We start from the raw sequence: 51,345 nt of genomic DNA, 5'->3' as shown, positions 1-51,345 counted from the left end.
AATATTACCCAAAATTCATCTCAATTGATCACGGCTTACACACTGATCATGTACATATATTTTAACATTTTTACTGCTTAACGTCTGCTTTTCTTACTTACTGTATAAAAATGGATTTAAAAATCATTTGCTGAAATAAAAACGTCAAAAAAAAAAGAAGAAAAAAACAGGAATTTTAATGGTTTTGAATGCCTTCTAGCGTTCATATTAATGTCCGTTCATATTAATTATGTCCGTTTATTTAATGTCCGTCCAATTAAGGTCCGATAAGGTATGTTCAGGTAACCCCCTTGTAACCATCATCCTGACCCCGGCGAACCAGATGTTGTCTCGATATAATCGTGGAGATGACTCAAGAGAGAGCAGCTGTGAACCTTTATATTTGATATCGGTACAAACTTGAGATGCTATCAGACTCTCGTGGTGGTCGGTTTAATTCCGTAGATGCCCACCTTCTATAATCTATAACTGTGATCATACTTAGGAGGATCTACGATAATGAAGGGGCCACGCTACAAATCTTAATTCAACAGTTCGTATTTGTCGTCAAAATGTAAAGTGTTTTAGACTGTATGTAACCTGTAGTCAGACAAATGAAATAGCAGTGGATACACAATACACATGGACATATCCACTAGAAGAGTCCCAACAAGATGGAAAGTAAAGAACTCAAGTTGGAGAATGCTACCATGGCAATGGTTTATCGTATAAAACTCATCCTAGCAAACAGGTCAGTTCACGGTGGTATAGTGGATTGGTGGTGGTTATATGACCTCTCTCGCTTTACTAATGTGGGGGAGTTAAAACTGAAATTCAGCTCTCGGAGATCTGGTTAAAGAGTTTCAAAAGGCGAGCCGGCGTCTTAACTTTGAATTCTGACGTTACGTGATACGTCCAAATCTTGCAATTTTAATACAAACAGCGAATTAACATGAATTTAAAAATTGGAGCAACTTCTAAAAAAGATACGGAAACAGTATAACTACCGCGGTATGGAGGCTACTCCTGCTACATTCTAACTACTTCCACGGTTACCAAGGTTACCACCTCCTAATTAAATGGTAACACATTAGTATTCCTTTTAACTTTTTAAATCTAGATGCTAAGGGGCTTGAAAGTTGGAGCAATATGGTAATCTGTCGGCAAATATAACACAAAAGAGTTATTCATTAAATTTAACGCTTAATGCACACACTTAAGCCACACTTAAGGGACACTGAAGACACAGTTAAGGGACACTGAAGACACAGTTAAGGCATTTATAAGTGTCCTTTAAGTGTGCCTTAAGTATCTGTCGTCTTTATTATTGACTAAGCGCATTACCGAATTTCCAAAGTTGGATGGGTTGGTGGTACGGCGTTTTATCCAACGGGTTGGAAAGTTGGATAAAACGCCGTGCCACAAACTCCTAATGGCCGGGGTAATTAGTAATTACCTAAGTACCTAATTACCTAATATCAGGCTCATTACACAATTATTACTTTGACATTTCATAAACGAACACTTACGGATCTATTAAAGTTACGATATTCTAGGAAAACTGACTTTTATACTCCTGTAACCGCACAAGTTAAAAGAAAACTATTAGTGGACTACTCCAACAGTTATTACAATACCGGATAGGTTACTACCTTATATGGTAGTGTTACTATGGTGACACTACCTTATATGGCAGTGCTACTATTAGTGGACTACTCCACCAGTTATTCGTGCACATTTACAAACGTCCTGTTCTCTATCATCTAAATTGAGGATCACTAATACTACTGAATACTGATCTGTGACTTTCTTTTGCTACTAGCCATTAGAATGCTTGTAGTATACAGATATATGTAGCCTCCACCCAATGATTTGTGACCAGTCACCGTCATGGTGACCAAATGGCCAGCGAAAAACCTTTCATTTGCATTTAAGGTTTATATTCAAAAATATAGTCACATCCTGAATAAAAAGGTTGTAGTGGAATACGTTGAAAAAAATTTGAACAGACTTGGACGGACCCCGTAAACGCACAAAACGCTAGCGTCCACATAATGTCTGTTAAATAAAATCCGGATTTTTCAAGTGAGAAACATGTGAGTACCACCAGCTGATAGGTTGTGGTGACACTGATAGCAACTGTTATCAGTGCTTAGAGCTAGACTATCTGGAATATGCAAGTATAAACAAATTTTACGTCGGAGGGTCATAAGAAGATTTGATTAGACTGTTGACTCGAACCAATCTCATTTATTGACTCTATGTTTCACATTTAACGACAATTTACCGATGCAGTGGCATGCTGGCAAAGCTAATGAAGATTTCAACGTGCGATTACATGAAACATATAAAATCATTACAATATTAGAATATTGTAGCTTCCTCACTCATGGTATACATTTATACTTTAATAGTATTAGTTTTAGTGAAGGTTGGATTTGGACGTATTAGTAGCGAACACACGTTCCACTCATTTTGCAACTTTGGTAAACGCCAGCGAACGTGATCGGAAGAATTTTGAACATTTTTGCCCTTGAATGAATTTTGAAATCCGTTTCAAAATTGTACAGACATTTCACGGATTACAGATATACTAATAGATATGAGTGGACCACGAACACTTCTTGTCAACTACATTCTGCACATCGGATTGATCATTGATGATTGATGGCTTCTAAATTCTAATTGGAAAAGAACATTTTCCTAACAGTAAACAGGTAGAATTTGTAGCAAGTAACACCAACAATAAACAGGTAGATTTTGTAGCAAGTAACACCAACAAACCTAACTGGTTTGCTAACAGTAAACAGGTAGAATTTGTAGCAAGTAACAAACCTAACTGGATTCTTGAAACTATTACCAGATAATCGTAGAAATATTATTACTATTACTAATTAGTGAACGTTCAGCAAGTTCACTACAAACTTAGATTTATATTGATGAGTCTAAATTATTCAACAGACTATCATATCAGACTTAAATAAATCTTCATTATACTTATACTTATACTTATACTTATACTTATACTTATACTTATACTTATACTTATACTTATACTTATACTTATACTTATACTTATACTTATACTTATACTTATACTTATACTTATACTTATATGTTATAACGACGATTGTACAATTAGCATCGTTATTCCGCGCTGTATTAATAAGTACATTTAATAAATGGGGTAACATTTAACAAAGAAACCCAAAGACTGGCGATGGATTGGATTGTGAAGCTATAAAAGCAATAAACTAATGAAAGAGTTCCAATGGAGATTAATTGGTTGGTTTATCGACATAAGATCAACATAAGAAGTTAAAGAGAAAAAGGCATAAAGCAGCATGGTTTATTATAATTACAAACTCTATTAGCTAATTAATATTAATATTCATGGGGTGCTTATAAATGTTATAGCCACAATAGAATAAAAGAACTGAATATTAATGTGTCAGGGCTGTCCTACCATCAACTTTGTAACAGAGAAAACAAATGTTCGTCGATCAGTTCTACGTATTTTTTATTTTATTTTCTTCTTGACCTAACATCTTCTTGACCTAACATCTATTCAATCACATAAGAATACTTTACTCAAAGAAGAAATGAATGGTCACTGAATAAAATGCCAACGGACAGGCTTGAAGAGATATATTATATAACTGCGAACGTCAATACTTGTCATTAGAAAACTTAAACATATAGCGTACCGTATAGCATAAGTTATACGTGACAAAGTAAAGTTTCATTACTGATCAAAACATTTAGCACATGTTGACTGCGAGGCTGTACTAAATCAGATAATTGAAGGTTCCCGCAGATGATGGTGCAGCAACAGACAGTGTTAGGTAAACCGGGATTATTGAAGGAGAACAGGTTGATCCATCGTTTATATATCTTATCAAATCAAAACCTGTTCTCCTTCATAAATATATCTTATCAAATCAAAACCGACTAATTGTCATCTAGGTGACTAAGGAAACCTTAAAAGCTTGTACAATGAATAATGAACATGGCTTAGTACTTGGGAGACTTGACCTTTGTTTGTACAGACAATTATTTGTCCTGATCAGCGACTGACCTCTATTAATTTTAAAGAGTGGCTCTCAAGTCTCATAGCAATACAAATTGATAGATTATTCGATTTTTTTTTGGATAGTACACCTTTCGTGGAAAATATATTTTTAAGATTAAGTACACCACCATAAACCAATTAAAAGGAACACTTAAAGTTAAAGTTATATTTTACAGACAGATCAGACAGTTGGTCCTGATCTTTAATAATATAATAAATCTATTAATAGCACCACTCAATTTTAAGTTCACAGAGGACAGCAAAAATTCGATGGAAATCTCTTTTTTTGATAAAGCACCGTCTTCACCAACATGAACAATGGAAATTAAATAACTACTTAAAATTATAGTGGTAGTATTGGCAGTAAGGGATTGTTCACAATATACTGTAACGTAATCAATGAGGTGTGTTTCTCAATGATCAGTTTCCAAATGATTACGCTAGTGTAATTTTAACACGATAGCTATGTGTAAAACTGATTACGGAGGGGGTTAAAAATTGGCCAATATTATTGATTACATATTATTATGTGAACGCCCCCTAAGCACTAAGCAGCTGTTAGATTGGATTTAAAGGCTATTCCCGTTTAAAGAAGGCTCACTCGAACACCATATGGTTTAGTTTGAGTCACCCACAATGTCAACATCATATATTTGGTTTGATTGGATACGATTGTCCGGTAAATAGGTACAATGCCACCCACCTCGTCAGCTCTTTATTTTAAAAGGAAAACCTTAATAGCGGACTAATAGCAGACGCATACTTGTGTTTTGTAATGGCTATAAGCCGCCTGTTAACTGGTTAAAGTCCAGTCGGTATTGTAACTATTTGCCCGACGCTTCTTCAGAGTCATGTTTCAAGGATCCAGCTGGATAGTATTAATTATTTGCAGTATTCCCGCGAAGCTGCAAGGATTTATTAACTTTGTCTCGTATTCTCAATGAGTTACTGCGAGGGGATAGTTTTGTCAAGCTAAACAAATTAACAGCTCAACATATTCAAAGATTGTCAGATTAAAAGATTGGTCTGTAGCCACTGAACCCAGTTTATCTTTGTAAAACTCGACTGCTAGTTAATTTCCAATATTATCATCTAGTTAAGAGTTGAAGTTGGAGACTTACGAGAACTTGTACTGTGACAGAAAGCTAGATTCTGCAAGCTAAATTCTGCAAGTACTATGTGTGGAATCCCACCTCTATTCCTAAATAGAGATAACTGTCAATAATTGTACATGACAGAAGCAGCTGGTTCACCGGGCGGCGCTCAGCCTGTCATTCCGCCGAATCTCTATGTTTATGTAACATTATAGCCTGGGATCCCCACTCCCCAGGTAAGCAGCTGGCAATTGGTATACTAACAATTTACCATGTGGAAGTGGCGTTAATATCAAATAATCTCTCATAGAGAATTTGCAAATCCATACAATGTCAGTTGTCACTGCTGACTAACTAAAGTTATAACTTAGCTTAAAGTTAAATTAAACACAACCTAAAGTTATTGAATATGGAAGGCGAAGTCCTTGGAATTGTTACCGTGGTCACATGTGAAGAAGTTAAGTAAGAGCCAGCGGGTCTGCCCTTTTTAAAATACAAGGCTCAGAAATTAGGGTATTTTACATAAACTTCTGATGAATTTCGATCTTTGTTCCTCAAAATAGGAGGAATTTACAAGGAATTTATAAGGAATTTATAAGGAATTTATAAGGAATTTATAAGGAATTTATAAGGAATTTATTAGGAATTTACAAGGTAATTACGAACTTTAAATACAACAATGCGTGACTATTGACTGGAAATCCTCTAGGGACGAAGTATAGAAATTAGTAAATACTTTAATAATAAAAGTGAACTTCCCAGAATATTATTATACAAATATTCCAGCTCTATAAGATTATTTGTATAATGATATAGTAGAAAGTAGGATATATAATTTGCTGCTTGGTTGTAAGAGAACACATTACAACATTAGAACACAGCTCTGCAGCTGAGATATTCGCATAATAGAGAGTTGACTACTTATCCTAAGCGATGTACGTGATTTTCCGAGACGACAGCAACTGCGCGGACAAATTACAGTGCACAATTTACAGCTATTATTATGGTTTAGACAGACTTGTTGATAATCATAACTATAATTACTATCTGCCAGCCCAGACTTACGTAATATTATAACTTAGTGGGGATTATATGGATGATGTTTATGAATTTTCATCCCATTAATTGCATTGTGTTTCTGGATCGTGGAGTCTAAGTTACAATGAGTTATAGTAATTAGATACTTATTTCATCAAGACGAGACAACAAGCTGAGTAAAGAGATCTGAATTCTGCAGGTTACAATTAAAGTGCAATGGTTGCTTGGCAGGGTGTCCGTGTAGGAAGTGGGGGCCGGGGGGGGGGGGGGGGGGGGGGGGAGAGAGGGGGGGCACCCGGGCCATGGCACGGGTAACCTTTTGGATGTTAGAGCCAAGGTTAATTTTGAAAAGAACCCGTGTCAACATTCAGATGGAGGCGGAAGAATAACGTGAGCTTATGAGCTATCACTTTTAAGCCACTTACACCGCATACCATCCCCATAGTGACCATACCACTCCTCTCCCGGTCTCCGGGTCACTTCTTCAAAGTGTATAATAGTAATACTCACCTTAGGCTAACAATCTGCCCTGTAGTTCACACTTAAATCTGTAGTTCACACTTAAAATTAAACCTGTAGTTCACACTTAAACCTGTAGTTCACACTTAAATATGTTCGATTTCGCATGGATCTCCGAGTAAAAGTAGTGAGAATAATATTCATCGAATCAAAGAATTAAGTGCCAATCCTGAACTGTTTAGGCCACCTTTTTCCTAGCTGCTTGCTATTGTAATGTCATTATTAGTATTAGTATTGTCGAACTATTTTTCAACGAAAAGGACATTCCCCCAGGAGTAAGTTATTTGTTAGTGAGTGGGTTGAGATCTGTAACCATAGTAACAGGATGGCTCGTGTAACCATGGTAACACGGAGCACCGTCCAGTAAGCTACCCAGCTGTATCCTGAGCTCGGCTAGCCAAAATTGGCCCTTTTTGAATCTTTCATACAAGTACACACTACATGACCGTTGCTTGGCGCTTAGTGAGCAAAGTGAAGGGACGTAACAAAGGTATGTAACCATGGTAACGTAACAAAGGCACCGCTGGCTCTGCGATGCGGGGACAGTCAAACGGAAATTTAGGAAAGGTGCCGCGTTAATATAGCTAGGTGAGTGACATTCTGAACGCCGCAATGCGAGCAGGCACGCACGACGAAACAGAAGCATATTAAAAGTAGAACTATATAGTGAAGCTATAAAGTGGGACGATGCGTCGTAACACTTAACAGCGTATTTAATAATCACTGATCAGTGTAATAACTGCACAGATGCACAGATACTCCTGCAATAGTCATTACTCTGAGAGCTGTCATAAGTACAGTATAGTAGTAGTACAACATACAGTGTGCGTAGTATTTGGCAGCATGATACCAAACAACAAATATCACATACCAAGTTATTTACCACCGACACCAACTCTTTGTGCAAGCTGGTACGAAATGGATTCTTATAATACAGTAATAGAGTATTATAATAGAGTTATTGTTATATCAGCCACGATATAGCAAGCAGCAATCCCACACTGGTGTTGATTGTAACTATATTACTGTGACAGAGATTCAACTGAGACTGGTAAAATGTTTGATAAGTTGTAGCCAATACTGGATTGGGTCGATGTGTTCATACAACAGTGCATGTTTTGCTACTGGAGACGGTTATTTAATTTCGAAAATTAGTCCAACATTTTCTAACTTAGGTCCAATCTTGTTAACATGCGGTTGATTAACGTGGCGATATCTTGAAATTACAATTTATTTGCATGGTTATTTTGGTCGTAGTCAGGCGGATGGCAGAACGTGCTGCTCCGATTAAAAACAAGGACTGATTATATAATATCATGTATTACTGGGAGTGGGATTCTAGCCACAGCCGTATTTCATGCCATGGATAAGTAGCCGAAGAATCCAGTTCCAAGGACTCCAAGGAATCCAAGGTTGCAACTATGCAAGCATATAATTGCTGACCCACCAGATGAATAATATCATGTATATATTTCAAGTAGAGTGGGAACGCAACAGAAAACGTTACGGCTTTAACATGAAAATAGCACTGAACAAGTTCAAAGAGTATCATAGTAGAAGTGTTCTTTACAATAGTTATCTATATTATAAATACCAAATAAGAAGCTACCCTAAAGTAGCATAATTTTCTGTGAAGTTATCTGCCGGAATAATCATAATATAAACGGTTTTGGTGTATGCATATTGCATAAGCGGCTCTTCAGTATCAAAGTGAACTGTTCCCATTTATTACAGGGTGGGCCAAAAGTCAGTACCCATACGTTGGCCTTTATAGCTCAGTCACTGAGTTCCCAATTGAAATAATTCTTCACGGCAGAGGTATAAGACCCAACGTATGGGTACTGACTTTTGGCCCACCCAGTATATTCCAACCAGTTGACGACTTGGTGTGTTTAACCGACTCCTGTCTCCTGGAGTATGTTGATTAGTATCAGTTAATTTTATTGCTTACCCGTGACAGACAAAATAACCAAGTTGGCCGGTTGGTCCAATACTTCAGTAGATTGGGACAGTTTATCGGTCGTAAGGGTATCTATTCTGTAGGACTAGGAGTTAAGCCTAAACGACTTGTTTCGAAATTTAAAAGACCACACATGATGGCAAACTAATATTCCTTCCAACTGAGTCTCGTCATATTCTCATATTAATTTGTTCAACAGTCGAGGTGTTTAAAAAAGTTAACATTCAACTTATTAATATTATATACGGCAAATTAATAATAACTCAATCATCCGACTTGCTTGAACATCGACTGTCGTTAAAACTTCAAAAGTGATTAAAAACACACACATTGTTTGTAGACATTAGTTCGCCAGATCAATCCCGAAACTTGTAATTGGCAAAGAGAGCACAAGAACAGCAACACAATTCCTTACTGGACATTGTGAACTAAACTACCACATTAATAAGTTCAAGCCGACAACGGTCCCCAAAACTTTTCCACACTGTCTTATGGAAGAGGAGACAATGAACCAGTTTATTGGTCAGTGCCCGAAATGGTCTTATACCAAATGGTCTTATCAAAGAGGAGGATACTTTGACTCCTTCTATCTAAGTGTGACAGACATAGTGGACAAGTTCTCACTACCAAGGATCATCGGCTTCATACAAGCAACAAAACGATTTACTAAATGCGGAGAAAACAAAGTTTAACTTTTTTCTCCACTAATTAATATTTTACCGGGGTAAGCACAGGGCTCCAATGCTCTATCTTTCAGTGGTCACGATCTTTTCATTATAGTGATATATATGACCACAGCCCCCTACAAAGAAGAAGAACCTACATAACACGTACGTCATGTGGTTATTACATCATTTTTTCTGGGAATGCAAATAGGGATTTGTTTAATAAATTAATGAAGAAAGCTAATTCAAAGCAATCCGGTTCTAAGAAAAAAAACCGGTTCTGGTTCCAAAGTTGATGTTAGGTTCGGTTCTGGTCCGGCAAAAAAAGCTGATAAAAGCCGGTATTTCCGATAAACAATTTCAAAAGCAAGATACCGCTTATACAATAAGATCCTTCACCATTCATGATCGAGTTAATTTTAATTTAGAATTAACGAATATCGAATGTTTGTAACTTGCCTAACACCATTCCATGGGAGTGCCCCATCACCCATGCCATCTATCCAATTCTCCTCGAATTAATATCGATTATACCCATTATATTAGGCTGACTGAAGTTATGTAACTGGTACGTGTTTTTCTGAAATATAGCGCGTAGCAACTGCAGTGACGACGTGATGTTTGGTGGTAGTGGTACCGGACCGTAGTTCGCAACTTCAGGTGCAGGTGCTACTTTATAGTGAAATGTTCAACCCATCAAAACCTCAGATTATCAGCACTATCCAAGAAGCCAGACCCGGCCAGTCTGCGGACTACTTCAGTACTTGTGACATGATCACATGATGATTGATGGTAAACAGATCATACGAATGTTATCTTATAAGATGCAATTAATTGTAACGTTGTTCAATGATTATATTGAATGGGATGTATTAAATGTAGTATTATTAATTGATTAATTAATTACCACTTTCATCAACGAAAGTAACTATTCCAATTCCTGACATTCTGCGGTCCCACTAAACCATGAGGATAAACAGTTATCTTGCAATTCCTTCAAACTGTTGATCTAATTAATTTAAATTACAACATTGGATTCATGACATGGATGTGACAAAAGAAGCTGGCGACGATGACCACAAGCCAAGCAACTCAAGCGGTGCAAAGTGCGAAGTAATCCTCATTTAGTTGAAACACAAGGCAAGTCAACACGTCCCGGGTGGACTGAAAGTAGGCGGCAAATACAAACACTTCTCCGCGGAGTGTAGAGTGTGTACACACCTTGGAGGTGATGAAAGATATAATTATTGACGAAACTAGATACGATGTACTAGGTATACTCTTATGGAACACATTTTAAAACTTGTATAGTGTATAGTACAATTTGAGTACAATTTAGTAAAATAAATAATTTTCTGAGCCGACTTTTGGAAATTATATTGAATCAGTATATTATATCCGTACATTCCTGACTCCTGAATTTCTGCAATTTTGGGACACGGAAATTATTTCTTACTTTGTTAGATTGTATATAAATAAAACAGTACGTAACAATCTAAAATAATAAATTAAATTTTAAAAACACACATTTCTTTTAATTTTATTAACATCATCTTCTGTTACAAATTCAATTATCAATTTTAAATTGAAGAAAACATGCTCCTTGTACTGATTGTGTAATATTGTAGGAATCAAGCAATCTAAATCATGTTTCACGGCTGTATTCGGAACCTTGACGAAGATAGACTTAAGTAGCACTGTCAAATAGCACTGTTAAGTAGCACTGCCAAGTAGCACTGCCAAGTAGCAATGCCAAGTAGCACAGTGAACATACATGATGGGTCAGACAGCATAATATGAGTTAAATATAAAATCACCAGGGTTGGACGGAAGCAATGTAGAGCGTTTAGACTAATCATATAATCGAAAAGTTACTTTTCGTATGTGATCTCAGAAATCTAACGAATTTCCTGGGGGTCGGGAGTAAATTACTTCCACATGCTAAAGAGATCAGCAAAGTTCATAACTCTGCTTCAAATTCCAATATAAGTAATGAACATCAGCACAATCTGACCAGGCTTATAGGATAACGTATACATCTTGTTAAAGTGATAGAAGAGGGTTTCCATTCTAAATCGGATACAACTGCGAGCGTAATTGAAATTATTAATAATATCTCACACCAGGAAATTGAAATTAAATATTTACGAGCATCCACCAGCAGTGACAACTTCGGAACTAACAGTAACAACTGTGCACTGTCAGTACATGATTATGATATAAAGGTACGGCCCAGGTTAATTATCTAATCATATCGGGTCCAGTAATTACTACTTTGTCACACAATGTTGACAAGTGACAAGCAATTAATGGACCATGGCAAACCATCTAATCTACAACTGAAATCAAGGACATACCACTTTTTTAACGCTACAAGCTAAATCAGTCACCAATCAAACATCCTCAATTCAAACGTGAGCTAATAAATTCATGAAATCTCTCAAGGCAGGCAAGCAACGGAGAGCTAATACGTCTGACACAAAATAATGTGGCATTCAGCAAGGATTCCGGAAAGGTGGCCCGTGGTGGGAGGAATTAATATGGACTACTTATGAGAAATATAATTGAATGATGGAGTAGTTCGCGGTTTATTAGTCTCATGATTGAAATACTGATAGTTGGATAATATCCGGTTGGGAGAGACAAGTTCCTAACATCCTGTTTATATAATTGACATAAAACAATTAACCTCATGAAAAGAATTAACCGCAATTCAGTGGTTTGGACCAACCGCGATCGATTGAGTCCGGTATGTTCCGTGAAAATATCCGACATATTAACAGTTGGCACTACGCCAGGGCACGAGGGCTTTGACTTTTGTCGTATGGAACTGTGTTCTTGATTCTTTGTTCCAAAAACGGTGTATTATTGCGACGTTCATTAATCTAGATTACCAATACAATATAATACAATAGAAAGAATGGTCAATTATTTTAACAATCAGGGAAAATCAGATTATGTACTGGAATAATGGATACCTGCGGCTACAATCTACATGCAAAAGACATGTAGTAGCACGCCAGGAGACGGAAAAGAAAGATTGATAGCTCAACGATGAAACAGAAAGTCAGAGATGTTGCTTGAAACATATCTTTGAAGCAAAAGGTGTAGTTGTGAGGGATGGGGTGACAAGATAACCACAGTTACCAAACACAGCGGACAGCCTAACCAGTATTAACTACAAACAGTGCTCAAGACAGTAATGAAGATATCGTATGCTCCTCTGACACTTAAATTAATCTCACTAATTAATCCGATATTGCAAGCTCTATTGCTTTGCTTAATTCCAACGAATTATAAGCCTCCATGCTCAAAGAAAGTAATCGAATCTTACAGGTTCAACTGCCTAATCTAGATGTTGAGAATCGTACGAGCAAATTGAAAATCCTCCAAAAAGTCAGGAAACTGCTTCAAATAGTACCAGTCACAACCACACACAATCCGAATTACAATAATTACCCCTTTATTGCTTAGGTAAGCTGCTAAATGTAGTGCTAATCAGCCGAGCTCTGAATGACTTTACCAGGAGATAGATTGAGCAGATAGAGGAGAGAGCGGATTCTCAGAATCTCACGTACTGACTACTCATTACTGGTATCTCTATACTTTATTTGCATATGAGTGGGCTGGTCGTTAGCAGAGGAAATTAGAATATGAGGCATTTATACAGGTTTAACATTTACCTAGACCAATCTGAACAAACGCTTTAAAATACCTCTACACCAGCTATGAGCTAAACTGTTTACCAGTTTATTACCACAACAGTGAGCTGAACTGTTCACCGGTTTACCAGTTTATTACCAGTTTATTACTACAACAGTAATAAACTGGTATTACTGTTTACAGATGCGGCCGGAAGTTTAACTTTAAGTGGAGGAATAAACTGAAGTACAGACTGTTCTGGTTCTTGTTCATTTCCATTCCACTGACTAGTTATATAACTCAGTAATTAAAGTGGTAAATCTTAGTCAGTTTAACTTAATGCTCCTCTGGAGAGTCTATTCTCAAACAGCGTGGTTTAAAACGTTTAGATATACGGAAAAGGTCTTTTTAAGTTGAAAATGGAGAATTTCCAAAGAGTTCCAACTAGTAAATGGACTTTAAACGACTTAGTTCGGGTGTGACGGAAGATTATTACATCATCTGCAGTTCACAAAACCTCCAGGATTTGCAGTTTTGTACCCCACTACTGTGCTGTTACGGGAAGAAAACACGGACCATGAGGACACTGCTAAGATACTTACTCAAATGAAATCAAAACATTATGGGGTACTTACCATCCTCTCATATTGACAGCTGTAGAGAAATCAAAGGAAAATATACATTGCCATGGCGATTCTCCTGCAAAATCTGTACTTAAAAAACGTATAGAAAATTTGCTAAAGCACATTGTATCTAGAATAAGCCTTCAGTTGCATTAGCTCAGAAGCCTCTTATGGGCAAATCGTTCCTTTGTATAAACAAACGTTAGTACTGGAATAGATAAGGGGTGCTACAACAGTAATACAGAAGAAATCAGAGAAAGAGGAAGCAGTCAGAGCCTGGGTACATAGGTACATTAACAGGGCATAATGGGATACTGAGATTGTGTGACCTAGTGTAACAACAACAGTCGGCAGGTGAGCCGGCTTATTTCCCCCTAACGTGTTTTTAAAACGTGACATCGTGCCCTGGCGTCGTGCCAACTGTTAATATGTTGAATATCCGTGGATTTAATTAGTCACTGCTGGGAGCTGATTGGTTATCACAGTCACGTGGTATAAGAAGACACGGCTCCTCAGTAGTAAACACTAAACATAAGAGGCTATATAAAAGGGTGACTGATTATACAATTCTTTTAGTGATTGTATTGACAATGTTACTGTATTAATACTTGTTTACCATAATCCATATTATGACAATAGTAATGTGCTAAACAGGCCGATCAATATTCGAATGGCAGGACATCCTTAACAATCCACATCGGTCAATGTTCAAAATATAAAAATGTATAAAACACTAAATCGGTTAATTGTGTAACTTGATGCAGGATGGTTCTACAATCCAGGTCTTGATATAATATGCGGACGTTTTAATTTTTGAGATAAACGTTGAAGCACATGAACCGAAATTAAAATCTGCTAAATCAGTTGGAACCACCTTATTATCCAAAATAAACAAAAAGTTACTACTCCGGATAGAATCCAGGTCTTGATATGTGCGTAACGTTGCATGGTGATCATCCTAAATTCTATGAGTATGATCACTACTAAATCCTAACTAGATTTACCTGCATACTGAGGTCGCATCTTATGTAGGACACATTTGACGTGATCCTATCCGAGAACGATGTTAATAAAATTATGTTTGAAATCTTCCAAAATCAATTAGTACCGTAGTAATTATGTGTTGCAGTGACCCCTATATTGCTGACAAACTCTTATAACCTTACATTGAACCCCAGACACATAATACCCTAGTGGTCCCCACGAGAAGGGCCTCTTACATTTTACCACATAAATTAAATCTAACTTTTCTTCGAAAACTAAACTCTACATCTGATCCAAAATCCAAAAACCCTATACCGGAATCTAAAACTTTACTTGGACCCTCAGAGTCAAAATTGAATTTAAATGGCAGAAATTCGCCTCAAACCTCACTATAACGGCTTGAGTTGAGATAGATTGACCCGAAACAGTACAAATAGAAATGATCATCTACTTGCGACCATCCACTGTTACAACACTGATTAAAAATACAAACTAATCTGCCCCTACTATCTATGAGTGATAAACTCATTTATAAAATCTGAATTGCTGTCTTGTTGGCACCTTGCCAACAAGACAGTCGGTCTACTACGAGGACAGAGCGGGAAAATAGCTCAAAGCAATAATTGACCGGCAACAAACTGGCAACAATCCAAGTTTAAAATATACGCAATATGCAAAGCAATGCTTCGCCTTAATAAAACACTGATCATGCAGACAGAGTGTCTCTGTATCTCAAATCGTTAATTTGTTTCCGGGACACGTTTGGGCGAGTTGGGGTCTCCAAAGATCGTCCTTTGTTCGGTTAAATCCTACCTTAAAACTTCATTCATCATCATCATCATCATCAAAACATCACAAAAGAGAGACCGTAATTAAAGATATGGAATGTAGCAATCAAGCAGAATGTTTGCGCTACCTGGTAACAAGGTACAGGTAGAGAGAGGGGAGCATAGGATAAATGTGGAGAGAGAGAGAGAGAGAAAGAGAGAGGGTGAACCCGGGAACAGCAACTCGGGATCAAAACTTAAGACACCCCACACTTGCCCGTGGCACAGATTATCAACCGTTTCAGGGTCTCATGATCCACGACAGAGCTTCTCAGGGCCCGATCCTACTGTCCTGCAAATATAGAAACCGTAGTAAGGCTGGGTGTCGTCACGTGTACAGACTGTCCCGTCCACACAGTCTCCGTTACACTCAAGATACGCCTCCCAGAACTTTCCGTTCTTTGGATAACATCTTTCTCCTTCTCCTGGAGAGGAAGGAGGAGTAAGGTAAGGAGGAGTGATAAACCTATACACTTTAAACTTAAGGGTATTCAGATTTTATGCGTGTAACGTGATGAACGATAATTCCATACGTGTTATATTTATAAGATGTAAGAAAGCAGCTTTTACAGCCCAATAAGGCGATTACATTCCATAGATAAATGTTTTCAGACGGCGTTAAGACACCTTCAAGTTCAACCACCGGTCTCCTCCAATTTTATGCACCATGCCTTTGCACAAATATTAGCGTAAACTAAGATAAGGTCGCTAGGACAGGTGTGGCAAATTATTTTGGTGTGATGACACATTATCCTGTCTACTTGTTAAAATTCAATTTTAAATTGTCTTTAAATTGTCTCAAATTGTCTCATATTTTTCTTTGGAAATAAGAATAATGTTTGGTCGAACAATATTGCTTTATTTCTCCTGTCTGGGCAGAATTCGCAGAATTCTCTTTCAAATTTCCGATGAAAAATAGTATTTGGACAAAAATAATGCTGATAAGTGTCAGCAAATTTTTAATTTGTGCAAGTTTTGATAATTTATTATCAATGGTGAAACGAAATTGATTTCGACGAAAAATCGGTGCTGAATATTTAATAATGATTCGCATCAAAGCGCACATCGAATGTTATACTGTTATAGAAAAAAAGATCATTTTATCAAAAATGATCTTCCATTAGTTTAGACCTAATAATTAATATTCTTTGTAAGTTCGACCGCCTATCGATTCTTGCGTCAGATTTTTGTCCAGAGTTTTAATGGATTGTTATTTTAATTAACTGGAATCTGCCTAAAAATAAACGTTATAATATAAAAACGAAGTCTTAGATCAGTTTAAATACAATCTTCGGGGTTTTTTAAGGGCAAATATTCTAGGGCTGGTCTTATAATGCTACACGGTCAGGGCTAATGAAATTTCGGCGACCATCAATCAATAAGCTTGTTTCCTAAATGATTTGAAAAGCCTTACTTTTCTTGGGTTTGCACTTTGTTTCCTTAATGATTTGAAAAGCCTTACTTTTCTTGGGTTTGCACTTTGTTTCCTTAATGATTTGAAAAGCCTTACTTTTCTTGGGTTTGCACTTAATGATTTGAAAAGCCTTACTTTTCTTGGGTTTGCACTTTGTTTCCTTAATGATTTGAAAAGCCTTACTTTTCTTGGGTTTGCACTTTGAGCTTTAATGTTTCCTAAATGATTTGAATGCTCCTTACTTTTCTTGGGTTTGCACTTTGAGCTGGAACAACACCTATCACTGGCACACTGATAACTAGTAGTGTAACTATGGTAACTAGTAGTGTAACTATGGTAACTAGCAGTAAAGCCTTACTTTTCTTGGGTTTGCACTTTGAGCTGGAACAACACCGATCACATCAACCTTAATGATTTGAAAAGCAGTGTGTAACTATGGTAACTAGTAGTGTAACTATGGTAACTAACTTTTCTTGGGTTTGCACTTTGAGCTTAAAGTTTCCTTAATGATTTGAAAAGCAGTGTGTAACTATGGTAACTAGTAGTGTAACTATGGTAACTTACTTTTCTTGGGTTTGCACTTTGAGCTGGAACAACACCTATCAGTGTGTAACTATGGTAACTAGTAGTGTAACTATGGTAACTAGTAGTGTAACTATGGTAACTAGCAGTAAAGCCTTACTTTTCTTGGGTTTGCACTTTGAGCTGGAACAACACCTATCTAACTAGTAGTGTAACTATGGTAACTAGTAGTGTAACTATGGTAACTAGCAGTAAAGCCTTACTTTTCTTGGGTTTGCACTTTGAGCTGGAACAACACCTATCACTGGCACACTGTTCGTCACTATGGTAACTAGTAGTGTAACTATGGTAACTAGTAGTGTAACTATGGTAACTAGCAGTAAAGCCTTACTTTTCTTGGGTTTGCACTTTGAGCTGGAACAACACCTATCACTGGCACACTGTTCGTCTTCAGAGCAGTCGCCCTCCTGTTCAGTAAACTGGGTAAACGTGTTATAAACGATTGCAAAGATGAGATTCCCACACTGGATATCGACATATACCGTATCTCGACACCTCTATATCGACATTCGAGATACGGTGTATGTCGAGATACAGTGTGATTACCCAAAGAGGAGTCGCCCGACTTACCTAGCTTACTAGTCTAATGCCCCTCTTGAAAAGAGCGCCGCGCATTGGGACTAGCGTGCCAGGTAATCGCCCGAAAAACCAAACCATTTTACTTTCTTGTTCAAGCAATTAAGTGAGAAACACTGATTATGACAAAAATGGTTTGAAACTTTTGGACCCTAGCTGCTCGGTGATATAACCAATAGCGACTCTAAAAACATTTATAAAAACTGATCACACTTACAGAAGCAAAGTACAGACTCTAAAAACATTTATAAAAACTAATCACACTTACAGTGTCATTCTCCTGACAAGTGTAGACGGCTTCGGGGAAAAACTGGAAGCCGTTTTTGGCGCAGACCAGTCCGGGTTGACACTGGCAGTAATCGCAGGTAGCCTGTCTGTTACAGTAGTCGCCTATCCGGAGCCGGAAGTTGAGCTTGCGGACACAGATGCCCGCCGAGGAGGAACCTTGGTTCATACAGCAGTAACCACGAGGACACTTCCCACCTGGAGATAACATTGCTTATTTCCGGTTGAAATATTTGTATTGAAGACGTAGAAAAGGTTGTTTGTGCAACGCGTTCTTTCTAGTGTCAGCGTGATTGTAGCTTCACAAGAATTAAGGAAGTTAAGTTTCGTTTAAAAGATTCTTCTAGCAACTTGAATGTTTGACGAATCAACACGATGATTCAACTGAAAGGATTTATAGATCAATTCAGGAGCTTTTTAATATTACCATGGTGGTTAACATAAACAAGGTGCAAGAGAAAGATTGTCACGTGAATCAGAGTCAATGAGTCATTCAACCGCTATTATTTTGTCTCATCGATGATCACCGTAGATCACCGTAGAATGTACCTAGGCCAGGCAAAGATGTAAGGATAGCCAACCTTTAGAGATACGTTTAAAGTAAGATTAGTGAAAGTGAAAGTGAAAGTGAAAGTAAAGAAGCTAAAAAGACTTCTCTTCTAACCGGAAGTGGAGCAGTCAATGTTGGTCCTGTATCTTCTGCACTCGTTGTGAACGCAGATCTTTCCGCCAGAACAGTAGGGCTGGTTATCCGAACAGAAACTGAAATTGAGGTCGTTAAAAGGTTTGCTGAGCAAAAGCGAATATTACTGGACGTATTCTTGGAAATTTGCAACACAGAAATCTTCAGACAACAGAGTTTTATGTTTGGATAATCTTCAATCGCCACAGCTCATTATTTGATTTAACATGGAAATTTAATCAACAAATGAATTTAATTGAATCATTCTTTGAATTTATTTACTGTTTCGATAGAAAATCACGGCTAAAATCTGACAAATGCTTGATCTTGGACAAGTCCGTAAATTTGTACATGGAATGGGTGGACGCGAACAGGACCGCAGCTAGTATCAGTTGTAGAGGGTTTAGCAGCATATCCAAGATAAAGAGGAAAGCTGCACAAAGCAGGGAGCACGACTTATTCCATCTATGTCATGAGTCCTGTGGGGAAGGATCAGATTCAGCTCCTGAGGTATCACTAGGGTGTTACTAAGGTGTTACTAAGGTGTTACTAAGGTGTTACTAAGGTGTTACTAAGGTGTTACTAAGGTGTTACTAAGGTGTTACTAAGGTGTTACTAAGGTAACGCTCTTGCTATACAGATCTCATCTATGAGTATGTCATGAGTCCTGTAGGAGTATTTTAATACTTCCCTACAATACTATATAACAAATAATTTGAGGCTCTAATGATGTAGTTTTATGAAGATACGTTGTGTGTTTCCCTTCGTGTCCAAAAGCATTATACAGATTCAGGGATTGAGAGAGCGCCAAGTTCATATTTTCCGGTTTAGCATTGACGTGGTGGGTGGCCTCTGTGATCTAAATTTTCAATTTCGAAAGGTCGACTATCACAAATCCTGAGATATTAAATTGTGACGCGGTGGTTACTGTTCTACGATCGATCACGATGTGAAGTTCGTCTAATTCTAAACCAATCTATTTTTCATTTTCCCACAGATATATCTGGTTAAATAGCTTGTGCTAATCAGTACAAAGTTGTGACCCCGCATAAACTGCAATCCCTAGGTACCTTTGACAAATTATAGCCATTATAATTCTACATAACAATCGCTGCTACCAGCCATTATTCCACCCAAACTAGATTGGTTTTGACACTTTTAGATGGTTATTTATTGGACCCCCATTTCGAGCGAGGGTCCTCCCGGGAATAGCCAGAAAAACTTCATAATTTTAACAAAACGTAGAACCTATAAGTGAAGTCCATGTTAAGCTGATGCACTAAAAACATCCAAATTACTTTTAATTAGCTACAACTGTAAAATAACAAGTTCTGCTTGAAACACAGCCTGGTGATTGCTTGAAAGAAATAGATAGGTAGCGACCACATTCATAGTTAGAAGTGGGCGGAGTTAAACAATAAAGACAGAAATACTGCCGCGGCTTTCAAGACATCATTTAAAACACAAGGCGACACAAACATGCAGCATGCTCAATCACAGAATTTTTATTTTCCAGGAAAATGAACAGAGTACTAATGCTCGGTGGCAAACACGCACTGTAAAATCTGGAATATGGTGTAAATCCGAATTGTAAACCAACGCTAGTTTATTAAATTTAACCGGCAAAAATTATCCTTATCAATATTACTATTATATCTGAGATGATGATAGACATTTCTACTGATAAAGCGATTCCTATATTAACTCACAGTATTAAACGAAAAATAATGATCGTAATGATGATAAATTCTCTGGAAAAATGTTAAACCTCAAAATCGAATGCTGATCATTATACTTATATTTAAATTTCAAGCGTACTTAACACCGCATACTATAATTAACGTTTCATAACAAAAACAAAGATATGTCCTCAAACAATGCAAGCAGATGAATTGAATCTCACGAACAGAGCTTCATACTTAGTTTAACAGACATTCTGACGATAGAGAGATATATACTGAAGTATATTACATGTATTTTAAGATTTTCGTATCGAAATTTTGACACCGTCCTTTCGGTGTAAGTTTAGGGTTAACATCAGGCGATAAAAACAAACATATGCGACGTGAATTAGGTATTTAGGTATTTAGGTTATCTGCAATCTCTTTGTTCCGCGATTATTCCCCCGAACCTTGTTTTTACGGATTTGAATTGTTTTCCTACTCTACAGCAACCTGGTACTGAAGTCATTAACAAATGGACTAGGAGATTCTAGTTCTTTTCTTGACTTTGTAATTTGATTTAAATATTGAACTTTTAGTTCTTGGTAAATGCAGTGGCCACTTTAATTTTTAACAGTTATCCTTACCAATGAGTTGTTCTACTTCTAGTTTCTCAGTACTCTGTACTCAGTACTCAGTACGCAACGGACATGCAGGTGCAATTTACCAACAGTTTTCAAATAATAATTTTCAATTTTAACCTTGAGAAACGTGACTCACTTGAAAGTTTCAATTTGGAAAATGGTCATTGGTCTCTGCAAATGACCTTCAGCTGTAACGAGTATTCACTGTGTCGGCCTTTGTTTTCTTGAATAAGTACCAAGATGTCAGTGGGATCGGTTTTTAATCCAATTGCTTATTTTGCTTAATTCGAAACGAGCGTGCTCAATTCAAAGGGAAAGTGCTCCAGTTTCCCAGAGAATGCTCAAATGACATGCACGAGCACATTACTAACGGAAATAATAAAATTCAAAATTGCCCGGAAACAATTTATTTCATGATTTGCATGACAGAACCATACCATTACCAATTACTTATCATCGGTGCCAAATAAGAAAAATTAAAATTGGTCAAAAGATCTCTCACTACTTGAACTTGATGTATTATTGACAAGCGACAGGAAGCATGTAAAGTATAAAGGTTACAAAATCGTAAGATTATCGACGGGTACAATGCAAAACACATCTTGGCTTGGTTTATCGAAACCATTTAAATCAAAAATCCCGAAATGATATGAGGGCATCTACGTAGGAGGAAACATTGCGAGATCATGGTACGTGACGCTTCAGGCAAAATATGATATCGAGGCGATTAGTACACACCAAAGCGCAAGCTGTTCTGGCTTGAACAAGCCGCTGATGCACTACTCGAAAATAGAAATGGTTTATAAAAATAAAACAGCCACCATTAAATTCTATACAGCCAACGGGCCTGAAGCACCAATAGTTTGCAACATTAAAAGATGAAACCATGCGACACAGTTCTTATCAAGAACATTTGACATGAGATAAACAAATGCACCGTGTGAAAAAGCCTGTAATTTCGTGATTGAATTATTTAAATTCAGTCGGTATATAAATATACGTTAATTCTAGGCATCCCCACCTACAAAGGTTATCTAGATTATTTTTATTAGACCAGCGAGTTTTTCCTGGTTTTTCGTCATCGCAATGCAGTGCAGGGGCACTACCAGAGCTCGGCAACTAGGAGTTGGTCACGTCCACAAGGCATGCATCACAAAAAACAAGAGAAATATTCAGACGGTAAAATAATATTAAATAGTTGGCAACAGAGGCGACAACAAGAGTGTAACTGTTGAGTGTTGTGTTAACTCTGTGGCACGTTACTCTCTGCAAAGATTTACCTAAAATTTGCTGACTTTTATTGGAAAAACTGAGAAATAGTAAAAAAATAGCAGAGAAAATTCCGACGAGTGTATATAGTTCATCATTATTCATTGTTGTCAACATGCGAAAAAGCAGATTATATCACAAGCATTCAACGCATTACAGGCAGGCCCGCTATTTCAGGCCTATAAGGATTTGTGAGATTTGCCAATGAGCGTGCCAAACGAGGAACACTTTATTTATAACGAGCTCTGGATAATTCTTCAGAAAACGAGCTTGCACAAAAATGCGCTGATTTAGGCTTACCAAAGAGCGTGCCTAAATCTTTTCGGCAGAAAGAAAGAAAAAAATAAAATTCTCACGGGCAGGCCCCCGGCGTACTAGTGGACCTCCCGGACGTTCCTTTGTTTGCAACAACATTTAAACTGTTCCTTAGTCTAAGGTGGGATTTTTCGATGGTTTGGCATAAAACATAAACACGTCGGTGACAATTTTCGATGGTTTGACATAAACATCAAAACACACCGAAGTAAATTTAAGATGAACTCGGAAACCAATGCATAGCCATCGGCCACTCATGTCGCTATATGGGTTCGCGATTCAGTGTTCTAGATAATTCTAAAGGAGTAAAGCTTGGAAAATGCAGCTCTAAAACGGGTTGGTACGTGCTCATAATCCGCTAACACTAACAGCATTAACAATGGTAACGTGCGCTAAATATTGTGGTGAATTGTTATAATAAAGTTTTAAAAACCATATTTAAGAGTGATTAATTTCTCACCGGAAATTCGTATTCGTTTGAATTTCCCAATTTTATGTCTTTTTGCACCTCTTTTTCGTTATCTCTACCCCACATTAACACGTTATCTCAATAATCTCTTAAAATCAATTATTGCATTAATCGGAGTCTGCAACGTTTTGAGTGGGGGTAGGAGTGGCTAAAGATAAGCTTGAATGGACAGTTCATTATGAGAAGTAGCCCTAGTAACCCTAGTAACCTAGTAACCCTAGTAACACTTCACCGTAATTTGTAACATTGTGAATCACTGATTATGCCACGTGTTGCCATGAAAAGACAGCATTTAAAACTACATACCTAACAGAACTTGTCACTGAAAGACGTAATAGCAAATTTAAGGTCCTGCAGACCGTTCTCAATCATCATGCATCTTGCAGAGATGTTTCACGGAAACGTTTTGAAGGTTGACAGCGATACCATGACGACTCCTCAAAATCTTCGAAAATTTAAAAAATAGACGATACTCAAAACAATACTACCCTTGGTTGAGTCTGTGACTGCTGAACCAATAATGAAAAATTATGTTTAACGAAAGTTTGAAACTTCTCTCTCTCTCTCTCTCTCTCTCTCTCTCTCTCTCTCTTCCCTCCGCTACATGCCATCTGCACAACAGATCAGAAAGTACGAAATTTCAAAAATCAAAAAGGGATTACATTTTCTTTGACATAATGTAATAGAGCATGGGATACAATCCGTCGAATTTCAGACCTTGGAAGGTGGTCCGAAGAGAGCTATAATTGGAAGTGGTCCGAAGAGAGCTATAATTGGTGTCTATTATTTTTCAATTTGAGCAAAAAATGCAAGAATATTATGTCACTCAGAGTCAAATATGAAAACTTTTTTAAAAATCAAGCCAAATCGTATTAATACACGGATTATACAAAATGTTTTATTTTGAAAAGTGCGATATATTACTTAAAACCCTATAAAAACCGAGGGCCCTCTCTGTGGTAGCCACTGTAAAGTGTTACCCTGCATATGTTGAAAATGTATAATTCGCCACACCCAACGATCTGGATTTGTATACAGGTACTTTATTCTGATGCTCTCCAATAGCAGGTTTAATGCATTGAGGTCCTATTCAGTGTTTTTGGCCTTGCGAAAAAATATTTTACCATGTGGCTGATTTCATTAACGGTGATATTCATCCATTGCTATTTTTGTAGTGATGGCAAAAAAGTTTGCCCACTTATCATGAGCATGATCGTTAAATTTATAAGTATCTTTTGTTAATTTTGAATAAATGTCAAAACACAGACTCACTCCTGATATACTACTACACAAAGAGTCAGTCCAATTTCAGGTACGTCCTAAAAAGTAATAACCTCCCAAGCTTAACAAGGCAGAATCAGTGGTAACTGTGAGGATGAACATTTCTGTATTAAGATAGCTGTGATAACATGGCGGATGTGTTAACTTTTGAGTCAAATGCGGCGACTTTTGTCGTCAGATGTGGTGGTCAGATGCGATGTGAAAGACTGCGGAGTGAATGACTGAGCAACTGTAGACGTTGGTAAGAGGTGGTCACTGATCCGACCACATGCAGACTAGACGACTACTGCAGCACTACTACAGACTACTCTAGAAGAATACTTTAACACATTACACCGTCACTATATGGTCAGGACCATGACACTGCATATTAAGCACTGATGAGGACCGGTTCAAATACATGTGATAGATACAATATTGTGTTATAGATACAATAGAAACGATCTGATCTATTACAATACTTCTACGAAGTCGTTCACATATTACGTAATCAGCCGAGGGGGAGGGTTTCCAAATTATTACAAACAAAATGCAGCTACAAGGGATTAAAGTGTATTTAAAACACGGTCATGTACCCACTCTCTGGACGTCTGAGGTGTGAGGTTTTCTTGGATACTATCCCCAGTGGCAGTTATGGAACTATACAAGGGTACAACAACAACAACAAAAACATCAAAGAATTGGAGAGTATGCTAAAGGCAATTTTTATACAGATAGCCAGTATAAAAGAAACACATTACTGGAATAATTTGAGGAAAATGTATCTAATGTCCTAAAAACGGAGAAAGATAAACTATTCTGCATAAGTGGAAATTAATGGATTCACCGAATCCAACAATCAGCAGAGCCAAAATCACTGCGGTCATTAAAATTAAATTTTGTTTGCAGTATGGGCTTTTTAGAAGCCCATCAGGAACGGGGCCAAAATTCCAGGCCCTGCGGTCAGTACATATTATACTGAGAATTCATTTGCAGTATTGGGTATTGGGCCCTAAACCTTTGAACAAGTACGTGACAGGATCGGAGCAAGATATGGAGATGTTATATCATCGAGAAGGGGGCGGTTTAATATAATACATGATATGATTTCTATAGAGTTGCTACAAGTCACAGGTCATTGGCACAAACCACATCAATTATTCATCATGAAACCATCACCTGCTACACAGACGGGTCACGCACAGACTCAGGTAGCGGGGCTGGTTACATTATTACCACTAACAACAACAACACTACACTAGAGTGTAAAAAGATCATTCAAGCTTCCCGATTATTGCACCGTTTATCAAACAGAACTCACTGGAGTGAATTGATCTCCGGTGAAACAATTGTCCATTAAAAGGTCTCCTCCTAGTCGTTGAAGTGGCCTGCACCACACAGTTACTACTTTTCCGATGTATGGGTCCTCTCCAATGTATTGTTGTCACCTGTGAGCTGCATCCTCTAGGACACATGATAACCAGCTCTACTTTATAGTTGGCGTCTTAATGTTGCAACTGTACCAAGAATGCCCCAGAGGCTTTTCAATTCAAGTTGTGTCATAACTTTTTCTCTTCAATCCTGACACTAACATTGAGTCCAAAATATGAATTTCTCCTCATATCAGTCTCCGCGGCGAATCAGTCATTAATTAACGTTATTAAACTTTCTGGGCACTCAAATTAAGGAAGACAATCACCTCATATCAGACTAGTACAATAGTCTAGATAAGGGTTTACACAAGTTCCTGATACAACTTGTCATTGTGCCGAAAACGGATTAAGAAGTGTTTGCTCGACCAAGGAAACAGCATTTAGATACACAAGACATGCGGTACTAGGTGGTGGCCCTGGTTAATTCTAACGAAGCTGAACACGGGTGGATCTAAGAGGAAGATGGTAAGAGTAAATCATAATTCTCCGTCAAAAACCGCCACATGGGCAATAATTAAATCCAAAATACCGCGTTTTATTCGTACGTGAAGCGTAGTGTGTTCTACAGCTAATACAATCGCGCACTCCATAAGGTGATGCCAAAAAACTTTAAATAACCTGCATACCATTACCTTGATTGGCTTTCTCTGCTGAATTGGATCCTCGTCCAGCGTCCTCTCCCTCCATCAATATTTTAGGGGGTTTTCCCACTTTTTGCCGCATCTTCATACGATCCTTTAACTAAATTAAGTTAAAGCAATCGTGAAATGTTTAACAACTAAACTGATATGAAAGTGAGCTATGAAACCAATAGTAATTCCTAACACGGAACTTTAAATTAGACTGATCTGATCTTCAGATCTTGCCCTAGTTGGAGACATTGTCAAAAAATACTCAATGCAGATATGTATATATATAACTTTTGGTATTGTATAAACAAGTTACAAATTAATACTTCCTACAAACAACATATTAGTCATGCGTTAAAATGTACCAGGGCATTACTGAGTAGTACTTACACGACTACAAATGTATCAAAAGTCCAATATACATGACATTTGTCAGTTTAAGATAAAAACCGGTCAACACAACCCATAAAACCGGTGGTATAACCTGTGTAGCTGATCGTCAAACTGTATATAATATTATAGATAGCATAGTCTACGAGAGTGCTTCGTTCGAGTGAACAGATATACCCATATCCCAGAAATCGTCACTTATCTTACTCAGTGCATCATCGTCCTCTTTAACAGACTGAACATTTTGGGGGACGTTTTCTGATTGGGGAGATCTACTTGCCTCCGACTCTGCCACAGAGATATTGTCTACACTTGTGGAGGCTTCTATCGGAGGGTCGCTTGTTTGATGCTGACTGTTGTGGAAGTTATGAACTTGATGTCCATGTTGCTGAACAGGAAGTCCCTGTTGCTGAACAGGATGTCCCTGTTGCTGAGCAGGATGTCCCTGTTGCTGAGCAGGATGTCCCTGTTGCTGAGCAGGATGTCCCTGTTGCTGAACTTGGTGTCCCTGTTGCTGAACAGGATGTCCCTGTTGCTGAACAGGATGTCCCTGTTGCTGAACAGGATGTCCCTGTTGCTGAACAGGATGTCCATGTTGCTGAACAGGAAGTCCCTGTTGCTGAACTTGATGTCCCTGTTGCTGAACAGGATGTCCCTGTTGCTGAACAGGATGTTCCTGTTGCTGAACAGGATGTCCCTGTTGCTGAACAGGATGTTCCTGTTGCTGAGCAGGATGTCCCTGTTGCTGAACAGGATGTCCCTGTTGCTGAACAGGATGTTCCTGTTGCTGAGCAGGATGTCCCTGTTGCTGAACAGGATGTCCCTGTTGCTGATAACTGTATTGGTCTTGGTAATTATAGACATTGTTGTCAGAGCCCTGGTACACGGATTGTTCATTAGTGACAGAGTGATTATGACTATTAGCATAATATTCCTCATTATTTGCATAATATTCCTGGTTACTTGCATAATATTCCTCATTATTTGCATAATATTCCTGGTTATTTGCATAATATTCCTGGTTATTTAAATGATATTCCTGGTTATTTACATGATACTGCTGACTGTTTGCATAGTGTTCTGGATTATACCCCTGACTGTAATCATACTGATGGTTATGATGCTCATATTGTCCAGAGTAAGCACCAGTACCATACTGCTGAGCGCTGCGTTGTACTGAGTTGTGCACGCTAGGTTGTGCTGAGTGCTGCACGTTAGGTTGTGCTGAGTGCTGAGCGCCAGGTTCAGTGCTAGGTTGTGCTGAGTTATCATAGTGCCCACTTCCTGGTGCTTGACCCACCACGGCACTCCCCCCAGCACTAACACTGTCTTTATACAAGGCATCTGGTCGGCGCTGTCTACTTCTGGGGTTTGACATACTGGCTGAAGCAGCTAGAAGTTGTGCGTCAGTAGGAGGGGGAGCGAGTTGGGGGGTCTCAGCCAAAGTCAGGGGTTGTACCCCCTGAATACCAGCCAGGTAGTTCTGTGTAGGGATGGGGACTGAGGCCTCGGTACAGTTGAAAAAGAGGGGCGTAGTTCGAGGTGCCGTCTGGGACGTGTTCAAGCTCATCAGAGATCTGAAAATAAGTTATTAGCTATTCAGTTATTGTTGTTATTCATTTATATTGAATAGAGTACATGTATACGACGTTTGTAAGGCATATAAAAGCAAACTAGCAGCGAAATAATACTATTTCTGTACTTGATTAGATCGTCGTTCATGTGCTGTCTTCCTGAGTAAACGTTCTGGAAACACTGTCGTCTTCTTACAAAGCCAACCAGGGGTGGAGGCACTTTGTCAACCTGTACGGGTATGTAAGGGATAATATAATACTTTATCAACCTGTATGGGTATGTAAGGGATAATATATGTGATAATTAATTAATGTAAGGGAATATATTACACTATACATTATTCAAATTACAGTACCTGTTTTCTATAAATGAACGAAAGTTGCTATACATTATAAATGGTATATCAATACCATATGCTGCTAACAGTATACATTACATACTTCATTACATGATAAACTATGAATTTATGATTCCCTAATGAGATTCTTATCATTTTATTTACTGAATCATTTTACATGTGGTAGTATTATTGAACATTACTTCAGTAATCTTCATTTACATACCGAAGCATATCAGGTATTGAAGGTATATATTGAGGTATATAATGAGGTATTGAAGAACTAACTACAGTAAAACAATAGAGCACATCACACTTCACACATCACACATGTACAGTAAAATAGTACCCCATAGTACTCACCTGCTTAACAAGAGCGGCCAGGTTATCTGAAAGTCCCTCAGTACTGGCTATCTTCACTGACAAGTCCCTAGCGTAGTTTATAACAATACCCACGTTAAGTTTAGCGGTCACTGACTGGGCAAAGTGGAGGAGCTGGTCGGAGGTACCGCACGCTAGAACCTGGGTTTAATGCACCATAATATGGAAGTGAAATACTGTGTTTGGTAATTGATATTTACACAATGATGTTACAAATATATTTGAACAATCTTAAATAACTTAAAACTTCAATTTACAGATCTGTGGGTAGATAACGAATGCAGAATATATGCAAGTTCTGTGCAAGCATTGCCTGATGTAAGCATTTAATAAACAATTAATTCAATTAATTCATTACCAGTTGAATAATGTTTTAATGCAGACAACGATATCATGATTATGGACTAGCGTATGCATGTCATGGAAACCATGCTACCAGGACTGCAGTACATACCCACCATGACTTTAATGGTGTTTCTATTGAGATTAAAATTAGCAACTTTCACGTGAATATTTTAAAAGTTTTTATTCAGGATTATAAAAGTTCAGAATATTCAAAATTAATGACACCATCCGATTAAAAAGGAAGTGTCACGAACCTCCTCCTTGTGCATCAATATGATAGAAGTACCGATGAATATCTCAAAGTGAGCGGTGTTGTGTTGGGAGAATAACACGTCCCATAGTCTGAGGATGTCCTCCGTTTTAAACTCGTTCTTAAACATCAGCAGATACCACCTGTGTGATATTGTGTGATATTGTGTGATATTGTGTGATATTGTGTGATGTTGTGTGGTATTGTTTGATGTTGTGTGATATTGTGTGATATTGTGTGATATTGTGTGATATTGTGTGATATTGTGTGATATTGTGTGATATTGTGTGATATTGTGTGATGTTGTGTGATGTTGTGTGATATTGTGTGATATTGTGTGATATTGTGTGATATTGTGTGATGTTGTGTGATGTTGTGTGATGTTGTGTGATATTGTGTGATATTGTGTGATGTTGTGTGATATTGTGTGATATTGTGTGGTATTGTGTGATATTGTGTGATATTGTGTGGTATTGTGTGGTATTGTGTGGTATTGTGTGATGTTGTGTGATATTGTGCGATAGTGATAATGCTACGAACAAGCTTGTCAACTTAGTCGATATTGTTAAACATTGAGTAACGAATATCTTTAGTTGCCTGGCGATTTAGGGCAATTTAAGCTATGATTCTTACAAATTTGACAGTTGTTACAGAGTAACATACTGTACAGTGTACAGGTGTACGTGATTAAAATTATTGTTATAAAAACCTAAAGCAAAAGAGCCAATGACCACCAGTAAGCTGCTCAATGTGAAGGTTACTGGTGGTGTACGTGATTAAAATTATTGTTATAAAAACCTAAAGCAAAAGAGCCAATGACCACCAGTAAGCTGCTCAATGTGAAGGTTACTGGTGGTGTACGTGATTAAAATTATTGTTATAAAAACCTAAAGCAAAAGAGCCAATGACCACCAGTAAGCTACTCAATGTGAAGGTTACTGGTGGTGTACGTGATTAAAATTATTGTTATAAAAACCTAAAGCAAAAGAGCCAATGACCACCAGTAAGCTGCTCAATGTGAAGGTTACTGGTGGTGTATGTGATTAAAATTATTGTTATAAAAACCTAAAGCAAAAGAGCCAATGACCACCAGTAAGCTACTCAATGTGAAGGTTACTGGTGGTGTACGTGATTAAAATTATTGTTATAAAAACCTAAAGCAAAAGAGCCAATGACCACCAGTAAGCTGCTCAATGTGAAGGTTACTGGTGGTGTACGTGATTAAAATTATTGTTATAAAAACCTAAAGCAAAAGAGCCAATGACCACCAGTAAGCTGCTCAATGTGAAGGTTACTGGTGGTGTACGTGATAACATTATTGTTATAAAAACCTAAAGCAAAAGAGCCAATGACCACCAGTAAGCTGCTCAATGTGAAGGTTACTGGTGGTGTACGTGATAACATTATTGTTATAAAAACCTAAAGCAAAAGAGCCAATGACCACCAGTAAGCTGCTCAATGTGAAGGTTACTGGTGGTGTACGTGATTAAAATTATTGTTATAAAAACCTAAAGCAAAAGAGCCAATGACCACCAGTAAGCTGCTCAATGTGAAGGTTACTGGTGGTGTACGTGATAAAATTATTGTTATAAAAACCTAAAGCAAAAGAGCCAATGACCACCAGTAAGCTGCTCAATGTGAAGGTTACTGGTGGTGTACGTGATTAAAATTATTGTTATAAAAACCTAAAGCAAAAGAGCCAATGACCACCAGTAAGCTGCTCAATGTGAAGGTTACTGGTGGTGTACGTGATTAAAATTATTGTTATAAAAACCTAAAGCAAAAGAGCCAATGACCACCAGTAAGCTGCTCAATGTGAAGGTTACTGGTGGTGTACGTGATAAAATTATTGTTATAAAAACCTAAAGCAAAAGAGCCAATGACCACCAGTAAGCTGCTCAATGTGAAGGTTACTGGTGGTGTACGTGATTAAAATTATTGTTATAAAAACCTAAAGCAAAAGAGCCAATGACCACCAGTAAGCTGCTCAATGTGAAGGTTACTGGTGGTGTACGTGATTAAAATTATTGTTATAAAAACCTAAAGCAAAAGAGCCAATGACCACCAGTAAGCTGCTCAATGTGAAGGTTACTGGTGGTGTACGTGATTAAAATTATTGTTATAAAAACCTAAAGCAAAAGAGCCAATGACCACCAGTAAGCTACTCAATGTGAAGGTTACTGGTGGTGTACGTGATAAAATTATTGTTATAAAAACCTAAAGCAAAAGAGCCAATGACCACCAGTAAGCTACTCAATGTGAAGGTTACTGGTGGTGTACGTGATTAAAATTATTGTTATAAAAACCTAAAGCAAAAGAGCCAATGACCACCAGTAAGCTGCTCAATGTGAAGGTACAGATCGCTATCAAAATATTGAACAAGATCAGCAGTGGAGGATAGTTGGGGGGAAATGTCCAGGGTTAGTAGTCTGTCACGAAGTAAGGGCATCAGCTTCACAAAACACCAGAACGTCAGGGATTCCTCCTGATGGCAGATTATTAATGATCACAACACATGCAGTAAAGTTTCGCTCATTTAGTTAAAGAGGAACTGTTTTCTAATTAGCCAACATTTGAAGATTTGATCTAATAGTTCACTTATATTCAACACACCTGTAAAGTAAGCAGAATAGGAGTCACAATCTCATTCATTGTGTGATATGGTGTGATATTGTGTGATATTGTGTGATATTGTGTGTGTTTATATTAACACACCTGTAAAGTAAGCAGAATAGGAGTCACAATCTCATTCATTGTGTGATATGGTGTGATATTGTGTGATATTGTGTGATATTGCGTGTGTTTATATTAACACACCTGTAAAGTAAGCAGGATAGGAGCCACAATCTCATTCACTGTGTGATATTGTGTGATATTGTGTGATATTGTGATATTGTGTGATATTGTGTGATATTGTGTGATATTGTGTGATATTGTGTGATATTGTGTGTGTTTATATAACACACCTGTAAAGTAAGCAGAATAGGAGCCACAATCTCATTCACTGTGTGATATTGTGTGATATTGTGTGATATTATGATATTGTGTGATACTGTGTGATATTGTGTGATATTGTGTGATATTGTGTGATATTGTGTGATATTGTGTGATATTGTGTGATATTGTGTGATATTGTGTGATATTGTGTGATATTGTGTGATATTGTGTGATATTGTGTGTGTTTATATTAACACACCTGTAAAGTAAGCAGAATAGGAGCCACTATCTCATTCATCCCCTGAACATAAGAAACTTCAGTATCGTAAGCACTGAGTGTAATGAGAATACGACGTAACATCCTCAGTCCTTCTCCGTCCTCCTCCGCAAAGTACGGGTGTTGCCGTTCTGTCCGCCTCACGTCCTTTCCTATTGTCTGATAACATTACCTTTTATCCCATAAATCAATTTTTTCAATTAAAGAGGATCTAATTCTTAGAATTCGTTTTTGTAACAAAGATTAGTAAAAACTAATTACAACTCATTCAAAAGTTGCTTAACGGATAGCACGAATAGTAATGTATGTTTGTGTAAATCAGCCCCCCCCCCCCCCTCAGCACCTGATAATTGATAACATAAACCGGCGCAATTTGGCGCAATCTTAGGGGGGCGCCAAATTGTCGTTTTAATGTGGGACAATTTCGAAAAACTTAACTACGGTACTAGCAAAACTGCGCGTTTTGCTCTAGAAACACATTTTTTAAGAGATTTTACCGGCGTATCCTCTAAAATCATCTAATTTGTTATATTTTAGGGAGGGGCACTAAAAGGGGAGGGGGCGCCAACAGGAGGGCGCTTTTTTATGATGAACTTTAATTCATAAAGATAACACCAAGCCACAAACCTTGATGGACTGTTTCATTTCTCTATCAAATAGCTCGGGCTGAGCGTTAATCCACCCGTTTCGGAGGTGCTCGTACTCTTTCAGCATCTTATCTCTTGCGGTGTGTCTGATGAGGCTAGTGCTGTCTCGGTCCCATAAGCTTAACATTACCGGCCATGCTTCCCGTCTGAAAAGTAACGGACTCATGTTATGAAATTGACAACACGTGAGCATATTATACCTATTACAATAATACAAGATGAAATAGCCGAAAATTGAAGAATGATCATTGATCGTCACGTCCAGATAAACATTAGACATTCTGCGGTGATATTTTAATTTGAAGTAGACAGACAAAGATCAATAAAGGAAATGAGTATTTAGCTATCAACCTGGTGTCTAGGAAATGAGTATTTACTAATTATGTACTAATTATGTACTAATTATGTACTAATTATGTACTAATTAAGTACTAATTATCAACCTGATGTCATCTGAGAGACCGTGAAAGAAACTGGTTTTCCTAAGCTTGTATTCATCCAACAAACGACCCTCGTTATCAAAGTAACTAGGCCATGAGTACAGATCTATTTCCATAATGCTGCAAACAGAAAGTGAGCTATCTCATCAGGGTAACCCACTGTCAGCCATCTGCCATTGACTGCGGAGTAAAGGTGATGTGAGAAGGTGCAATTCATATCAACTTAAATAAAGTTTATTGTTGAAAAGTGCAGGGCAATAATATGAGTATAAATCCGAGGAAAAGGTCTAATTTGAATAATGCAGACAGGTACCTATCATGTCCTATGTTACGACTGAATAAGAAGTTTGTGCAGAAACGCAATGAAAAATTTTGTATTGGATAAATTGATAATAAAATTGATGACATAATAGTTAGTAAAAATAATTTTTTATAATTTAATTTGTTAAAACTTGGTTAAAATAAGTTAAGGTTAAATTTGTGAAAATGAAATTTAAAACAATTGATTAAAAACTATGTGAAAATATAACTTGTACGTTAAAAACTTTTTAACGTGGTTAGATTTGAAAACATAACAACTTTTTACTGAGTAAAAAGTTAAATCAAACAAAAAATGTCATTATATTAAACCCACTTATTGAAATGAGAAGGGGCAAAAAGTGGGAAGGGGCACTAATAGATAAAAACAATGCCAATTATGGTAATTCTAAAACATCCAAATGGTGGATCATTTAAATAACTTACAAATTCATGTATTCCAAATAAAAATCTAGGAAGAAAAGTAAATTCTATAGTTTCGTTGAACTTTTCAATGTAAAATGCTAATGTACTTCTTGACATTTCTGATGACGACCTCATTTCCATCGACATCATTAAGCAGCCACATTAGTGGTGATACCAAGTCTTCTAGTGCGTACATTTCCTCATCAGAAATGCTCTTCTCAGCAACAGAAACCAAATCCTTTGTCAGAACTTCCAAATAGAAGTTATCCACTATTTCTCCTGAATCCAAAATGGTTGTTATCTTTTCAGCCAAGTAGTTGAATACAACCGATTTGTCGCACATGGTTTCAGAATTTTGACTTGCTACCCAATCAAAGTCATTGTGAGCAGCAATATGGCTGATGTATCGTGTCAGGGCCACGTGACCATTACTTCTCACTATCTCCCATAGTGCACGAATAACGTTAATGGGTTGGTCAAGCGAGAACTTATACCTCTCCAGAACATCAATGATAATGTCCCCAACAGTCTGGTTCATTTCAGGGTCTTCTATTTCAGAGGGTACAGCAGCAAGAACAAGTTGTGCTCCAGCAGCTAAAAAGGCAGGATTTTCCTCTTTGAGGGCTCTTTTGATGTATCTCTTAACAACAGGAATAGCCTCTAAAACTGTTGCTGCATGTGTCTTGCTACCATTTCTGGTTAAGTATTGGTAAAGTATTTCACACGCACGTCTAGAAAGAAGACAATCCTTTGCACACTGATTACTACGCAAGAAGGTAAGCAACTCCGTAAAAAGACCGTTGATTGATTCAATCAGCTCGATTTCGTTTTTTGTGCTATAGACATACACAAAGCAGTAAAATTCAAGGATTGATAAGATAAGGTTGTATCTATCAGGCATTGTACTTTTCTTCAAGCCTTTCAGATTCTTCAAGTACTGCAGTAAGAATGGCACCATCTCCCTGACTGGAGTCACCACTTTATCTGCCATATTATGTTTGTTGAGAGACGATCCCAAAGCAATGACCACAGTATCCACACAGCTGTATGATTGTGAATTTGCGAAGGCAAAGTCTTTGATAATGTTGAATAAGTCATGCTTGTCCAACAAACTTTTGTAGTTGTCACTGAATGGAACAAATTCTTCCTTGCTGTAATAGAATATGAATAAAATGCATACTTCAGCCGTATTCATCTCATTGACCTTTTTGTGGCCCAAACAATGAGGAGGAAATCTTTCTGCCATATGTCTACCATTACTGCGAATTCCTGGACTTTCAATGACAGCCAATAATGTTGGCAGCATTTCGCTTCTTTCTTCCATCGAAATAGTAAGATAGCTGCCCATCAATTTCTCAACAAACATACTGAAAAAGAGATGAACATGGTCAAACTCCATAACTTTTTCCTTGAGTTTTATGAGATTTAGAACAAAGTTGCTTTTAATAACCGTTAAGAAGTCCTCGATCTTTACATCTGGAAACAATGTTGCATAAATTACCATATTTATCGACTCCACTACTTTTCTGCGTTCATTTGACTCTAGAACGTCTCTGGCTTTCTTTAAATCAGAGCAAACCGTGTTGATATACTCAAATATGAAGGGCAGAAGTGGCTTTACAGCGGGAACTAATTTCCGCTTAATAGATGGAATTTCTTGTTCAGAAGAACCAATTGTGGCCAATGTCTCAACTAATCTGTGCAAAAGTGCCTCTCTTCCTCGCTTTTCACGATTGTTAGAGTGAGCATTGTAATGAAGACTCACGATAACTGACAACAGCTTCATGACACCTTGCTCCACAACTATTATTATCTCTTCATCACAGGAGTTATCAACTAGAAGATGTACTAAATTAACAGTATCTTTTACAAGTGTTTCATCATGCCAATGAGTCTTAACACCTTGTAGTATTTTCGGTAAGGCTGAAAAGACGTTATTGGAGACAGGACTATGAATCTTTTCAAAGTGGAGAAACTTCGTCAAAATTTCAGTCAACGATTGTACAACAATCTTGAGACTGGAAACATTGTTTTCATAGAATGGCAGTAACCCAGATAGGGCAAGGGTTACAACTGATCTAGTCCCACCATGATCTATGATCAAACGTATCAAAGGGCTCATGTCAAGATATCCAAGATACGAAAACATTTTTTGAAACAGTTCAGATTCTATAGTCACAAACAATGCCAAATCTGAAACATTATAGTTGTTAAGATTAAGCTACAATATAATAAACAAATAGATCTACCCTAACCTATCCATAGGTACATACATTTAAAATAAAATATATAATTTGTAATAATTTCTCTTATCTATTTTCACTGTCCAAACAAGAAATATTGACTCATGTTATTTTACTCAAACTTGTTCACAATACCTGCTCTTGATTGGAGATCAAACTGTAATTCACCGTAGCCCCAATTGTTGCATATTCTTATATACTCGACTAACTTCTTGCACAGTTCTCGAGTTTCTGGCTTAGGTCCACACATACAATCACAGCAGACTGTGGCTTTAAACTGTTCTAGGTTTATCCTAGTGTTGAACATAGACGGATGCACCATTGTAATAACTCTGAGGTTGGAAAATAATGTAACATCGAAAACTATACTCTCATAATCATACCTTAAACAAACAATAGTTTCCTGGATGTGGGTAGTTATCAAGAGAACTTAAATTTTCAATTTAAAATACTATAGAACATGTATGAGCCTTCATAAAACCTTTATTGCTGGATTAAAACAAAGATATTATACCTGGAGGGGGATTTGTTTTAAAACATGTTATATATTATAATTGTGGGTGGCGTCGTTATATATTATATATAATATATTATATATTATATATTATATAATATAGATATTACATATTATAACTTCTTTATGAAGCACCACACTGTGGTTATAAAGTCCGTTTACCGTACACCAAGACTATTCGACCTCATCACTTGTATGTTGAACCATTTTCTATTTCCATTCTATTTCACTTACAACGCCTCTATTATAATACAGCAGATGGTTGAAAAGGGCATTGCTGTGGACAACCGTTGAGCAGCTCAACAAAAGCGCGAACACATGGAGACAAAAGAGAGAGGGAGAGGACCATCAAATTTCTTTGAAAAAAACACGTGGGAACAAAACAATCACTCAACCAATAAACATCTCGAACTATTAATTGAAAACGGAGCACCTCACCAACTAGTTAAAAATAATAAATCTTCCATTAGATCATGTACGATAAAAGCACAAGAGTCTATGAAGCATTTCCTAAGTCACAGCACGTGTTGGTCATACTGTTGTAAAAATCAGAGGACTCTAGCTCATGCTCATTACTGCCCGAGATGTCCACACAGCTTATATATTGCCATCATCATACTTGTAACATCCTCTGAAACAGATATACTCTCTAGAAGCTCCTCAAATGATAAGTTAAAATCCAGATCATGGTAAATGTCAGGTATGGTGTTACATCTGGATACCACGGTGGTCGATCTTACTTCACTTGCTGTAGCTGCACTGTCACCCAAAGTACTTAAAATCTTATTTGACTTAGAAAGTAGCTTGGTACCACGTCTCTACTACTCTCTGAACACGTGATCTCTCTTAATCACCAGATACCTCGAGGAGACTTAACTTATTATGTACTAATTATGTACTAATTATGTACTAATTATGTACTAATTATGTACTAATCATGTACTAATTATGTAGGGCACTTTCAAAAACTATGTTAACGAATCTGTCACGGGAACAATTTCATCTTCTAGAAGCTCTCATTTGATGGATATACCCAATATTTTGATCAAACTGTGGGACATCTAATTATGCACTATGTAGCATATCTCCTCCACTTTTATTGTTTGAAATATATCATATTATTTAAGTAGTTTTTCTCGTTTTCCGTTCGACGGTCAACATAGTCCACCTTCAGTCCTCTCCTACATTAATCTAAGTTTAGTATAACTATTGCTTCTCACCACATCTCATTATCCGTATCACTTAATTTTAAACACATTTTCAATTCTTTCTCAAGGAGAATTCAGTCATTATGAAGCACCACAATGTGATTATAAGGTCCGTTTGGCGTTTACCCTGCACCAAGACTATAAGACCACAGCACTCACGTGTTTTCTAGTTCCATTCTAATTCTATTTCTATTTCACTTAAAAACCTCTAAATTATACAGCAGATGGTTGAAAAGGGCATTGCTGTGGACAACCGTTGAGCAGCTCAAAAAAAGCGCTAACAGCTGGAGACAAAACAGAGATGGAGAGGACCTTCAAATTTCTTTGAAAAAACACGTGCCAGGAACAAAACAATCACTCAACCAATAAACATCTCGAACTATCAATTGAAAACGGAGCACCTCACCATCTATTTAAAAATAATAAATCTTCCATTAGATCATGTAGAATAAAAGCACAAGAGTCGATGAAGCATTGCCCAAAGTTAAAGCACGTGTTGGTCATACTGTTGTGCCCACTTTCCCACAGCAGCTGCTTCCAAAGCTCCAATGAAAATTTTCCAGACTACAACACCTCACAACTAACGATTGGGTGAGTCTCTTGTTTATTATAAATTCAAAGCTCTGAAAGTGCAGTTATTATCTGTGCTGATGTTATGAAGTTTGGTTTTAAATTTGTAATGTCTCTTCGTGCTCTCGTTTATTGCCCAAGTAAATTTAAGATCAATGTTGACAATCTTTTATAAACTTTGTACAAATACAAAGTTCAAGAGTTACTCAGTAACAAGAACATCTATACATCTTATAAGTATTTGAACGTAAGCCTTAATTACGTATCTTCACTGTAGCCGTAGGATTATAGGATATTTATAAAATAGACAAAGTTCTCTTGCTAGTCAGTAGTCATTGGCTTTAAAGTATATTAAATCTTACTTTTAAAGATACGTGATACCAATCACTGCACACTTAGTAATATTTCACTGTTTTAGCAGCTGATATGCTACGAAGACTTTGCATCACTGTAGCGGTATTGCAAACACTATGCAATGTAATAGTTATAAGTGATGACAACGAAAAGTTGGGTAACACTGGTGAAATTCAACTTTCTGTTGTCCCATCAATGGATGGTGGACCCATTATTTGGAAGCAGGCAGTGACCATTTCATGCTCATGGGAAGCTGGAAATCGTGCGTATGGCGACATGGTAGTCGGAGAAACTTGGGAATCCCTTTATTTTGATCCAATGTGCGGAGAGATTGTGAGCCTGGAAGATCCAGAACAAAGAGTTTATTTCAGCAGTGATGACGATATTGGACTTGCTTCCCTCGTCATTAAGAACGTCACGGCAATAGATGCAAGAATTTTTGCTTGTATGGTATCTCGTAAAGGAAATTCTAATCAAATCACTCTCGATATCCTTGAACCCCCCACCGCTATGGTTAACAATTTGAATGCTCTCCCAGGATTCACCAACGCCACCCTGACTTGGGGTACTGTCGCGGGAGCCACTTTCTACAAAGTCGCATGGGTATATGACATAGGTGGGTCTAGAATCTGGACAGAGATTAAAACTTCTTATAACTATTACACGATTTTGGACCTACCCACTGATTCTTAAGTCACAGCTCAAGTCATTGCTGGAAACGATGCTGGAATAAGAAGTAATTGGAGATTGGTTTACTTTAGGACGAGGGAAGGAGAGTTGAGGCTTGTCTTCTACATGATTCGTCAAGAGAAAGATATCAACAAAATACATAATGGACCAGAGGGCTTGGTAATTGCAGCTCTAATCAAAAAAGAGACGGGGGAACTAGTAGATATAGGAACAGTGGGCCACTCTGGAACCAACTCCAAGGTGGCTGATTTGATATGTGAGAGTCGTGGATACAAGAAAATGCAACACATGACGACAAATGTTGAATACTTACATTTCCCCGAAGAACTCTATCAGATTGGAGGTGGGATCAACACTTTGATAAAGGGAGTAACATGTCCAGATAATGCAACAGATATATCCCACTGTACATATGAAACTGAAAAGAATGGACAGCACTACAACGACTTGTATCTATACTGTGAGGAGAATGGTGACGCTACAACTGATTTCTCGTCCAGTTACTATACCACGGAGCATCCCACAAAGCCCATCACTGAAGTTACATCTGATTGGTTTGATACATCTCCTCCACCTTTCACCAGTGAAGAGCCTACCGAAGAAGAGATCCCTACCGCCGATAATGGATTGGAAATTGAGTTTGGAGGACTTGATTTGAAGATGTTTTTGGGGAGACTGCGTAGACAGTGGGACTTTTAATTCTGAAACAGTGATTCGACATTGATTATGAAGTGATTGTCATGAAAAAAATGCTTGCGTCATGGACTTTTCAAATCATTGTATTAGGGAATATTCAACTATAATTAAGTTTAGATTTACAAAAAAATTATGTACTAATAGATGTTTTTTGTTTAATAACTATCTATTTTGGTTTCTCTTCTTACAGTGATTCTAGTAAAAAAATCAAAAATTTGGCATTCAGAATTGATGGTAATACTATATTATGATAAAATTTTAATTTAATTAAAGTCGGTAAATCTATCTGCTCGTCGAAATTTCTCAAGCATTTCTCAAGGTACCAGGTTTGATTCTCTGCTGAGCCGTTGTTGATGCTCAGCTAAGGATCCTGAGTGGTCTATGCAGCCCCCCGGTCCACTCAGCCGAATGCTAGAGAAATCAGGTGTGAGGTTTATTTGAGGAGCTGCGCATTGCAACGAAGCCTCGGGCGAAGAAAGCATGGTATGCACTACCTTAATTGTCGCTGGCCTAATGTATAATTGAATTGGCTGGTTACACGTTACAAATATGGCTGTTGGAATGTCCAAATCTTACTATCTTACTATAAAGCGAGATCAAAGATGGTAGATCAAAGATCTACAATATGTACTCAGAGGTTGAGGAAGAAAAGGAGGAGGTAACTGTTTTGCCACCGCCATGAAGCAATAAGTTAAGAAGAAATAGAGATATGTGAGACAGTTAAACTAAAATTTTAGTTAAACAAAAATTTCAATTTTATGCCATTTATTACAGAGTAAACAAAGGAATCCTAATTCAATGTGTAGAATGGTTGTCACTCTTTGAATGGATTAGATATAGGTTGACGGGGTAAATGCAAAGGAGTGTGCGTTCTGTTCGCTATTGCTTTTTTTTTAAATTGTTTTCGAAAAAATTTCTTAAAATTATACTCTTGTTCATTTTTACACATTTGCTCACATCACTCACAGTCAGCCGCTCTGACATGGTTAACCACCTTCCTTGTGTTGTTGGTTAATCATATGAGCGGGATATAAATACCTCATTTCATTTCAAAAATTTTGCGCAATATTTTGATATTTTCATGACATCCGAAATCATTACATCCGAAATCATGACATCCGGAATCATGACATCCGAAATCATGACATTTTGTCATGATTTACAAATATCTTAGAAAGTTTGCGAATATTTTTACCTGTCAAAACAGGCAAAACATGACATGAAAAACGCTCCCGCATATTTGATCAGATGAACGAATATTTGACATATCTGACGGGGATATCATATAAAAAATATCCTTGTGTTTGAAGAATTATATCAAAATAGTTAAGAATTTTTCAACAAATTTTACTAGGACTCGCCTGTAGCAGGCTTTGCCCCCCTGGATCGGGCTCTGTCACTTTGGATCATTGTGGGGCCCAAAAATATCCCATTGGGTGATAAAAACCATGAAATATTTCACCCAGATATAATTATATACGACATATTTTTAATGATATTGACCTGGGTCCCTTTCCCTGGCTACCCATACCTTAACGAGACGATCCAAATCGTCAATGATTGTCTATTATATCAACCTTCATTTCGAACTTGAGAACAGATTCAAGGCTAAAGTACGGCAGCCGCATTTCCACGACTCTATGACAAGTAAGGAGGGACCAAAATGTGTTGCTGCAGAGTTCAATATTTTTTCACCAGGAAACGAAGCGAGAATTTTTCCTACCAAACTATTATATGAATCCTTCAATAGCACAAGAAAGGACTCTCGCTCAGGAGGAATCTGTATCGGAATTCACTGCTCACTCTCAGGAAAAGTGGAAAGGTTAAAAACAGGTTGCCTTGACTTCCAAGCCGTGACAATTTTTCCGCAAGACGACTGCAAATTCACCATTATTATTGTGTACGACTCTCCGGAATAGTCTTCTTTTTTCACATAGCTCAGTGTGATGATATTTGGAGACATGTGTGATGATGTGATATCATAAATTTTACTTTACTTTGAAATTTTCTTTCATTTTAGTTCTTGTACCTAGCTTGTACCGGGCGCTTGCTCTGCAGTTACAGCAACCTCTGATACATAATTATATTGATCTCAGACAAAGGAAACTTATTTTGGTTAGAATCCAATTGGCAACGTTGCTGTAAGAGTATTGCCTTTTTAGCAATCTAAGTTACCTTAACTCAACTAAACAGTTTTAATATTATAGCAAAGTTAATACTATAATATTATGGAAGATATTCCGTGTCTAAATAATAAACAAATGATTAAAAGAACCAATTTTATATTTGGCATATTATGGTAGCCTTTAAATCCAAAAATATACCGGCCATAATGCTTACTTAAAAACAACTCTAAATCAGTAGGCTGTCACTTTATTAATGCACCACACCGCTACTAAAAGTTATGCAATAAATTCTACAATCCTAATTTTGTATCGTGATGGAGACCGATGTCCATACAAAAATGTATGGCTACTTTTCACAGGCGGGGCTAAGTGCAAAGAAACTGCTGCTCACTGCTGCTCACTGCTGCTCACTGCTGCTCACTGCTGCTCACTGCTACTAACTGCTGCTCACTGCTGCTCACTGCTGCTCACTGCTGCTCACTGCTGCTCACTGACAGCAGCAGTGAGCAGCAGTTAGTAGCAGTGAGCAGCAGTGAGCAGCAGTGAGCAGCAGTTATATGCGTGTCTTTATTGGGCAACGCACGCCGCGCGCAACTGCTACTCACTGCTACTAACTGCTGCTCACTGCTGCTCACTGCTACTAACTGCTGCTCACTGCTGCTCACTGCTGCTATGGGCGCGCGCGACAGCAGCAGTTAGCAGCAGTTAGCTAGTAGTGCAGTGAGCAGCTAGCAGTGAGCAGCAGTGAGCAGCAGTGAGCAGCAGTAAGTAGCAGTGAGCAGCAGTGAGCAGCAGTTAGCAGCAGTGAGCAGCAGTTTCTTTGCACTTAGCCCCTCCTGTGTTTTCTTGCCGGCAACTTTTTTGCTTGTTCCTGCTATTTCCTGTAGATTATTTTTTTTATTTTTATCTAGACACTTATTTTACTTCGGTGTATTCCAACAGCCACAATGTTACACAAGTGCAACCAGCCAATTACAGGAAGCCGAAGGATCTTTTTGGCCAGTGACGGTTAAGGTAGTGTGTACCATACTTTCTTCGTCCGAGACTTTGCTGCAATGTGCAGCTCCTCATTTAACCCTCACACCCGATTTCTCGAGTATTCGGCTGAGTAGACCGGGGGGCTGCATAGACCACTCATGATCCTTAGCTGAACGTCGACGACGCTCACCCCACGACCAGGCAGTCAGTGGGTTTCGAACTCGCAACCTAACGATTGTAAGACAGGCGTTCTAACCAACTGCGCTACCTGGCCGTATAGATATATGAATATTACGTTTCTACACTTACCTGGGGACCCCAGGCTATTATGTTTATAAACATAGCCTAACGTGGTTGAACCCTTTAAAACGCACAAATAGGCGCGTTTATGCGATTTTACAATCAAATAGTCAGATCTTACAATCTAACTCAGCGCACGGCTTTTGCATTTTGTAGCGCATACGTCACTTCTTCCTTATTGCATGGTAGTTGGTAAGTTGGCGTGCACGTGATCTTTTGCGCGGCTGTAATTGGTTCTGAACGATCACGTGAATACTATACGAGTCACGTGCGCTCTAACATCCAATGAGCATTTGCACTTTTTTTCAGGGCGATGGAGATTGAAATTCGCTCAGCCAGAATAAAGATTCGGCGGAATGACAGGCTCAACGCCGCCCAGTAATTCTACACATGATATCGTGGCTTGGTCCGGGGGCCAATGCAATGGCATAAAATGGCATAAATGGGGAATTACTCGAGGGTTTTTCCATTTTCTCCATAAAAAAGTTTCCATTTTATGTTGACGGATGTTACTCGTCTAAATTTCTTCGAAGCGCGCGCCGCTTTCTTCTCGAAAGTGTTACGGAGTAGCGCACGCCGGGCCAGACCATTAACAATGGTCAATATTATTTGCCATTTTATACCATAGATGATATTGTCATACGTTGTATGACCCGCCCACAGGAGGGGCTAAGTGCAAAGAAACTGCTGCTCACTGCTGCTCACTGCTGCTCACTGCTGCTCACTGCTACTAACTGCTGCTCACTGCTGCTCACTGCTGCTCACTGCTACTCACTGCTGCTGTCGCGCGCGCGCCCATAGCAGCAGTGAGCAGCAGTTAGTAGCAGTGAGCAGCAGTGAGCAGCAGTGAGCAGCAGTGAGCAGCAGTGAGCAGCAGTGAGCAGCAGTGAGCAGCAGTGAGCAGCAGTGAGCAGCAGTTTCTTTGCACTTAGCCCCTCCTGTGCGCCGCGCACGAAGTGCGCGGCTCCCCCTATATCGTCAGGACGATAAAGGGTGTGAAACGACCGTGGGTGTCACAACGTGATACAAAGATGATAGACAACCTTCAAACTTTAAATTTAAAAAAACCCAATTTTTTACAAAATTTTTAACGGGTGGTACTCGTAAAATATTTGTTCCATATATTGGAACCGTCGACGAGTCCAACTCGGCGCGCGTCCTGGTAGGTTGTAAACCTACAACAAAATTTCGACCTTAAACATATTAATTACAATATTCATTTAGAATCTAAATATCATTTCGAACACCAAAAAGACAATTTTTTCCCTTTATCGTATTTCGACTTCACCTAACCATGTGCTTTCGCGCCACTGCGGGCGCGCTTGTTTCACAAGTCAAGAAACATGATATGAGGACAAAATTGCGGGTAATTTTGGCACCACTGTACAGTGGTGCCGAAATCGTTGGGTGGGTTCATGGCTAGAGCCCTTTTTACCGCCGTGAGGCGGGCGCGCGCTACTGCAAGCGCAAGGGCTCTGGATAGAGCAATATTTCGACCTTCAACAATTTTCCAGCTCAAACACAAAACAAGGGTCCCCCTTGTATAAATTTTGTAAAAATTGTAAAATAATTTGTTTATTAAGTATCATAATTTTGGTACTTAACGTTTTGTCTTTTCAAACTGAAAACAATCCTGTAAAAATATGTCCGAGATTTAAAAATGTTCATGTCTTCTATCCGGACTTACCCTTCAATATACGATTTTGGACTGGAGGGTTCCGTTTTGTAATGCGATCCTTAAAGGCAGGCCTCCCCTTAACTACTTTGCAGTGCGAGTTTGGAAGCGGGAGCTCTGTCTTCAGAGTTACGTATCGAGGATGACTCGGAACAACATTTTTAAGTCAAATCTTTAGCTTTTCAAAGTTTTTTCTGGAAACTATTTTTGTTTACGATTCATGCTAGATTATAAGCCGAATATATTTTTTCGATTTTCGAAGTCCGGACCTACTATTAACTATACCCTTCGCTACCTGGGGACCCCAGGCTATTATGTTTATAATCATGTAGCCTGGCGTAATCGAAACCTCTAAAACGCGCAAGTTAAGTAGGCGCGTTTATGCGATTTTACAATCAAATAATCAGATATTACATTAATCTAACTCAGCGCGCGGCTCTTGTAGCGCATACGCTACAAGGACTGCCTTCTTGATCAACCAGTGAACACAGCAAACGACGCTGCTCAGCTTAATGAAGACGTGGTTGCAACTTACCACAATCTTGCGAATTTTGTTACTACGACCAAAAGTGGCAAACGCACCAGTAAGAAAAAGTGGTTTGACCAAAGCTGTAGACATGCTAAAAGGGAGGCCAACAGAGCCGACAGAAATGCCAACAGTAACCCACACAGCAACTTCCTTCGTGACCAGCACTTCCTCAGAAAAAAGGAATACCGAGCTATTAAGAGGATGAAAAAGGGGAAATTCCTGTATGAGAGGACCAGAAGATAAACGAATGTGGAGATGTAAACTGGGCAGCACTCAAACGGCTATCTGACCATGCAGTACAAAGATGAAGAACCATTCGACATTTACGATCTCATCCTCTTCCACAAATTCTTTAATGATCTCTACAACCGGAAGTGTGGTAGGAACGATCACTCAAGGGACAATGACACCTTTACTCCATTGTCCAACAATTCGCAGCTCACCAAGGAACTGGTCAATGAACTGAATCGCGACTTCACGTTACAGGGAATCAAAGATGCAACTAAAAAACTCAAAAACAATAAGAGTGTGTCCGATGATCTGATATCCAACGAAATGTTGAAAAACTCCAACGAGAAACTCCAACTCGTCGTGGTAAAACTCTTCAACTCCTGCCTCCAGCATGGAACTTACCCCTGGAACAACTCCATCACAACTCCCCTCCATATTAAGAAGGGTGACCGGCAAAACCCTGATAACTATCGGGCCATAACAATTGGGAGCTGTCTCGGTAAACTCTTTTCGAATCTAATCCTCAAACGGTTTATCGAATTCAGAGAAAGAGCCTGTCCTGACCGACCCTATCAACTTGGATTCGGGAGTGGAGCCCAATTTAATGACCACATACTCACCCTAAATACAATCATTGAGAAATACGCCAAGAAAGAGAAGAAGCGACTATTCGCCTGCTTTGTTGATTATCGCAAGGCTTTCGATAGTGTATGTAGGGAAGCACTTCTGTTCAAGCTGAGCAACATGGCCACATGGGAATAGCAGGCAAATTCTTCGAATGCTTCAGCCATATGTACAATAACTCTTCAACCCTAGTCAAGCTGATTCAAAAGCTCTCCGCAGCCATTGACGTGACGATTGGTACAGAACAAGGGCATCCAATGTCCCCTGAGCTCTTCAAACTTTATATCCACGAGCTCTCCATCAGGCTGGAACAAATTGAGGAATTGGATGTACCTCTTCTAAACGGTGTTAAAGTAAGCCACCTCCTTTTGGCAGATGACCTGATCCTCTTAGCGCTGGATGCGGACAGCTTACAGAAACTGCTGAACTGCTTGCATGACTATGCCGTAAAGTGGGAGTTGTCTGTGAATATCAACAAAACCAGTGTGATGGTATTTAACACAAGCTCACGAATACTCAAATGTGCTTACGGCTTTAAACTAGGAAACTTGGACATCGCACCAGTAAGAAAATACTGCTACCTTGGAATACAATTCTCTCTGAACGGTTCCTTCAAACAAGCAATCGATGAGCTTAGGAAAAAAGCTCTACGCTCGTTCTTCTCTATGAGTCTACTTGACTTACTTACTTACTTACTTGACTTAAGGCGGGTGGTATTCCCGAGATCCATTGACAACAGTTCTCCACAGCTTTCTGTCCTACATCAGTTTAGCTATCTCATCTACTGACTTCAGCCCAGTATCTGCTTTTAGGTTATCTAGTAGTGTTAAATGAGGTCGCCCCCTGTTAGTATGCCCATGACTCGGCTTCCAGAGGATCAGTTTGTTCAGTGTCAGCTCCGGATGTCGGTGAGCATGACCTGCAAGTCTGAGCCTTCGTTGGGTTATCTTGGAGCTGACTTTGGGAAGATCACCGTACAGGCTGTGGTTGCTGACATGGTCTCGATATTGATTGATGTTAAGGGCCATTCTTAACATTCGCGTATAGCAACCATCAACCATCTTCTCTAGCCTTTTCGTCATTGTCCAAGTCTCGGAACCGTACAGTAGCACCGACTCCACTAGTGCTGTAAACACTCTGATCTTGATAGACTTTCTAAGCTTAGAATTCCAAAGTTTTTTGAGTGTGTGGCATGCTCCCCATGCTCTTCCTTTCCTAACCCTGATATCACTCTCACTGTCTCTGATTCTAGACCCCAGATAGGTGAAGTCTTCCACATGCTCTATTGTACTGTTACCCAGGGACTTGATGGTATCAGGGTTCTCGATGTTCTGAGTAATGAATTTGGTTTTCCCTTCATTCATTCTAAGTCCAATTGTAGCAGCAACCCTTTCTACCTCTAGCATCAGCGTCTCTGCCTCCTTTACAGTATCTGCTATCAGAGCAATGTCATCTGCAAAACCAGTGTCTGATATCTTCTCCACCTTAACTCTCCTACTCCTATAAGGCTTAATGGTAAATCATATTTCAGGGTGCTTGCTTAAGGCTTGTCTCATGCAATAGTCAAGTCTATGAGTCTATGAGACGAATTATTGACACGAGAGCACTCTCCACTAGCATGATGCTAAAACTCATCGATAGCTTAATCAAGCCAGCAGCTACATAGTCATACGGATGCCCTGTTTGGCTGCCATCAACCAACATCGCTAAAGCTATTCTCTCAAAAAACCAAGAAGTGAGTCTCCCTAAAGCAGCAGCAAAAGATGCTCTCGAAACTACTCACCTAAAAATTCTTGAATGGATATTGGGTGTCCACAAAAAGGCAAATAACAACTCCTGTTACGGCGACACAGGAAGAACCCCCTGGACAGTGACCGTCCTCCCTCAATGTATTGCCTACTTCTATAGAGCATCACAAGCGGTAGTAGGTAACGTGAACACACTTCTGCACCATACATTTCAGGAGCAGAAACAACTGAACCTTACCTGGTATGACACTTGGTCCACTATCATCAAGATGAGCACCTCCGCTAAACCAAACCTACACCCCGCTCTTGCAGCACGTGAGCACATACACGAAACCTTTGTGAACCACTGGAAAAAGGATCTTCACAACCAGCCGAAGATGTCATTCTACACCGCGGTCAAATCTGAGTTTGGTGAAGAACAGTACTTACAGATTCCGTGCAGGCTTAAGAGAGCTAACATTGCTAAACTTCGCTCTAGCAATCATGATCTGAGGGTAGAGAAAGGTCGATATACTAGTGATCGATACAACACAGCATTGAAAACGTGTCGTTTTTGCTGCTCTCTAGACACAGACGTAATTCGCTTTTTCGAAGAGCTACCTTTCTTTGAAACACCTATCCTAGAAACTGAGGACCATGTCATAACCGAATGCCCTGGATACCACTCCCTCCGCTCAAAGCTTTCTGATAACCTGAAAAGCCTTGTTATGCTAAAAGAGTATAGGATCATAATGAACTCTTGTCACACAAAAGAATTCGGGAAATACCTAACAGACTCTTCAAACCTTCGAAATCCTAAGAATAAGTCCTAATCCTCGCTTCACGTCCCCTACTCATCTCCTTCATCGTCCCATCAACTTATCGTAGTCTCTAAGTCTAACCTATCTCCTTGGACTTGCTTTTATGCACACATCCAGAATTTTTATTAGAATTTAAATTATAATATTTGATTTTATTTCCACTTCGTGATATTGTAACGCGGTTAAATTTTAAGATTTTATTTTCATACTTTCAGTCGGCTTTTGTTTTATATCTGAACGTATTTATGAATTGATGTATAGCCAAAACGAGTTCGTTAGTGTTCTCCTTGGTAATTTCATGTTTAATTCCTGTTTAATTCTTGTTTAATACGTCACTTCTTTCTTATTGGTAGTTGGCGTGCACTTGATTCACGATGTCAATCCTTCGCATCTCACCGATCTGCATACGGTTGCGAGAAGCATTATTGGATGCGCGCGCGGCCCAGCAGAGCAACGAATTAGAATCAGAATTAGAATTATAATCAAATTTACACAGCAATACAATAAGAATAAAAAATAATTTAAGAAGCTTCAATCTGCTGTGAAGGACATTCAAGTCAGTCGAAAATTGTTAGCAGAACACCCTTCTAGGGACATAAGAATATAGCATGTAAATTGTAAAACATAATAAGTAATAAATTAATGAGTGATAAAATAAGATATGATTTAACAGTGAACTGTGGGCATGAAGGTAACAATTAATGTTGAAAATTACATAGATGCCCACTTTGGAATTTCGTTAGTAATATTATACACAAAGAAGTTATACACGATCGACGATGCGAAGCAAGAATGCTAGTTTGCGCAACGCGTCGAAGCGGCCGGAAGTCCTCCAAACTAATATCCGGCCAAGCACCTTCTTTACTAGTTACTATAACCGAATATCCGATCGATTTCTAAATTGTATCACTATCAGAGTGTAATTGAGTGGAATTTTAATTGCAAAATACCCGAATTGATCTTGGCCTTTAGTAGTCTGGTATGAGTCTCATGTAACCTGGTATGAGCTCTAGTAGCTTGGTATGAGCAATTTGAGTAGCCTGGTAGTGGTATGCGAAAATAAACATGTTCTAGAGTGTCCAAGTAAGCTACCACATACGTAATTCGATGATCAAAATTCGTGGCATAAAATGGC

The 51,345-nt window shown here is 38.3% G+C and overlaps 3 protein-coding genes across 3 annotated transcripts; all 3 read right to left on the bottom strand.

The window, feature by feature from the left end:
* Nucleotides 1–17,598: 17,598 nt before the first annotated feature.
* On the bottom strand, nt 17,599–26,806 carry LOC134826291 (integrin beta-5-like). Its single transcript, XM_063838620.1, has 6 exons — nt 26,626–26,806; nt 19,294–19,421; nt 18,925–19,022; nt 18,244–18,458; nt 17,731–17,818; nt 17,599–17,606 (listed from the first exon to the last, which is right to left on the bottom strand). Exons 2-6 carry the CDS (start codon nt 19,353–19,355, stop codon nt 17,599–17,601), a joined length of 471 nt encoding a protein of 156 aa, XP_063694690.1. The 5' UTR covers nt 19,356–19,421; nt 26,626–26,806.
* Nucleotides 26,807–26,899: 93 nt separating this feature from the next.
* Nucleotides 26,900–34,384, bottom strand: LOC134811573 (uncharacterized). Its single transcript, XM_063818537.1, has 8 exons — nt 34,205–34,384; nt 33,742–33,907; nt 33,097–33,273; nt 32,207–32,385; nt 29,905–30,043; nt 29,288–29,446; nt 28,715–28,815; nt 26,900–28,589 (listed from the first exon to the last, which is right to left on the bottom strand). The coding sequence occupies exons 1-8, from the start codon at nt 34,315–34,317 to the stop codon at nt 27,155–27,157; spliced, it is 2,469 nt and encodes an 822-aa protein (XP_063674607.1). The 5' UTR covers nt 34,318–34,384; the 3' UTR covers nt 26,900–27,154.
* Nucleotides 34,385–34,550: 166 nt separating this feature from the next.
* On the bottom strand, nt 34,551–37,495 carry LOC134811070 (uncharacterized). Its single transcript, XM_063817783.1, has 2 exons — nt 37,303–37,495; nt 34,551–37,117 (listed from the first exon to the last, which is right to left on the bottom strand). Exons 1-2 carry the CDS (start codon nt 37,487–37,489, stop codon nt 35,010–35,012), a joined length of 2,295 nt encoding a protein of 764 aa, XP_063673853.1. The 5' UTR covers nt 37,490–37,495; the 3' UTR covers nt 34,551–35,009.
* Nucleotides 37,496–51,345: the final 13,850 nt, after the last annotated feature.

This window comes from Bolinopsis microptera, chromosome 2 (assembly GCF_026151205.1).
Source record: "Bolinopsis microptera isolate Bmic1 chromosome 2, MBARI_Bmic_1.0, whole genome shotgun sequence".
Taxonomy (NCBI): Eukaryota; Metazoa; Ctenophora; class Tentaculata; order Lobata; family Bolinopsidae; genus Bolinopsis; species Bolinopsis microptera.
This window is presented reverse-complemented; position numbering and strand designations above follow the sequence as displayed.

What these genes read in the sequence shown, in the direction of transcription:
- LOC134811070 (XM_063817783.1), bottom strand. Translation starts at nt 37,489, where the DNA reads ATGGTGCATCCGTCTATGTTCAACACTAGGATAAACCTAGAACAGTTT. An exon ending in TGATCTCCAATCAAGAGCAG is followed by an intron (nt 37,118 to 37,302) that starts GTATTGTGAACA and finishes ATAATGTTTCAG; the next exon opens with ATTTGGCATTGTTTGTGACT.
- LOC134826291 (XM_063838620.1), bottom strand. Translation starts at nt 19,355, where the DNA reads ATGCTGCTAAACCCTCTACAACTGATACTAGCTGCGGTCCTGTTCGCG. An exon ending in CATTGACTGCTCCACTTCCG is followed by an intron (nt 18,459 to 18,924) that starts GTTAGAAGAGAA and finishes TGTTATCTCCAG; the next exon opens with GTGGGAAGTGTCCTCGTGGT. An exon ending in CTTGTCAGGAGAATGACACT is followed by an intron (nt 17,819 to 18,243) that starts GTAAGTGTGATT and finishes ACGTTTACCCAG; the next exon opens with TTTACTGAACAGGAGGGCGA.
- LOC134811573 (XM_063818537.1), bottom strand. Translation starts at nt 34,317, where the DNA reads ATGGAAATAGATCTGTACTCATGGCCTAGTTACTTTGATAACGAGGGT. An exon ending in GGTCTCTCAGATGACATCAG is followed by an intron (nt 33,908 to 34,204) that starts GTTGATAATTAG and finishes GTTACTTTTCAG; the next exon opens with ACGGGAAGCATGGCCGGTAA. An exon ending in ATGAACGACGATCTAATCAA is followed by an intron (nt 28,590 to 28,714) that starts GTACAGAAATAG and finishes ACTTATTTTCAG; the next exon opens with ATCTCTGATGAGCTTGAACA.